Genomic DNA, 70,189 nt, shown 5'->3' on the forward strand with positions numbered 1-70,189 from the left:
CCCAGCAGCATCTGCTCAGCATCTCCTCTGAGGTGCTGCGAGTGGCCGCGGGGCATGTGTGTGAACAGCTGCCCTGGGCGCATGGCCCTGCCTCTTGGCAGAGATCAGGTGAGGTGATGGGGGTGGTCCTTAAGGCGCACACTGCCGTATTCCTGCAGGACTTGTCCTGGGGCTAAATGATTCAATCATTGGATTGCTGAGATGTCTCAGATTGGTCTGCAAATTGGTCATGGCTTGGTTTGCCATGTCTAATCCTTTTTGAAATATGACAGGATATAAATTACTAGCAAAATAAGTCAAAACATTAGGGCTTGATAAGGTTCCAAATGTCTTGCTTCTCAATATTAGATTCCTCATTTCCCCTTCTCTCCCTCGGTTTTTTTTTTTTTCTCATCTAACTGCTCCCTTTCCATTTCTTGGTAAAGATGGGGTGTCCTGTAATAGTTCTATCTTACTCTTCCTGACAGTTTCAGTTTCTGGGAGATCTTCTGAGTCACCACTGAGGCCTACAACGTCTCTGAGCCTTCATTTCTGGATGAAAGGGATGGAAGGAGCAGGCTGGGGGGATCACCCCTGTGTCCAGCCATGGACAGGGGCTTCGGGCTTGTGCCAGGATAGATGGTACCCAGTGGTGATGACTTTGGGGTGTGGTAGAAGGAACCAGTGTAATCAGTGACCCATCCCCCATGTTTACAGAGCACCCTACAATTTAGACATGGCCTTTCCGTGAGCCTCAGAGCAACGTTGCAACTTACTATCCAGTTAGTGCCTCAGAAAAACAGGCTCAGGACATTTAGTAATATGACCACCAACATCTTACCAAGACTAAAGGTAACGTCAGCTTTGACACCCAAGGCTGCCTAGTTCAAGTCTCAGGTGGCTGGTCCTGCCTCCCAGCTTCCTGGCCAGTGACCCCTACTACTAGCCTATTAGGGCTGTCCCAGTGCCACTGAATGGCCTTCCAGTAAAGCAAGATTTTAAAAGAAATGTGGGTATGAAACAACTTTCTTTCCTCTTAAAACCAAAATATCAATGTCACATTATCACAAGAGCCAGAGGTTCCAGCACACAGATATGCATGGGTCCCTGGATCCCTGAGGTCATCAACTGCCTCTGGGTCAGCCTGGAGGGAGCAGGGTGGTGGCCTGCCCCTGAGCCCGTTTCCTGAAGTCACACATCCTCTGATAGGGTAAGGCTTTATTTAGTTCATGTGACAAATATAAACAGTACAACTATGAGCTAGAAACGTTAAGGCTGGGAAAAACTTCCGGAAAACTTCTGATGCAACCCTTTAACTCCACAAGTGGGGAAACTTGAGTCTGGATGCCCACCAGGTGTCTTGCCTGAGGCGTCTCAGCAGGTGCCTCTGTATGTCTAAGTCACTTGTAAAATATCACAGCGGGAGCCTTTAACTAATGCTCCTTCTGTGACCAGGGTGGACACGGGGCCATGATAGAGGGGCCTCCAGAAATCTGAGGAGGGGATGGGAGAGTTTGCAGAGGAAAAGAGATGGCTCCCTCAGGATGCACGAGCTGGACTTAGCTGGCAGCATAAAGCCACTGCAGGCATCAGCTTGTGCAAGATGCGTTTGCTAGCCGCACGTGCCAAGGAGGGCTGGAGAGGCTTTTGAGGGGGGAAGAACCAGAGAAGCAGCTTGGCAGCACTGGCTCTAAGTTGTGCACCAAAACACTGAAGTTAGAGCTGAAGGCTATTTCCTTTTGCCAAAAGCTGGAAACGTAAAATCCTTCACTGATAAACGGATGCTTCTGTGACTTCCATTCACCTCCTCTCTTCTGCTCCCTGAGACGATCATGCTCTTTTAAGCTCTGGTCCACTTTTCCTTCTCACTCACTCTAGAGCCCTCCAATCGCCCCCAGCAGTCCTGGTGGTATGTGTAGAGGGTGGGTGAACAGAGGAATGACCTGTTTATTCATTATTTAGCCTCTCCTGTGTGCCAGATACCGTATCAGGCAGCGTACACATACTTAATCTCTTGGACGGTCTATCTGAATTTCTTCTTTTATCAAAAGCAACGTGCAGACTTGAATATGCATCAGACTCACCTGGAAGGCTGGACCAGGTTGCTGGACCCTGACTCTGACTCTGATTCAGGACAAGACTTAGCATTTCCAACTAATTCCCCAGTGCTGCTACTGCCGCGGTCCAGGGACCACACTGTAAGAACCACTGTTCTAATAAATGTGCTGACAGCCTGGGCACAGTGCAGGAACAGGGAGCACACACTGGCTGAGGACTCACATTTGGCTGTGTGCCAAACAGAAGTAGGCTCTCAGGAAGGCAAGGCCCAGAAATGGAAAGGATATACCCCCCTGCTCTGCTTGGCTCATGCTCGCTCCTCAAGGTGGGTCCAGTCTTCATTCCTCTGGGCAATGTGTGGGTGATTGCGGCCCCCGAGAGGCTCACAGAAGTACAGATGTCTCATCGTCACGCCTCCTGAGACAGAAGGGGCCCCTGACCCGCTGGAGGCAGCTGTGTCACAGACATTCAGGCAGATCCTGTCCCATCTCCATATGAAAGCTGAGGTCAGTGTCCTCTGGAAGGATGAGCTTCAGTCATCCTTGAAATAAATGGGTGAGTCAGCCCTGCCTCTCTTGTTCACTAAATTGTACTTCTCCCGTAGCAATGGCGTGTGATGACTCTATTTCTGTAATTCCAAAGTCCTGGGAGAGATGATGTTACAGATGCTTCGGTTAGAAGTTGCCACAGCACAGTCATGCCAAACTGACCAGGCATCAATTGTAGACAAGTGCACCAGGCTGAGCTGGCAGCCACAGAGGCAGGGCCAGCCTGGTCCACACACCCGCTGGAGTGCCCTGAGGGGTCCAAGGACGTACGTAGGGATGAGCACAGAGGTCTGCCCAGGAGGGGCTTTAGACCCGCTGTGAACACAGGGCTGGCCTGCTCAGCACATCAAATTGTAGGAAGGATGCCATTTGGCCAACCCAAGGCAACAGCGGCCAGCAGTCCTAGGGCCCTTTGCAGTGGTTGTAAGGCAGATCCAACAGGATGTCATCACTCAGAACACAGAGGCTGCGAGGAGGAGGGGATCTGAGCAGGCACTGAAAGGCAGGACAGGGTGGCCCCAGGTGGAGGACAGTGAGGAGGAGCATGAGGCATCCCTAACGGAGAACACAGCCAAAGCAAGGGCTCTGAAGAAATGAAGGGCAGGTTCCCCACAGGAGTAATAGAAACAGTGATAGAAAAATCAGCACTCATATTGACAAGAGTGCTGTTGAATGTTTACCACGTGCCAGACTCTGGGCTAAAGGCTTTCAGGGTTCCTGTGGAGCAAGCACCCAGGCATCTGAGGAAGCCTCTGGCCTTCTCCCTGGACTTAGAGCATGGTACCAAATATGACTCTCTAGCATGGCCCTGGACCAGCGTGGATGAAAGGTGGCATCTTCCATACCTTCTGGAAGGCTGAAGGCCTTTGGCTCACTAAAACAGGAAAATAGAGTCCAAATCAGCTAGCAATGCAAATCAACATTACTTTGTTCATCAAATTGCTAATGATTAAAAGGAACTACAAGTGAAGGGTGCAACAGGTGCTCTTAGACTCTGCCAGTGGGAATGAATCTTAAAAGAGTATTTCTGGAAAGCGGCTTTGCAAATTTTACCAAGAGTTTTGAAAATATATATTTTCAAATATTTAGATATCCCCCTTCTGATGAACTCTCTTAACAATATATATTTATATAATTGTATGTATATAAAATATGCCTTGCAATATTATCTTAATAAATAATCTCTCCTGTAGCTGGAAGATGTTGACTACATCAAGATATGTCAATATGATTGGGTATTGTTCAGTCATAAAAATGGAAGTACATGAAAATTTTTCATGGCGGGAGAAGACAGTTATATAATCTTTTAGCTGCATCTTCTTCCAGTGACCAAATCTAGGCCCCTCTGGGAAATCATCCCATCCTGACTCTCATTCCTTGCTACCAGTGACGTCACCTCCACCTAAGCCAATCAAGGCACTGAATTTCCATGGCCACAGTGATTGGCTGGGGCCTGGGCAGATGATCCAATCTGGACCAAAGAGATACCATAAGAATAACCAGGACCACCTGGAAAGGGGGCTTTTGCTCCTCCCTCAATGGATATGAATTGGATGCAGGCCAGCGATAGCCATCTTGCCAAGATGCAGAGATGGAGCCCCCATAAGAACCTAGAGATTTCTGGAAGAGGGGAGAATGGGATCAGAGTGTGATCGTGGATGACCTCTTCTCTCAACCCAGCCCCCTGGCACAGGGGTGTGCCTGCTGGAGAAATGGGTAAGCCTGGGAGTGTGTCTTAAGAAAGCTGTTACCTTGGTGCCCAAAAGGAGACATCACGGGGACCTGGGCAGAAGCCTAGACCAGCCGGCACCAACAGCTGTAAGATGTGTGGGAGCCACCCCGACAGCAAAACCGGGTGTCATTGAGAAGCAACAGCAGTTGGGACCTGCCAAGACCCTTACCCCATCCCCCTTCCCTCTTCCAGCACGAAGAAGCTGGACTGATACCAACTCACCTCCATCTCCTTTGGACTAAATCAACCTACAGGCTCTTAAACAATTCAGGAAAGAGATGCCCTGAGAGAGGAAACCAGACTTTCTGATTATACAGATCAGGAGGCCTCATACAATTACTTAGAAACAATAAAGGAGATGTGAACATAATGATACTCTGAATTTGTGGGCAGATAATTCCAGAAATGCCCAGGCATGTTGTACTGCACAGTTCTGGGGGCGCCTTCCCTGTCACAGTCTATGTAACCAGGACCTCCAGGAGGTGTTCACATGCGACCTTCATGGTAGGATGTGGTGACCCCATATGTAAGCAGGTCCCTAGTCCTCAAATCCAAAGCTATTAGAAAACCTGACTTTCTTTCAATCCCTTGCAAGACAAAACTTGATCTGAATGGGTATTTGTGTTTTGGTTTGTTTCATTACAGAAATATTAATGTGTATGAGTATAGGGTGTTGGCCCCAACCCCGCTGGGGATACCACAGTATACTCACCATATCAAATTCCCCAAATCTGAAGCTTTCTGAATCGCAAAACACTCCTGGCCACAAGGATTTTAAACAGGGGATTGTGGAGTTGCAGCTGTCTCAAAACGTTGCCTGCGCCCATCACTGGAGGGTGAGATTGCAAGTTATTTTTATTTCCTCCTTTCTAATGTTTTGCATTTCCCAAATTATCTGCACTATATATTACTGATATAAGCAAGGGGGAAAAATCTGTCCTGTTTTTAAGAAAACATCAGATCAGCAGCATCTCCAGCTTCAAGAGACAGCACGTTCAGGCCACCCTCTGGCAACCCTTGGCTCCACCTCTTGAATGTGACAGGTTTCTGGGTGGCCTCCAGGGACCGGAGCACTGAGAGGGATGCCTGCTCTGCCCCCCAGCTCCTCCCAGCCCGCTCCCTGCTGCTGTGAAGTTGAAGCTTCACTGCCTGCCCTGTGCACCCATTCTCCTCCCTGCCTCAGGGAGTTCATGCTCAGAGATGGCTCAAAGCCCGGCAAACTTCCTGCCCCCTCTGCAGGCAGCGCTTCTGAAGCTGCACCCTTCCCGTCCATCCTCCCTGGCAGTTGTCCCCAAAGGATGGGGACAGCAAGTTCTGTCCAAGCCTGGCCCCTGGAGATTCCTGGTTTCACACCCCCTACCACCACCACCACAAGGAGTAGAATAGAGCTGGGTGCACACCAGGATCTCTGCATCTACCTGCCCCGGCCCCTCGTCCATCCTCCTGAACCTGCTCAGCTTATTGCAACCCCTCCTAAGGGCCCCACCAGCTTGGAAAAACTCCGTGTTCAAACCCTCTTTAGAGTAGATCCCTAGAATATTCTTATGCTCATTCTTTGCTGTGGTCGAACCCACACGCAATGGAAATGGACAGGGTCTAAGTGCGGGCATGCTGCCTTTAAAATAACAGATCCTGGGTCCTCCCAGGCCCTGCCTGGGCCCTCAGGCAGGGGGAACATCTTCTGGGCATGTAATGGCCTCAGAGCTGCACCCCCCCACCCCAACTTTGTCTCCCAGATGACAAGCGTGGCCCAGGCTGACATGACCAAAGACTGCCCCCCACCCCACCCCCCCCGACCAGTGACAGAGCTCTCCTGGGGTCCCCGAGCCAGCAGGCCTCAGTGTGTAAGTGGTGTTTTCACACAGCAGGTCAGGGAGGGGCAGGGCTTCCTCCCCAGCTCCCAGCTCAGTCACACCCCGGGTGGAGAAGTGGCAGCCATAATGCAGCCACCCAACTGACTGAGTCTCACGGTGACCTCTGTGACGTTCAGCACATAATCCCCTTAAATCCTTCAAACTCTCTTCTGAACCAGAGGCTCAGAGAGGCGAAGTGACTTGCTCCAGGTTGAATCACTGAGGGAGCTGGGACTTGAACCCATATTTGGCCTGCCTGCAGAGTCTTCATCATCTCACTAAATTCCATGCACCACGTTCACACATGATCTCTAAGGCTCCGGAACTTGCTTGACAAATGAGAAACCAAGGCACAGAACGCTTAGCCACAAATGCACATTCTGGTTCCCCGGGAAGCAGGTCTCTTATTAACACTGACAAGTAAGGTCCCCACCCCGCCACCCACCCCAGGTTCCAGTTAGCTGAAGTCTTCTGGGAGTTTCCTGCTGTTGTTTCTATATTTGGAGGACTTTTTGGTCTTGTTGGCTTCCTGGATTCTTTGTTTCCGTGGCCCAGGAGAGGAAGCATATGTCACCCTGTCTGGAGATGCTTCTGAACAGAGCTGGCAAGGAAATGAGAAAGGATCCTAATGAGAGGGCGATAACCCCATGGAGAAATTCAGATTCTTTGCAGCAGGCCGTGTCCTTCCCACAAGCCCTGTGTGCTCGTGAGATGTTTATAGAGCCTTCATTAAGGGAGAGTTCCCTTAGATAAGAGGCCGAGCGCAGCATCGAGGGCCAGATAAGAACAAGTGGGGGGCAATTCGGGGACGGCGGGTGAGAGCCTGTGAACTGGCGGGGGTGCTCGGTGCAGAGCGTGGGCAGGACAATGCGGGCTGGCTCCTTCCGGGCTCCTCCCCGAACCCGCTAACCCACCGCGGCTGCCGCACGCAGTCTCCCGTGCAGGGCAAGAGCATCCCAAGATGTGCCGCGGGGCGCTCTGGGCGGCCCTGCCCGTGCTCTCCCTGCTGGCCTGCTCCGCGCAGGGGAAGCCGCTGGAGAGCCAGGGGCGGGCGTCGGTCGGGGGAGATGCGCACCGCCTGCTAGAGGGGCCCGGAGATGAGCAGGATGGGGGCACCTTCGACCTGAGGATGTTCCTGGAGAACATGAAGGTGGATTTCCTGCGCAGCCTCAACTTGAGCGGGGTCCCTTCCCAGGACAGAACCCGAGCCGAGCCGCCGCAGTACATGATCGACCTGTACAACAGATACACCACGGACAAGTCGTCCACCCCCGCCTCCAACATCGTGCGCAGCTTCAGCGTGGAAGGTAGAGTTGGCTCCGTCGGGGCGCCCTGGGTGGGGATGCGGGACTCAGTGGGCCACCGCTGCGTCTTGCCCGGTATGGCGGCCGCTGGACCCGTGGGGCTCCTTAAGTTTCTATTTAAATTAATTTCAATGAAATGAAATCAATAGCTTAGTTTTTTAGTTTCACTAGCTTGGATGCAAGTGCTCAGCAGTCATGTATGGCTAACGGGGACCCTATAGGACAGCGGAGATTGTAGAACACTTCGATCTTTGCAGACAGTTCTTCTGGACAGCTCTGCCCTAGAAGATTCTCCCTCCCTAGGCCCAATGCCAAGTTTAATGCCTTAGGTACTGGCTGTGGGAGTGCCAGCTCCCCTTCGTCCATCCCTGCCCCACTTCCCCATTCCTGTGCTGACCCCTTCCTACTTAGACACAGACAGTTTATTTAGCCTCCAACCAACTGGCATTTTTTTAAACACTGAAAGAATGTCTATTTCACCCTCAGCAAAAGGTGTTTCAAATTCTGAGAAATTCCTCCAAGATAGAAACGTGGATGGGCAACTTAATTATTTCCTAAATATAAAATAATTTCCCTGATTTAGGAGGACTGGATGATAACAGGCGTCAACATAGGACGTACATCCACTAATTCACACAATGGAGGTGAAACAGCCTTGTGAGCAGGGAAGCCAAGGCTCATTCACGCTGAGGGGACTTGTCCAGTTCACATATTAGCTAAGCTGCTGGATTCTGACCCAGACCCACCTGCCTACCACGCTCAGACTTTTCCTGCAGCTGCAGCCTTTCTCTAACCAGCCAGGCACACAGGGCCTCTTCCCTCTTGGGCTCAAGACCAGCAGACTCCTAACAGGTGGACGCCCCATCTAAAGGAGGCTGCGGTCATGCTGCGTGCCCAGCGAGGCTGTATTTTCTGATGGCCCAAAATAAGAAAAATATGGATTTTACATGGACTTGCCTGAATTTTAAAACATCGACCATTTTTTTAAAAATGCAGTTTGCAGGTCCCACAGATACTGCCAGCCTCTCAACTGTGCCCACGGGGCATGTCTGTAGCCTCTGCTTTGGGGGAAAGCCTGGTTTTTTTGGCTGGACCTAATCACCAAATCCCATAGTCTGGGAGTCCAGCGTGTGGAGACATCTAAGTGACCCCTTCCCCCAGGACTGTCCATGTCCCAGACACAATGTACCGATCATAGACCCCGCTGGCTACTCACATAGGCCATGGTGGCTCTGCAAGAGCTAGAATGGCACACCCACACTGGGTGAGGGGACACAGAGGGCTGTGTGAAAGCCACGGGCTTGGGGTGGTGGGGCGTGCACAGGTACGGAAGATGGTCTGGGGAGGACCCGGAAATATTGACTGAGCATCTGCAATGAGTCATGGACAGTGTTGGGTTAAGTTCCATGTGCCATCTTGTCGAAGCCTTACACCAACCCTGGGAGGTGGGGAGGATGAGCCCCCATTCTACAGATGAGGAAACTGAGGCCCAGAGAGACTCAGGACTTCTCCAAGGTCACACGCCTGGAGGGGAAGAGTCAGGACTGGTACCTCAGTCTGTCAGACACAGCCCGGTTTCATGGCAGCACACAGTCTGCCCTCAGGTTGGCACGTAGTAGGTGCTCACAAAATACAACTCCTCTTCCCTTTTTGTGACTGAGCCACGGATAATAGAGATGTGCTAATGGCTGTGTATCAGCCAGAGAGCGGAAAATTGAGAGCCGTGGGGCGAAAAGGCAAGCTCCATTTATGCCTAATGGGACCTGCCGTTGATGTTAAGATACTTCTTTCCTAAAACAAAAAAAAATGACCCACTTTGGTTTTGCTCCAAAGTTACTATTCTGAATGGTCTTTACATCTTTTCGATGCTAAGACTTTTAACATTGTCGTAATGTTGGAATTTCCCCTGCTGGGATCTCTCTTTTAAAATCATACACTCAGGATCCACAACCTGAGGCTAACACTGTGCTTTGCTGTTTTGTTTATTTGGTTCTTTTCTTTCTTTTTTTTTTTTTAAAGTGAGGATCTTTACAGGATATGTGCAGTTTGGCAGTTAAACACCCTAAATCCCAGTTTCCACATCTGTAAAAGTAGAATAATAACGAGATTCTCCCAGGATCAGTGTGAAGAGAACACTGAAATAAAGGACGCAGAGCTCCTAGTGTAATGCTGGCAGCAGAGTGATGCCCTGTCAACAGCTGGACCTGTCCACTCCAGTGCAGGGCATCGCCTGCTTCTATTTTTCTTTGGAAAATGCCAAATGTACCATTTACAATCCTGTTCTACATTAAGGGCTTAAGTGGCACCAGATAACGTCATCCTGGATGCCCTTCCATCCAAGCCATGAGTCTCAGCTTTGGTGTCATGAAAACAGACCCTCCCAGCAGAGGTGATTGTCACCATGTATTTGCATTTCAGATGCCGTCTCTGTAGCCGCCACAGGAGACTTCCCTTTCCAGAAACACATCTTGCTCTTTAACATCTCCATTCCCAGGCACGAGCAGATCACCAGGGCCGAGCTCCGACTCTACCTCTCCTGTCAAAGTCATGTGGGCTCCTCTCACGAGCTGAAAGGGAACATGGTCATTTACGATGTTCTGGATGGAGCCAACGCCTGGGATGCTTTGGAGGGAACCAAGACCTTCCTGGTGTCTCAGGACATCCAGGACGAGGGCTGGGAGACCTTGGAGGTGTCCAGTGCCGTGAAGCGGTGGGTCAGGGCAGACTCCACCAAGAGCAAAAATAAACTGGAGGTGACCGTGGAGAGTCACAGAAAGGGTTGTGACAAGCTGGATATCAGTGTCCCCCCAGGCTCCAAAAACTTGCCTTTCTTCGTCGTCTTCTCCAATGACCGCAGCAATGGGACCAGGGAGACCAGGCTGGAGCTCAGAGAGATGATCAGCCACGAACAGGAGAGTGTGCTCAAGAAGCTGTCCAGGAACGGCCCGGTGGAGGCAGGTGGGAACAGGGACGAGGAGAAGGAAGGTGTGGAAGGCCACGTGGCCACGGGATTGTCTTTAGCCAGACGGAAGAGGAGTGCCGGGGCCAACAACCACTGTCAGAAGACCTCGCTGCGGGTGAACTTCGAGGACATCGGCTGGGACAGCTGGATCATCGCGCCCAAGGAGTACGATGCCTACGAATGTAAAGGCGGCTGTTTCTTCCCCTTGGCTGATGATGTGACCCCAACGAAACACGCCATCGTGCAGACCCTGGTGCATCTCAAGTTCCCCATGAAGGTGGGCAAGGCCTGCTGTGTGCCCACCAAACTGAGCCCCATCTCCATCCTCTACAAGGATGACATGGGCGTCCCCACCCTCAAGTACCACTACGAAGGGATGAGCGTGGCAGAGTGTGGGTGCAGGTAGTGCTGGACCAGGCGGGGGATGCAGGATGCGGGGGGGTTCCTAATGAGAGGTCCTGTGTCCCCCTGGGTGTGACAGGGACTAAGTCCACCTGCAGTCAGCCCGGAGAAGGAAATGGAGCCACCAGGTCCTAGAGGTAAAGGCCCACTCTCCCTCTTACCGCCCGCCTCCAAGCACACACCACTGGGTTGAACTGCAGGGGAAGGGGATGGTAACAGGAAGCAGGGGTTGGGGGAGAAGAGGAAAGCCTGAAAGCATCATTGGGGTGGAAGGGGAGCTGAAGAAAAGGGAATAAGGGGGAAAATAATCCAGAGTCGGCAGAAAACCGAGCAAAAATGCAGGAGATGTGCAGAATTGAACGGAAATTAAAGGACGCGAGAGAGATGGGGTTTATTCCAGTAACCTCAGGGAGCGAGGGGGAGAGCAAGAGGACATGTCCTCCACACCCACTTCACCTTATGCCCACAGCCCGGGAGATGGGCATTATGACTCCCAATTCACACACGCAGGAACCAAAGCTCAGGCAGTTCAAGTTTCAGTCAATGGCATGATGCCAACCTCCATGGGTCTGTCGATCCGCAAAGCCCAGGAGCTCGCCGTTACCCCACTGTGGTTTAGCAGGTCCCCTTGTCACTAAAGACAATTAGACTGTGGGAGGCGGGGGGCAGGGAGCAAACTGGACAGAACCCAGCCAGTACCCAGCAGTAAGACTGGGCTGCTTGGCACACTCAGCGTAAACTTCGGACTGCTCCGCACCTGTGCTGAGTCAGCATCCCAGTGCTTTTTGAAGATGACCCCTGAGGACTGAAAACTACCCCCAAAACCAACTGCAGGATGGAGAGTGTGCAGAACAGAAGCCCTCGGGCTGCAGTGACCACTGTGCCCGGGGGTACTTCGACCCGCTGGCAAAGAGCTTGTGCGACCTGTGGTTCGTACAGGGTCCCTTGCTGCCGTGGACTCACACGTGGACGAGATGGTTTGGGAGGGGCGGGCACAGTTGACTCTGAGGGATGGGGCAGCCCGTGGCCTGTGTCTGTGCAGCTACTTACTCTGCACCAGCTCACCAGCATCACACACCCGTGAGCTCCCCTCCCACAAGGACTCCACAGGAGACAGGACCCGCGTTTGAATTTGTTGGAATAAATGCACTCTTGCTTTGGTATTTGCAATGTCCCTACTTTTAGTCCTTGGTGACATGTAGTGATGTCATGGTGACTCAAGTGATGACATCCAGTCTTTCGGGGTGAGGGCCCCCGGCCACAGAAGAATTCCGGTCCTTATTGGCCGAAGTCGGTTCTGCCTGGACCAGCCGGCTTTCTTAAGTAACGTGCGTCCAGCCCCTGTCCTGGGCTTGGGCTTTGGGACCAGACTCAGCCCCCACTGACCCCAAGGGAGGACCTCTGACTCTCGAGGTCACACACGGAATGGGGTGGAGTGAGGAGGAGTCTGGAAGCGGTGACGATTCCACTCCATGGCCCTTCTGACCACTGGCCAGAGCAGACGCTATAGAAGGCCTGGAGTGACCCGGGCCATTCCTGTTGGTTGAAGCTCCCAGAATTTTTTTTTTAAAACAATGGTTTGTGTTAAATGTTTACATGGAACCAATGAACAGCTTTAACACAAAACTACAATAAAGCATTATTGTTCAATTACTGGAGTTACAAAAAATACTAAATACAAAAAATTCCTGGTACGACAATGTTGCTCAATCACCAAGATGGATGACAGACAACTTTTAGTCCTGGTGGTGTATTTCTGTGCCTGCATCAAAGTTTCACTTGGAAATAAAGTCAAATGTCTAATGGGTGGCTTTTCTTAAGTGTGAGACCTGGGCTCGTGGTCCCCTAGCCCCACACCTTGCCCACCCCTCCCTACAGGCTCATCCTTCCCTGGGGGAGAGGAGGGGCATGGGGTAGGGGGGTGACAGGTGTGGGCAGTGTCTCTGCAGGTGAGTGCATGCATCCATGTAAGCGCACACGTGTGGGTGTAATTGTGAGCGTGGATGTTTGCAGGTGGGAAATGACAGTCAGCCCTGTGCTTTGACCTCCCCACGTCAGGGGAGGGAGGCCGAGCTCTGGCTATGAGACACATCTGCCCCTAAGTCATGTCTGCCGATGTCCTGAGGCCCGTATGTCTCTTCCAGCACCTGCTCCCTCTGTGTTCCTGCTCAGACACCCAGCTCCAGTCAAATACCATCAAGGCCACTCCCTGTTCTCAGCCCTCGGGTGACAGTGTGGCTGCCTCACTCCCAGCTCCACAGCCCAGGTCCTCCTTCCATGAAGGCCCGGCTTTAGTGTTGTCCCCTCGGACCTCAATCCTGATGCCCCACCTCTGATCTTCTTGGCTCTAAGGGGCACTGTGGTGCTTCTGTCCCACAGTCGTCACTGGCCTGGTGTAAGGACCTGCGGACTGACCTCTTGTCTTGAGCCGTATGTGGCACCAGGTCCTGTGGGGGCAAGGCCCAAGAGCCTCCAGCCTCCATCACTCCCTGGAAGCCCGACATGGCCTGCGGCTTTGGACAGATAGATGTGCAGGGAGAGAACCCGCCAGGAGAGCCAGAGAAACACTCCCTGGTTCCCATTTCACTGGGTGCTCCTTCCCACCAGGCCCTCCAAAGCTAGTTCACTGCCCCCTCCAATCAAGTCAGAGAATGAAATCCAACAGCGCCACCCGCTGGACACTCTGTGAGGCAACCAATTCGCCCTCTGCCTGATGTCCGCCACCGTCCCTTCTGCAGTGTTTCCTGAAGCCTTTTCACGTTTGTCATGTCAGGGTGGGGATGTTAGTGCTGTCGCTGGGATCAAAGAGCTGAAGCCCAGAGAAAAGACGAATTGGTGGGGTCGACCACTGGCCTCTGCTCCTCACGTGACCTACCCTCCAGGCCAGGAGCAAGGGAACAGAGAGAGGCTCAGGGATGCCGAGCAGAAAGTCACGGGCAGACGCAGAGACAGTGAGATGGGGTGGGACACAGAGACTTTGAGCGGACCCAGAGAGGAAGCTGGCAGAGCCCCAAGCACCAGGCGGGCTCGGAACTTGGTGGCCACAGAATAATCAACGTGTTTTCCCCTACATTTACCAATAAGGAGATGGAGGCCTCACACTTTGCTCAGAGCCACCAGCCAAGAACTGCTGGAGCCAGGATTTGAACCCCTTTTGTGATGCCCAGCTTACCTTCTCTCTGCTCTCCTGGCCTCTGTCCTGAATGCTTCCTCAAGGTCAAGGTCATAGTCACACTAACAGGAAGAATCAAAGCTACAGCATGAGACAGATGCACCAGACAGGGTTTGTGCTCTCCTGGGGAGACGCTGCCCTCCTGTGGTCACTGCCCCTCTCGTCCTGCGATGTAGGGTCCTCTGGTCTGCTGGGCACAGACGGGGTGTTATTCTCTGGTGAAGGAAGGAGGGGACGGAAATCCTTCTATTCTTTGGTTCAGGTTCTGTTAATATAGACACTAAACATTGTGGCTTATACTTCCTCCAGAATTCCACTAAAACTGGGAGAAAGGGGTCCCTGGATCAGTCCTTGCCTGCAGCCTTCTCTTTTCCAAGTCCAACTTAATTCTGACATGAGCTGGACCAGTACAGGTAGGAGTGGGAGGTCACATCCCTCTGAACTTGGAAACTCTTTTTTTTCCATGTACTATGGCATTGGTTATTTATCCAGCTCATCTGACCAGCGCCCTCTGTCCTGGAATCTTCCCTAGACTTCTGCAATGCCCATTTATGGGAACTGTGAAGCTGGGCCCCTGAGTTGGACCCACATGGCCCCAGGTGGCTCCTACCCAATCATCTCAGGTGGTCCTTACAGCAGCCTGCAGGTGGATGAGGAAGTGGAGGCCCACCATGGTGGACGTGCTGGTCCAACATGCAATGGGGACCCTGGAGCAAGCCCATCTCTGGGGGGCTCCCTCCGCCCAGACAGCTCCTGCAACAGACCCTGGTCTTCAGCACTGATGGTGCTGAGTGAAATGAGGAGAGGCCAGCAGGGCTGTGTTGGCTTCCTACCCACAGGACACCTGCACTCCAGGGTTCTAGAATCCACCAGGACTGTCTGATGCACGAGGTAACTTCTGACACTACAAAAAGGCTCAGATGAGACACCCTCTTCTTGGGTGAACTGAGAGAGACAGGAAGAGAAGAAAGCTGGCATGGGGATAGTCTGGTGGACATTCAGGCCCAAAGTAGGACGTAAATGAGAGAATTTAACCACTGGCAGTTTTTTTGCGCCCAGGCTCGTTTATAATCGTGGCAAAGCAAATGGAAATGATAATGAGATTCCATCCTATACTCATTAGATCTGCATAAATGAAACCACATGACACTCTTACACAGGGGAGCTGGTGAGGGGGGAAATGAGCTGTTCTAAGTGGCTGGTGGGACTGCCAGTGGGTTTGGTTGCCCTGGAGGACGATTCAGCCGCATCTGTTAGAGCTGAGAGATCCAGAAACTTCATTTCTTTGTACCTACCCTAGAGACATCCTTGCACATGAGCAGAGAGGCACACTCAGAGATAGCATTGCCACGTTGCTTATAATCGCGAAAACCTGGCAAGAGCCAGTGCCCACCCAGATCCCCTTACAGGACCGACAGCTGGCAGCTCACAGCTTGCTCCTCCCCAGAATCTGTCCTTAGCTGCCTGCAGGGTGTACCTAGCCCAGGTGATGTCCTTCCTCCCCCAGGGACAATATCTGTCCAATAACTAGTTGTGGGGGCTATGAAAGCTTGGTCCCGGGCTTCAATTTGGGGTAACCCAGAAGTGATGTCCCCACTCCAGAGCTTCCCTTGGAATTGGCTGAGATCTCCACTGCAGCTGTATCTCACCCAGCGTCTCCCTCCACCCAGTCCAGTGTCCTCCCCTCCCTGACAGGTGCAGCTCCTGGAGCACTCCCGGTGTGCTTCCGCAGCCAGCCCTGCCTCAGTCTAGTCCCTGGGAACCCGCCCTGGGACAGACCAAAGAGCCATCAGTCAGCAAATGAGCTGACTACAGGGTGGCTCGTGCACATGCTGGCATGATGCAGAGCAAATCAAAAGCCCACTAGTCCAGGTGCGCCTGTGGTCTTGAAATCAAAAATACAACGCTGAGTGGAGAAAGCAAGCTGCAAAGTGAAGGGTACAGAGTTATATAAATGAAGCCCCACCAAAAGGCTGCATGTATTCTAATGATATGCTTACATACAGGAAGCAGTTTAGAAAAGCACTACAAGAAAAAAAAACGGAGATTATAGCTCAGTGGTGGAGCACATGCTTGGCATGCACAAGGTCCTGGGTTCAATCCCCAGTGCCTCCATTAAAGGGGGGTGGGGGGAAGCCCTAGACAGACACACAGCAAATAGCAGGAAGGTGAGGAATGTCCAAAAGACATCTTGCCTTATCTATAAAGGTCTTTTTTCTTGCTTCTGTGATTTTTTTTTTCAAAAAAAGAACACATATGCAGAAACAAGAACGGGAGTGAATAAACTGGTGCTGAGAGTGTTGGTTCGGGGTGGTTAAAATTAAGTGAGAGTTTTGTTTGGGTTTGGGGGGTAATTTTTAGTCTTTTAAATTTTCTTTTTCAATTTTAAAAGACAGAAAGAACAGCATATGGCTAGATCAATGTCCGTTCCCTCCTCCCTTCTCCCATGGGCTCTGTGCTGGCGTGTACCTGTTATCTCGTACTCACCTGTCAGCGCTTACAGAGTGATGAGATGGACAGATGGGGCAGAAAGGTTTTCAAAGTCAGCTTGAACTTCCCATCTTTTGGTGTCTGAACCCCACTGCAAACACCCACGACTCTCCTTGGTCGGGGAGGGGGTGGGGGTCACCCAGGGCACTTGGAAGCATCTGCACAATGGAAACAGGAGGCCACTGGCTGTCCAAGCCAAACGAGACTGCACCAGTGACCCACAACAGCAGACACAGAAGAGGAGACCCAGCTCACAAAAGCATGAAGCTGCAGGCATTTTTAAAATCCCTGACAATGTCCAAGGTGCAGCCTCCCTGTGGGAGCCGGAGAGCATGGCTGGGTCTGCGCAGCTGGACAGGGAGTGTGTGAGCTCCGTGGTCCTCTCAGGACCCCAGGATCACACTCACATTCAGGAGGCCATACTGGGTCCCACCCCACAGTGGGCAGGGCTTGGACAGGCTGTTCCTCTGGCTCAGTGACCATCAACCTGGTTTGCCTGTGATGGTCCCGGTTTATGTCTGTTGTCCATATACAACTGAAATTAGGACCTGTCTGGATATCAAATTATGTGTTGTCACAGTCAGGGACAGCTCAGGGGCCAACAGCAGAGAGCAGCTGGGGCTGGAAAATCACGAGGTGTGGGGTTGCCTGGCCTGGGCTCAGGTCCTGACAAGGTCACTCACTGGCTCATGGTCACATCAAGGGACACCTGCTCACCAAGTCTTGATGTCTTTGCTTATCACCCCCAAAATGACATACAAATGCTGCCTAGGGACTTAGAAAAAGTCCGTTTCGGTCCTTGCTTCTCTTTCTGAGCAATGCTAAGGAAAAGCTTACACACACTATTACACACTTTTACTTGGAAACCTTCATTTTTTTTCCTGATTATCTTTTTGATCTCCCCTCTTCATTTTTCCCCACGCTCTGCCAGTATCTTCAGCCTTCCCACCTGTGCCTGGGTTGGAAGCAAGAGCCACTTCCACCTGCAGGTGCCCTCCCATGCACAAACAGGAAGTCCTCCCCGTGCCGAGCACCCAAACCTGAAATGTAACCAGACACCCGAGAACTGCAGACAACTCTCCACCTCCCTGATTAGCCTGGACCCTGTGGCCTCATAGAGAAGATCCTGATGCCTGTTAATTATTGGAGTTCAGACATATACAGACATGTCTGATGGACCTGGCAGAAATGAGAGAAAGAAATGCAAGAAGAATGGCGAAGTCATGGAGGAAAATGGTTTCCAGGCGAACCTGCCCTTAGATTTCCAAGGCTGTGTTCCTTTAACCACCCCACCACTCTCACACCTCTGCGTTATCCCATCTTATCCCGTGGATTCCCATGGGGTGGGGGATGGTGTTCCCCCTGCTGGGTTTGGTTGTCACCTCAGCATCCAGCAGACCATGTGTCCTGGAGTTGCAGGGACATGGCATTGCTGGGGTTACTCAAGCCGTAAGGGGCTCAAATCCCTGCTCCTTTCCCTCCGCCCACCTCTCAACACAAGTCCACACCTGGGGTGATGACTCAGGGACAGGAACCAAAGCCCACATAAGTGTGTGGGGAATCTTCAGAAGATGGCAATGTCCTCTCTTCCTTCAGCCAACCCATTGATACTCGGCTCTGTGATCTTGGGAGATTTCTGTAACCTCCCTAAGTCCCTGCTTTCTCATCCATAAAACAAGAAGAAGGGTGGTTTAGGAGAAATCACCTTAGAAGCAGGCTGTGAACAAGACCCACGAATGAAGGCATCACCCATGAACAAGTACTTACTGCACAAGACTTTGTAGGCTTGGAGCAGCGGGAAATTCACTTGACCCTTGTTTACTAGCCTCATAAGGCTACTAAAGCCTTATGATTTTACCTGTCTGGTAAAAATGACTTCTTCGGCATACATTTTCTCCAGATTTAATTTAAAATAAATCTCATTTATTTGTTTAAAAAAAAAAAAGTGTTCCCAGAACCTCCTTAAGCCCAGCACTCCTGTGTTCTGTGTTAGACTGGCTCTGGCCACAAGGAGGTACTTTGATCATCTGTGAACTTGAATTTCTGCGTTCACTGCACAGAAAATGTTTGGTGCGGGGAAGAGGCAGGACAGTCACGGGCTGCAGAGAGGTTTCCACCCAGCAGAGAAAGCACGTGGGTGATGTTCCCACTGCTGTTAGGACTTTGGTCACTTCTCTGAACCTGCAACACACCTCAGAACTGAAACCGGTTCGAGCCCCCGCCCCGCCTGACTCATCGCCTGGCACACAGCGCCCCCTGGAGGTGCCTCTGGGAGCTGCACCTTCAGTTACGCTGGTCCTCTTCTGCCTTCACATCAGGCAAATGATGTCATTTGGGGGCTGTGAACACTTCCCAACGTGAGTGATTAACAGCTGGAATAATCTATACTCTGGGGCCTCAGTTATTGTTTTCCTTTCATGACAGAAAACTGTGAACATGCCTTATTGGGAAGTGGGAATAAGGAATAAACAGAACCAGCCCTCCTTTCTGGCCTAGAGCAGTACTTCTTAGCTCCTCAAATAACTAAAACCATATCAATTTTACATGAACTGTTCCCAAAAAATAGAATTAATTCCATAAAATTAAGCAATAGGAAGAGGAAAAAAATACTTTCCAACTCATCTTATGAGTCAGCATTACCGTGACACCAAAGCCAAAGGAAAAGACTATATATGGCTATCCCTCATGAGCATGCAAAAAAGAACAACAAAACACGAGTAAATTGAATCCAGCAACATACAATAGGAAGACACATCGTGACCAAGGGAGATTTAGCCCACAAATGCAAAGCTAAAGCTTTTCCTAAAGAGGAAAAACATGGTATCTTAATAGAAGCATTTGACAGTATTCAACATCCGTTCATGATTTTTTTTAATTCTTAAAGTAGTAGGAATGTAAGAGAAGTTTCTTAAAAACTGATAAAGATCATCTACCAAAAAACAAAACAAAACAAAACCAAGCAAAAACAGATCTACAGCTAACATTACACTTATGATGAAAGACTGAATTATTTCCCCCTAAAATCAGGATTGAAGGTCCTAAGGAGTGCTATAAGGCAAGGATAAGAAACAAAGTCTGTAGATGGGAAAGAAAGAAGTACGACATGAATATTCCTTTAGAAAATTCCAAGGAATTTGCAAAAAAACGAAAAAAATAGTAGTATAAATCAATGAGTTTAACAAGGTTGCGGGATATAAGATCAAAACACAATGAATAACTAGAAATTACATTTTTTAAAAATATCATTTACAACAGCACCCAGAAATAATGAGAAATATTTAGGTACATCTAACAAGATACTTATATGATTTATATTCTGAAACCATACAACACTGATAAAATAAGTCAAAAAAGACCTAAATAAATGGCAATATATATCATTTTCATAGATTGAAAGTCTGAGTATTAAGATGTCAATTGTCTCCCAACCGATCTAGAGATTCAACTTAATCTCAGTCAACTGTCTGATTCTAAAAGCGATTATCGGTATCTAAAATGTATGTGAATAATCAAAAGAACTAGAATAACCAAAATAATTTTGATGAAGAACAACAGAGTTGCAGGGATTACATGACATGATTTCAAGACAGGCTATAAACTATTGTAACCAAGACAAGTGTGGTATTGCTGAAAAAACCAGCAAATGAATGCAGCAGAACAAACAGTACAGAAATAGACCCACACATATGTGGTTAATCACTTTCTGATCTAATGCCAAGGCAATTCAATAGAACAGGGAAGTGTTTTCAAGAACTAGCGTTGAATCAACTGGATGTCAACTTGGAAAGAAATAAATCTTGACCCCCTAGCTCATATCATAAAAGTAATATGCTCATATACAAAAATTAACTCGAAATGGAATATAAATGTAAAAATTAAAACTATAGATCTTCTAGAACAAAATATTAAAGAAAAGCTTTGTGACCTTGGAATAGGCAAAGATGTCTTAGATATGGTGCCAAGAGTATGAATCTTAAAAGAAAAAAATGGTAAATTGAAATTCAGCAAAAATAAGAACTTTAAAACTTCAAAAGACACTGTTAAGGACATGAAAAGACAAGCCACGGATTGGGAAAAAATATCTGCAACACATACATCAGGCAAAAGACTTAACATGAAGAATGTAAAAATAATTTTTATTTTATTAATAATAAGACAAACAACAGCCTCCCCCTCCTCCCAACAGATGGGCAAAAGATTTAAACAGTCATTTTACCATAGAATATATACAGGTGGCCAATAAATATAAAAATATATGCTGCTCAATACAATTAGTCAATGAGGAAGTCCCAGTTAAAAATCACAATGAGAAGTTACTATGTACCCATTAGCATGGCCAAAATCAAAAGGTCTGACTATGCATACCAATTGTTAGCATGGATGTGGAGGAATTGGAAGTCTTATGTGTTGCTGGTAGAAATTTAAATTTTGGACAACAGATTGTTTCTTTAAAAGTTAAACATGCATTCTTGGCGTAGCAGAAATAAAAATATGCATCCACACAGAGACTTGTACTCAAATATTCACAGCAGACTTACTTGTCTTAGTTACACACTGGAAGCAGACCGTAGGTCTATCAACACATGAGTGAATAATAAATTATGGTATATCTATACAGTGGAATTCTACTCAACAATAAAATAAGTGAACTTATGGTACATCCAATAGCATAAGTGAATTTCAAAGTCGTTACGTCGAGTTAAAGAAGACAGAAAACAGTACGTGTGGTATCTAATTCCATTTATATAAAATTCTAAAAAATGAAAGTTAATGTATAGTGATGACCGAAAGTGAATCAGTGTTTGTCTGGAGATGGAGATGCAAGGAGGGGTGGATAACAAAGGGGCAGGAGGAAAATTTGAGGATGAGGACAAGATACATCACCTTGCTGGTGGTGATAGTTTCATGGATGCATACACATGTCAAAACTCACCAAACAGTACACGTCAAAGATGGACAGTTTGTTATCTGTCAATTGTACATCAATTAAGTTGTAAAAAAAAACAGAAAAAAACACACATTTATTACATCATTTTAAAGTTATTGAAAAATACAATAAAGAGAAAACCAAACAAACAAGGGTACAACCCTTTGATTCAGCAAGCCAAGGTTTGGGAATTGATTCAACAGAAGCAAGAAGCACTAGTCCTAGGGACATGTGTTTGAGAACTCTTATCACAATATTATTTAGAGAAGCAAAACCAGACACAACTTTAAATATCTTTCGTTTAGGGAAATGGATCAGCAAATTGTCAAGGACTCTTATGCAGAAATTGAAAGAATGAGCTTGATGGATATGCTTCAGCTTGGAAGGCTGTTTCTGCTGTATGTTTAAGTGAGTCTAATAAAATGTAAATTTCCCTGTGTACTTTTATGAGATGACACTAGGTAAATGGATGGATGGATGAGCATCGTATATGGACAAGATGCATAGACAGAAGGACAGACAGATTTCCTATAGATGTGCTTCCACATATGAACACAGAGAAAAGTGAGGGCAGCCACATGTTAAACTGTTATTATTCACTGAATTGGAAAGGCTTTGGGAAAAGATTGTTAGGGTGTTTATGAATTATTTAACTTATGTATAGGAGTCTATTTTACTCTTTAAAAAAAGTAAAAAATAAAAAGGATTAAAATAAAATAAATACAAGATTCATCTTGCTTTGAAATGCATCCAAATAATAGGTTGGCTTGAGTCAAGACCCGGCAAGAGTTCCCAGCATCCCACCCCGAGACTGCGTGTTAATAAGGGTCCAGGGGAAATACGTTCCCCAAAGAGAGACTTATTCCTGCTCATCTCCATCCCTGCCGTTCCTGGTCTCGAGGCTCTGCCTGGGCTCAGGTGATGATGGAGAAGTGTCCTCAGAGGACCAGGAGGGTGTGTTCCAAGTTGTGATTCCCCCGGCGGAGGCGGAGCAGAGGGCTCAGCCTTCCCAGTGAGGACTAAGGAGGCCTTATTATTATAATAAATCAGTCTCTGTTGATTGGCTGCCAACTGCGGAGTGATGTGACCATATGTCACTTGGGCATTAAACAAATCCTAATGAGCTAAGAATATGTTTGTTTTAGCTAATTGACCTCTTTGGCCTTCATTAACCACTTGGTAAACATCCTCAGATAATGACTTCCAGAGAGCGGATTGTGGCTCTCGAGTGTGCTGAGAGGGCTCCCCTCGGGCCCCCAGACCACCTCCCCTGGCCGCCCGCTGAGGCACACGTGTGCGCCTGCCTACTGCTGCCCGCCCGGCCCAAGAAGGATGCACTGGTGGTAACAGGGCGAGGAGAGAAGCATAGAGCCAAGCAGTTAGATCTAGGAGCTCACGTCATCTGCCCTGGCATTCCCAATCCATTCATCACGCCCCACGATGAAGTTCAGACATTTCATTCCTATCATCTCACAGGGGTCGGGCGGTAGGGATGGGGAAAACTTCGGTCCCCTGGGTACATTAGGAAGACATGGGAATAAACTTCAAGCCCTGAAACGGGGTGCGCCTCCGACTCAGCCTCAGCTCGATCTGAGTGACTGTGAACCCGCAGGCTTTTCTCACTGCCCTGACATTCCCCACCTAGGACGGTGGGCTTCAGTTAGCAACTGAACTCTGTGTCTTCAGCTATAAAACAGAGAGAATATCTAACATGGAGAATTTAGTAATTGAGGGCTTCCTTCTTGCCTGACAGTGTGCAGCTCCTTACTCAGATTTTCTCACATCATCTACACAATAAGTAAGTTGCTTCCCTAAGGCCACAGAGTAGAGGGTGGCAGAACGGAGCCGCCAACAGGTTCTCCCCAATTCCAGAGGGGCGGGTCACCCAGTGTCGTGGGGAAATGCTACTTTACTTGCAGATTAATAATTCTGCTTTGTAAAGTGATGACTGTCGACATGGGAAGCGTGGAGCACAGTGCCTGGCATGTGGCAGGCACTCAAAATGAAAGGTAGCTGTTGATGTTCCTCGCCCCGAGGGGGCGCAGCGAGATGAAATCCCATGTACCTTCTGGGTCAAACCACATCGGCCCCTTCTCCCCGGTCCCCAGGGCTGACGCGTTTGAATTAGACAGGATTAAAGGCTTATCGGAGCTGGAAGCCGTACCCCAACTCCCGTGTTTAGCCCCAGACCTTCTGTCCGCCGGCTGAGAAGGACGTGGGAGAAAGGCAGCTGCCCGGGGCAGCGCTGCGGCCTCGCACACAGTCAAGAGAGCTTTTGTGCAGGAGCCAGGCCTCCCTCTGGGTCCTCATGTCGAGAAGGTGGGCCCTGGTCCTGCCCGTGCTGCTCTGTGGCCTGGCAGGCCCCTCACACCTGTTCCAGCCGAGCCTGGTGCTGGACATGGCCAAAGTCCTCTTGGATAACTACTGCTTCCCAGAGAACCTGATGGGGATGGAGGAAGCCATCGAGCAGGCCATCCAGAGTCGTGAGATGTTGTCCATCTCAGACCCTCACACTCTGGCCCACGTGCTGACAACTGGGGTGCAGAGCTCCCTGAATGACCCACGCCTGGTCATCTCCTATGAGCCCAGCACCCTCGAGGCTCCCCGGCAAGCCCCGGCCCTCGACAGTCTCACACAAGAGGAACTCATTGCGGGGCTACAGAATGGCATCCGCCATGAGGTTCTGGAAGGCAACGTGGGCTACCTGCGGGTGGACGACATCCCAGGTCAGGAGGTACTGAGCAAGCTGAGAAGCTTCCTGGTGGCCAACGTCTGGAAGAAGCTCATGGACACCTCTGCCTTGGTGCTGGATCTCAGGCACTGTACTGGAGGTCAAGTTTCTGGCATCTCCTATGTCATCTCCTACCTGCACCCAGGGAACACGGTCCTGCATGTGGACACCATCTACGACCGCCCCTCCAATACGACCACTGAGATCTGGACCCTGCCTGACGTCCTGGGAGAGAGGTACAGTGCTGATAAGGATGTGGTGGTCCTCACCAGTGGCCGCACTGGGGGCGTGGCTGAGGACATCGCTTACATCCTCAAACAGATTCGCAGGGCCATCGTGGTGGGGGAGCGGACTGTGGGGGGTGCCCTGGACCTCCAGAAGCTGAGGATCGGCCAGTCCGACTTCTTCTTCACCGTGCCTGTGTCCAGGTCCCTGGGGCCCCTGGGCGAGGGCAGCCAGACGTGGGAGGGCAGCGGGGTGCTGCCTTGTGTGGGGACACCAGCTGAGCAGGCCCTGGAGAAAGCCCTGGCCATCCTCAAGCTGCGCCAGGCCCTGCCAGGAGTCATCCGGCGCCTGCAGGACGCCCTGCAGGACTACTACACGCTGGTGGACCGCGTCCCCGCCCTGCTGCAGCACCTGGCCGGCATGGACCTGTCCTCAGTGGTCTCCGAGGAGGATCTGGTCACTAAGCTCAACGCCGGCCTACAGTCTGTGTCTGAGGACCCCAGGCTCTTGGTGCAGGTGGTCAGGTCTAAAGAAATCTCTTCCGGGCCCGGGGATGATGTTGAAGAACCGCCAGAGGTGGTCCCAGCATTGCCTGAGGATGAGGATGCCCGGAGGGCCCTGGTGGACTCTGTGTTCCAGGTGTCGGTGTTGCCCGGCAACGTGGGCTACCTGCGCTTTGACAGTTTTGCCGATGCCTCCGTGCTGGGGGCACTGGGCCCGTACATCCTGCACCAGGTATGGGAGCCCTTGCAGGACACGGAGCATCTCATCATGGACCTGCGGCAGAACCCCGGGGGGCCGTCCACTGCCATGCCCATGCTCCTCTCCTACTTCCAGGGCCCCGATGCCAGCCCCATGCGCCTCTTCACCACCTACGACCGCCGCACCAACGTCACCCAGGAGCACTTCAGCCAAACGGAGCTGCCGGGCCAGCGTTACGGCAACCAGCGCGGGGTATACCTGCTCACCAGCCACCGCACTGCCACCGCGGCCGAGGAGCTGGCCTTCCTTATGCAGTCACTGGGCTGGGCCACGCTGGTGGGTGAGATCACCGCGGGCAGCCTGCTGCACACGCAAACGGTGTCCCTGCTGGAGACGCCCGAGGGGGGCCTGGCACTCACAGTGCCCGTGCTCACCTTCATCGACAACCATGGTGAGTGCTGGCTGGGGGGCGGCGTGGTCCCCGACGCCATCGTGCTGGCCGAGGAAGCTCTGGACAAAGCCCAGGAGGTGCTGGAGTTCCACCGAAGCCTGGGGGAGCTGGTGGAAGGCACGGGGCGCCTGCTGGAGGCCCACTACGCCCGGCCAGAGGTCGTGGGGCAGACGGGCGCCCTGCTGCGAGCCAAGCTGGCCCAAGGGGCCTACCGCACAGCAGTGGACCTGGAGTCGCTGGCCTCCCAGCTCACGGCCGACCTGCAGGAGATGTCTGGGGACCACCGTCTGCTGGTGTTCCACAGCCCCGGCGAGATGCTGGTTGAGGAGGTGCCCCCGCCACCTCCCGCCGTCCCCTCCCCAGAGGAGCTCTCCTATCTCATCGAGGCCCTGTTCAAGACGGAGGTGCTGCCCGGCCGGCTGGGCTACCTGCGTTTCGATGCCATGGCCGAGATGGAGACGGTGAAGGCCGTCGGGCCGCAGTTGGTGCAGCTCGTGTGGCAGAAGCTGGTAGACACGGCGGCGCTGGTCATCGACCTGCGCTACAACCCCGGCAGCTACTCCACGGCCGTGCCGCTGCTCTGCTCTTACTTCTTTGAGGCGGAACCTCGCCGGCACCTCTACTCCATCTTCGACAGGGCCACGTCGAGAGTCACGGAGGTGTGGACCCTGCCCCAGGTGGCGGGCCAGCGCTACGGCTCCCACAAGGACCTCTACATCCTGATGAGCCACACCAGCGGGTCGGCGGCTGAAGCTTTCGCTCACACCATGCAGGACCTGCAGCGGGCCACCGTCATCGGGGAGCCCACAGCCGGAGGGGCGCTCTCTGTGGGCATCTATCAGGTGGGCAGCAGCCCCTTATACGCCTCCATGCCCACACAGATGGCCCTGAGTGCCAGCACAGGCGAGGCCTGGGACCTGGCTGGGGTGGAGCCGGACATCACCGTGCCCATGAGCGCGGCCCTCTCCACAGCCCGGGATATAGTGGCCCTGCGTGCCAAGGTACCCACTGTGCTGCAGACAGCTGGGAAGCTCGTAGCAGATAACTACGCCTCCCCGGAGCTGGGGGCGAGGATGGCTGCCAAACTGAGTGGTCTACAGGCCCGCTACGCCAGGGTGACCTCAGAAGCCTCCCTGGCCGAGATGCTTCAGGCTGACCTGCAGATGCTGTCTGGGGACCCACACCTGAAGATTGCCCACATCCCCGAGGATGCCAAGGACCGCATTCCTGGGATTGTGCCCATGCAGGTGAGTTAAAGGGAGACTTGGTCCAGCACGGTCCCGGAAGGGAGTCAACCAATTGTCCGCACATCCGGAGCTCTGCACAGGGTGCAAGGAAACAGCTCCTAGACTTGTTTTCGGGTTTAAGTTTTTACCACTCCCATCTTTTCCTCTCTCTCACCCTGTCATCCATTCTCTGTACCCATGCGGTCCCTGAGCACCTCTGTAGAACTTTGGTACCCACGGGAAAACTGCTGGTAAAGAAGGAGCTTCACTCTTGTCTGGGAGGAAGGCAAAGGGTCTGCAGGACTTCATTGTTGGTGTTAGGGAAAGATGTCACTAAGCCACACGAGGTCCCTGTGATGTCCCCCTCTGGAAATGTGAGGTTTGTGTCCATCTGCATCCCCTGCCTGCCTCGGGGGTTTGTAGTTTGGGTGGATGAGTTGAGGGGATGGAGAGAGGGAGGCAGGCAGATTTCTTTGCCTCAGGGTCACCTCAGAGCTAGAGCATGGAGCCCTGGCACGGGCCCTGAAGTGCCAGTGCAAAGCCGGGAGAACCCCGGTGGTGAGTCTGCCTTGGTCATCACCAGCTGCCTCTCCTCCCGTCCCCCTAATGCCAAGTCCTGTCTCCTGCTGGAATCGTACTGGTGGGTGTGCACCCGGATACAAGGGCCAGTCGGATGGGAAATTCTGAACAAGGCTGTTTTCAAAATATCTGAAGCCAGCGATGCAGGTTGGGGGAACACTGAAAAGGTAATTAAGGTTGAGGAGTTTTGATGCAGATGAGGTAAAAGGTCTCCAGACCAGGGGCCAGACTACAGCACAGGGTTCACCGAGCACTCCCACCAGCGAAGGGCTCCTCTAAAAGCAGCTTTATAACACGGTGTGCATCATCTGCGATTTCTCGGCAGTCACAAGTAGGCAGGGCAGCATCGTCCTGGTTCACTTGAAGGCAAGACCCGAGACAGCGGTTGGGTGCAGGCAGTCTGGAGCGGGAGTGAGGGAGTGGGGGGAGCAAGATAAGGAGGGAGGGAAAGCCCGCAGGTGGGGGCATTATTGAGGCTGTTGCTGCTGAAGATTCCAGCAGGACCCTGACAAGTGTGAGGAATGCTTCCCAGAGCCGTCCCTCTGCAGATGGGACCCTGCAGCCCCCGTCCTCCATTCGCTGAAGGTCCCCCTAGGGACACGAACTCTCTCGGACTCTGGGGCAGCTTGGTCTTGAAGTAGAGTACAAAGACAGGGGTGTGCTGGAGGCAGGGCCCTGTCAACCCTGTGACTGAAGTCAGAGGAGGGCTGAGGGCATCAAAAGCATCTCTGCAGAACCGTCATCCCATTTTACCAAAAGGGGAACTGAGGCCTGGAGGGGGCTGAAGAGAATGGTCTGGAGCCAAAGTGTCTGTGACTGAGGTCAGTGCCAGGCCTGGAGGCCAGCTGTCCTAGTCAGCAGGGCTGTTCCTGCTGGAGTTTGCAGTCACATGTGAATTCATACTCTGGCTCTACCACTTACTGGGCTGTGTGACCTTGGGCAAGTTACTTAATCACTCTGTGCTTCGGTTTTTTCAAGATGGGGATCAGAGTGTCTCCTCTACAGGAACTGGACCTGGTCCCTGATAAAGATTCAGGCCCCCAGTAGTTAATGTCTTCCCTCCCTGCCCCGGGGAGGGAGAGGATGATGCACTCAGAGACATCAAGAAGTGTCTGGTGAGCTCAGGGGAGTCAGAGCTGAGACCATGCCTGAGCCTTTCAGCTCTGACACCAGGGCGAGGCGTAGGTACCCCTTCTCCGTAAGGAGGCTGCTGACTGCACGTGGGTTCACATCCCAGGCCCACCACCCGTGTAGCCTCCCAGATACCATCAGGGAAGGTCCTGGCTCCTACAACCTCCTTCGGAAATGTTAGCTACCTTCCCACGCCCTCAATATTTCTCGGGGTGTGCAGGAACTTCCTCTGTGGGACCCACTTTCAAACCCGAGCTTTCAAATCTCTCCTCTCCTGACGCTGAGCCAGCCTCCCAATCTTTCAGATCCCTTCCCCTGAAGTCTTCGAAGACCTGATCAAGTTTTCCTTCCACACTAACGTGCTGGAGGGCAACATCGGCTACTTGAGGTTTGACATGTTTGCGGACAGTGAGCTGCTCACCCAGGTCTCCGAGCTGCTGGTGGAGCACGTCTGGAAGAAGATTGTGCACACGGACTCCCTGATTATCGACATGAGGTCAGTGGGCCAGGGCTCAGCAGGTCCTGGCCAGGCCGGGGCAGTGGCTGGAAGACAGGCAAAGCTGTGGGTCTTAGTTCCCATAGGTAGGGAAGATAGGACCCTGGGATGCAAGGCAGGACCCGAGTGGAGCAGCTGCCTGGCTCTCAGGGCTCTGGCCAGCTAGCTTGGGGTTCTAGGCTTAATTGGCCAGGTACGCCACCAGTATTGGTAGTTTTCTGTAAGCTCAGATGACCTCAAGGAGTACTCCAGGCTGAGACTCACTGGGCTAATCAGGTAGTCCCCAAACTTGCTTGGTCATAGGAGTCAGTGAGGAGACAGGGGAAGGGTGACTTTAAATACATTGATTCCAGGGTCCTTCCCAGCCCTCCTGAATCCAAAGCGCCCGGGGCAAGGTCCAGTGACCTATGTATTTGACAAGCATCATCCAGGTAACGCTGGTAATTAGTCATGTCTGGGACAGCTGGCGCCCTCTTGTGGCTGTGACTCATATCACACAAAGCCCGCCCAGGACAACGCTGGTCACGGGAATCATACAGCCAGGGTCCCAGAGGGAATTTGCAATTTAGCCACCATTGCTGCAGAAAGAATTCTTTGCACCACGAAATGATTATGGTGGGGGGTGCTTTCAGCTAGTGACCTCCCTTCTGCTTCTGTGAAGGTGTGCCTCATATAGGGTGAGTGCCCTTCACGGAGCTGGAAGACTGGGGGTAGGGGGCAAAACGTAGAAGAATGCTCTCAGGCAGTGGTCAGGCCCCTCGTCACTCCCAGGGCCATCAGAGGACTTGTCCTGGGCACCCTCCATGGGCACTGGGAGGGGGTCAGCCTGCTCCCCTGGGGTGTGGACTCTGGCCCCATCCACAGCTGCTGGATTGACTGAGAGGGAGCTCTCGTCCCTGGCTTGCAACACTCCTGTGATTCTGAGTCGTCACTAGGTGGCGCTGGATCCCAGAGGTGGGCTCTCCTCCCTGGAAGATAAACCATCTCCCAGGGCTTGGGTTTCTGCGAGCCCAGAACCTGAGCTTGGGGACTCCTGTGGTACCTACGATAACTTTATTCTTCAAATGCTCTGTTGAACATCTGAATCACCCTTGTGCTAAGTCCCTTTCTGCTTAACTGTGTTGTCCACATTTTTCAAAGAGGAGACCCAGCCCACAGGTGTGCTTTGCTCAAAGACCCTTCCAAGCCGAGGTTTGGAGGTTTGAACGCTGAAGTCATGAGCCCTGAACCCAGTCAGGCCACCCTAGACCATCAACTGGCAGCCCAGGATTCCTGGTTTCACAAAAAGGAGACAGGGTCCCAGCAAGGTCACACAGTGGGACAAATCCAAATGGCCTGGGATGATCACAGGCTCCCTCACCAGCAGTGTGGTTCCACAACTCTGAGCATCCCACCCCACTAAATGCCACGTTAGGATACCTCAACCAAGACACGTAGTGGGTTTTGTGAAATTATGGAGACTGCAACTGGAGAAGACAGCCTTCCCAAAATGTGCTCCACTCACAAGCAGCATGGATGCAGGGGAGCAGTCCGTCCATGGTCAGTAAGCAGGAGAAATTTATCAACAAGTTCCTGGCTGCAGGACTTGTCAGAGCCCTTAATGTGATATACACAATATGTATCACATAATGTCTTAATGTGTGATCAGACGGGGTGGGTATGTTATGCAGTATTTTCTAAATGAATTTGACCTCAAAGTCTCTTGTTCTCAAGAGACTTGGACTCCGAAAAATGCCGACCAAAGGATTCTGGAGGAGGAGGAAGGGGCCCTCGACTGAGGCTGCCTGGAATTAGAACCCTCCACAGGGCAAGGATTCGGGCTCCCAGGGGCCCACCGAGGGCCTCCTCAATGGACATTTCCCTTCCGTCAGGTTCAACATTGGTGGCCCCACCTCCTCCATCTCCGTCCTGTGCTCCTACTTCTTTGACGAAGGCCCTCCTATCCTGCTGGACAAAATCTACAACCGGCCCAATGACTCTGTCAGCGAGCTCTGGACCCACGCAGGGCTTGAAGGTATGTGCAGAAGCCTCCCCTTCCTATTATCACTCTAGAATTGCTGGGAAATCAAGGAAAGACAGTCTGGATTCGGGTAAAAGTAATAGTAGCCAGACTATAAAGCCCTGTCCTATGTCATGTACTTTGCACCCATGGTCATTAATCCCTGCAAAACGTGTACCATGGCTGCCCATTTTCTAGAGGAGAAAACTGAGTCTCAACTAGGTTGAGTATCCTGTCTAAGGTCACACAGCTAAGTGACAGCACCAAAACTTGAATCTTGTTTGTCCAAAACCAAAGCACTCCCCATTCTCGCCACTACAACTGTCAGCCTGCAAGACGAATGCAGAACCAGAAGGACCCCCTGCCCATCACCAAGCCCTATGGGGTTCCCAGTGGTTTGCCATCATACCTGAGCTCTCAGCATCTCCTCAGCACACCTGCCTAAAGAAAGTCCATAACTCTGATGGGGCTTCTGTTACCCGCCCTGGGTCCAAGGCAATGGCCGCAGGGGGCAGTGCAGGTCCTGTGCTTTACAGAGTCACGGCTCTCCCAACCACGTCTTGAGTGGAGAGCCTCACTCCGTCTCCCTTGCCTGGCTTGCAAAACCAAGGAACCTCTGCTTCCATCTGACAAGCAGACCTGGGAAACCAACAGGGGTGGGCACCTGATCCAAAAAGCACCCTGCAATTTTCATTTGCACACTTCCTCATCACACAAACATTCAGGGGTTCATTCCAGAACACCCATTCAATAATATTGTACAATGAAAATAAAAATCAGGACCAGCTGAATTCTCAATTCAAATAGATTTTTGAGATAGGAGGTGAAACACAGATCTGCAGACCATGAGGTCCTGGAATTGCAGTGTCCAATATGGGAGCCGCATGCCACAGATGGCCACTGAGCATTGAAATGTGGCTCGTGTGAATGCAGAGGCATAAAGTGTCACATGCACACCAGATTTTGAAGACTTTTTATGAAAGAAAAGGATGTACAATATCTCAATATTTAATTGCATTTTTAAGAGGATCATATATCCGATACATTGAGTCAATAAAACATTATTTTAAATGAATCTCATCGAAGTCTTTTTAGTTGTTTGATGTGGTTCCCAGAAAACCTAAAATGACGTCTATGGCTTGCATTCTGACTCATGTTACATTTCTATTGGACCTCACTATCCTAAAGGGTTGTTGTCATGAAGTCACAAATTTTGGTTCTTCTGAGGGTTTAAAGTGAAAAGAGTTTAGTCAGGTTAGCCATTCTCATTACTCATGAAGAAGAAACATGCCCTTTTCTTTGTTAAGTCAAGTCTTTTCCCATCACTTGGTAATAAAAGCTCTCAGGCACCTATATGCTTGGAATTAGGCACACATGCTTATCCCCATTTTGCAGATGCAGAAACTGAGGCTCAGAAAGGTAGAGTGACTTGCATGTAGACACAAGGACTCAGAACTGAGTCCCTGGCCCTGCTCTCTGCGGGTCTAGGCAGCATGAAGAAGGCAGGTGCCCAGGGTGGGGACTTGACTCCCTATTTTTTTAAAGAGACTTCCATCTTGCAGGTGAACGCTACGGCTCTAAGAAAAGTATAATCATTCTGACCAGCAGTCTGACAACAGGCGCTGCAGAGGAATTTACCTACATCATGAAGATGCTGGGCCGGGCACTGGTCGTCGGGGAGGTGACCAGCGGGGGCTGCCAGCCGCCGCAAACCTACCACGTGGACGACACCGACCTCTATATCACCATCCCCACGGCCCGCTCAGTGGGGTCTGCAGACGGCAGCTCCTGGGAAGGGGTGGGCGTGGTACCCGACGTGGCTGAGCCTGCAGATGCAGCCCTCAGCAGAGCCAAGGAGATGCTCCAGCACACTCTGCTAAGGGTGAGGCGGAGCGCAGGCCTGCGGGGTCGCCACAAGGGCCTCCTGGGGCAGCACCCGGGAAGGGCGGGGCCTCTGGGCCACTTCCAAGGGGCACCCCGGCATGAGGTCCTGACTGAGGTCCCCAAAGGGCGGAAAAGGGGTGTGATGAGCTCTGGCTAGGCCTAGAATTAGGGGTACCCTTGGAGCTCACCCATCTGGTCCCTTTCCCATTGTCAGTGTCCTCTCTGTTGGAACACCTAGGGACAGGGTGCTCACCCCCTTCTAGGCTCAGCCCCTCCATAACAGTTATTTTAGGGGAGTGAAGTCCAGATCTATTTCCCCCGGGGCTTCTTAATCCCCAACCCCGGGTCCTCATGCAGTCCGCGGGAGCATCTCTGTCCGACAGCATCACAGTGTGAGGCACAGATGCCAGGCACGTGTGTCACTTTATATGTTCTCAGCACCACAGTTAAGAAAAGTATAAAGGAGCAGGTGAAATTGATTTTAACAGTATACTGCGTTTAACCCACTGTATTCACAGTAGTATCCTTTCAATGTGTGCTCACTATCAAAATTATTGTGAATGAGATGCGTTTGCACAAAGTCTTTGAGATCTGGTTTATGTGGCCCGCACTTACCGGACATCTCCATCAGCACACGTCGTATGTCAAGCGCACAGCGATCCCCTGCAGTTGGCGGCTCCCATGTGGGACAGTGCAGACCCAGAGGTCACTGGTCACTGCCCCGCCACACTGGCTCCCTTCTGCCCTCCCTGCCCTTGCATCTTCCCAATTTGAGCACCTCTCCCACCCTGCCCTGGGGTCCTTTCTGTCCCCACCCTGCTGAGAGCCCTGAGGGACAGGAACCATCCTCCTCATCCTCGTCTCCTCCTGCATGCCACCTGGCGCAGCAGCTGGCACGGCGGTGGGCGCACAAAGAACACACATGACTATCGGGCTGCAAATCCACATCTTCCTCCGGGTGGCAGCCCTCAGACCCCTGAAGACAAGTCAGGATTCACTTAGAAGCCTCTCCTCCCTGCCCCCCAGGCCTCCCCAGCCAATCTGACACAGCAAGTCTGACTTTCCTTCACATGTTCCTCCCTCGTCCTGGTTATCCCGCTTCTGCCAGGGACACTAAAGTGAGCCCCGGTGCCACGCAGCACCCCGACAGGCTTTGCTGCTGCTGGAGGGGCGAGTGGCTCTGGGTGGCAATCTGGGCACCTGCCCTGCTCGTCCAGGTGCGGCCCATCACTGTGCTGGCTCTGACGACCAAGCTGACTCCTAACAGGGTGAGAAGCTTGCAACAGGCAGAGCCCCAAACCCCGCCGCCAGAGCTGGGCTGGTCCTGGGAGGGAGCCCGGAGCCCCGTGGTGACCTGGGGGGAAGGAGAGGCCCCAGCTGGTGCCCTGGGACCAGGGGGCTCTGCCCAAAGTCATGTAGGGAGCAGGGCTGGGGAGTGGGTGACCCGAGCACCCAGTCCCTACTCCCGGACCCCCAGGCCCCAGGACTGCCCGGGTGAGGATGGAGTACTGTCTGGCCCTGCGCTCTGGTGAGTCCAGGCTGCAGCTGCCACAGGCGCTGCCCCGCCGCACCAGGCACGGCCCTGACTTCATCAGCCCCTCCCCAGACCCCATAGATCTGGGGAATCCAGGCCACCACCAATCTCTAGGGGTTTCTCCACTAGAAGCCCTCACACCAACCCTATGAAAGCAGGAGAGCCCTGATGGAAGTCAAGATTTCACTACAGCACCTTTTCCTCCTGCTAAATTCGAGCAAGAGTCAGGGCATGATTGAATTTTAATAGTTTCACATTTACTGTGATATCACCTTTTTCTTCATTAGACCTTTTAATATCCAGGCAGATGTGGGACCACCCTCCATGCTTACACTCCAGGAATCTCTCTCCTCCCTCTCTTCTCTCTCTCTCTCTCTTTCTCCCTCTTTCTCTATCACACACACACACACTCACACACACAACTAGCTGATGATAACCTAAATCAAACAATGGTTTCTTCTAGGTGGTAACATTTGGGGTGGCATTTTAACTTTCTTCTTTATGCTTTCTCTTTTTCTTAAATCCTTATGATTAGCATATATCAGTATTTTCAAATGCAGCAGTCATTATTCCAAGAATACAATAAATGAGATAAAATAAATTATATAACTGAATCACTATCCAAAACTTTGTGATCATTGGCGGTTGTTAATTTTTTTTTTCATGGTTTTCCTTTCACATCATTTGGATTTCCTTGATTTGCACCCCTGGCATCTATTACAGCTTATCTTGTGTAAGGTGCCCCAGAGGAACGGTGGGGTCAGCAGATGGCAAAGATCCCAGCGGGTCTTAAAGAGGGGAAGGGGCGGAGCGGTTCTTGGGGTGGGTGATGTATATAGTTCTCGCTTCTGAGCATCACACCAGAGGGACATCCACAATTATCATCTCCACCGCAGTCAATTCCGCCTCAGAGCCTCAGACAGGATCAGTAATTCACTGCGGTCACACATCTAGCCCAGTGGACATCTGTCCTCCTTCAAGGCCATCAGCATTTGCCCCACCTGCCTTTGGATGATCAGAGAATTGCTCCCCATATGAACCTGTGGGAAACAGACTCACTCAGAAGCAGAGAGAGAGGTGATTAGGTTCCGGCTTGAGTCTGCCGGAGTAAGAAGGCCAGCCCTGCCACTTCCCAGCCGCGTGACTCTGGGCAACTTACTTCTCATCTCTATGCCTCAGTTTCCTCATCTGTGCAATGGGAGAGATAATATCACCTTTGAGGCTGTGTGGATTAAGTGAGTTCATCTAGCAGGCGGCCCGTGTCAGCTAGAACCATTCCCCCTCCACAAAACTGGACCCCCTGGAAGCTCACTTTTCCAGCTCCCTGGCAGTGGGGTATGGACACGAGGGCCTGCCTGGGCCAATCAGAGCCTCCTGTGCAGGATGTTGTTGGTTTTTTTTTTCTGGACAAAGTGACTCAGGGAAGGTGGGCAGTAGCAGAGGCCAGATGTCCAGTGTGCAGGGCAGCACAGCCGTGCCCCGACTTAGCAGGGGCAGCAGCAGTGCCCGTTAGAGGCAGTTCCCTGCCTGACCTCAGCTGAGGTCCTGCTGAGTAGCTCCTTGCTTCTGTCCACTGTCCAGCCTAGGCCCCCAGCTTGCCCATCCCACACTGGGTGCATCCAGGCTCCTCTCCAGACATCCTTTCCTGTTTCAATCAGGCACAGATTATTTTCTTACAACAAACTGCACTGTCCATCCTTCTCCCTTGTCTTGGGGTCCTGGCTTAGTGTCTAAATCCCCACCACAGCCTCCTCCCTGTTTCTGTGTCCCAGCCTGTAGCCAGGGCCACTGCTCTGCTCTGCAACTTTCTCAGATCTCTCCCTGCTGGAGGACCCCTCAAGGCACCCACTGACCTGCCACGAGAGGGGCTGGACCAGGCTGTCCACCCTCCCTGCCAAGGTATCCCCAGCCACAGACAGGCTAGACTGTTCACTAGCAGGATCCTTGCTGGAGACTGGACCCAACTTCCTGGACCCATGCTGGAGCCCCAGACGGGAGGACCCCAGCTCTTCTCCCATCTCGCTCCCCCTCCTGCTTCCTGTGTCCTTGCATCTGCCCACGCAGCCCAACACAAAGCAGAAGGCCACGTTTGTGTGTCAGTGAGGGCCATGGCCATCCACATTAGCTTGGATGTGAAGAGAGGATACAGCGCAGAAGGAAAAAGGATGCAGCCCAAATCACAGCTGCAGGCAAGGAAACCAACATCCAAGGTCCCCGCTGGAGGGCACCCATCCCGCACCTCTTGGTTCCTATAGGATTAGCTGCCATCTGGCCTAAGGACCTCCTTGCTGCCTTGCAGATGGGGCAGCCGGCAGTGAAAATAGCCCCCTAATCCAAGCAGCTTAGAATAGTAAGGGTAACAGAGGCCACGGGCTTCCTGTCTCCTGGGCCAGGAAAATACAAGATGGCCAGGGAAAGAAAAAGTTAAATTGAAAGAACCCCAGCCCTCCTTCCTGGATGCACTGCGTCCCCACCCCAACTCAAACTTGCTTTCCAAAAATTCTCCTCTTCTAGGACATGGCTCAAATCAAAACACATTGGAGAATCATTTGCTTTTAAAACAATAGGTTTATTCTATGGGAGGCATATCTTACTATATGATCTGTAGACCTCCCAGCTGACTTCTACTATGAAAAACAAAAACAAAATTTCACGGAACAGTCAGGGTGTGTGAAACACTTTCTCTGAAGAGAAGCAGCCTGCAGAAGAGACCTGCTGCCACAAGGGGGCGCCAGCACCTTCCAACGAAAGAAAGGATGTGGGGTTCACCTTGGGACAATTTCTGCTGACTTTCTCCCCTTTGCAGGGTTCTCTTCCTGTACCCAGAGGAATAGGGTGGTATGTATGAGGTTAGCAGAATGCAGCCAGCTCAAAGGCTGGGTGCATAATAGAGTTAGGGGTCTCTGGCTGGTGGTTCCAATCCCCTCCGCATCACCACCACCATTAATGTGCTGCTTTAAATTTATGCATTTGGGCCACCAGTTTTTAAAAGACAATTGAATAAGTGATCACTAATTCCACATGCAGTCGTGACTTCTGGCCTCTCTTGAGGCCTGCATTCAGCCTGGCACTGAGGGGCCTTCACCCCAGGACACAGGAGCTCCAGGTGCCAGGACCACCCCCACCTCCTCTTCCCTCCCCTCCCCACAAGCCCAGTGGGCTTCACTCATTTTCATTAACCCAATTACATAGTCATTGGAGTAGAATCCCTTGTCTAAGATTCAGGAATTGGCCAGAAGTTGAAATCTAGGATCGTGGTCTTATTAAGATTTTACTTCTCTTCCAGGCAGAAGCAGAAAGAAAAGCAAATCTTGGTTAAAATTGAGAACATAAATAGATCTGAATTCAGAATGTCTTATTTGAGCCTCATTAGCGTATTCCGGGGACTTTTATAAATCTTAATTGAATGGCTGTTGCTTGGGCGATAATGTATTAAGATGTAATTTGCTGTTTTTCCAGCCGCTGTCGGCATTTTCCCTCCCACTGTCCAAGAAACAAGCCAAGAAGACTGTGTGTTTATTGGTTCGGGGGCTCCTGTGTTACTTGCCTAATGACATCATTGCCAGCAAACCAACCAGGCCTGAGATCCTGGGAGAAGAGTCCAAGCCCGCTGGAAGACAGCGGCAAAGAAACCAGTGCAGCGCGGGACACCGCATGGCGCTGAGAGGGACCCTTGGGTGGGAGGTGCTGGGGACCCTACTGTAAACTGGAGAGACAGGAGAGGAACTTTAAAAAGACAGACTGCCTGTCTTACCAGAGCCACAAGATTGGGGTACAGAGCAGATTAAATGAATTTAAGGAAGGTGGCCATTCTTACCCTGGAAATCTCAAGTGAAATTCATATCTGCTGATGTGATGCTTTGTGGCAACGTCACCCGCCAACGCTTAACTGGTCTGGATGGTGGCAGAGAGAGGGTGGGCGAAGTCCTGATTAAAAGTGACTGCTCTCCCGCAGATACAGGAGGGCAGGAGAGAAAAGGGACAAGACAGGCTTCGACTGCCATGGGGACTTTCGGGACCCAGCCTGGTGACAAGTAGGAACTGCCACATGAATAAACTGTAAGTCGTCACCTCCATAAGTCATCTCTGCGTCTGTCAATTTGAACGGCTGCAAAGCAACTTGCATCCACATCGAAATGAACTCCATCTTAAAAAGCTGAGTTGGGAGAAGATACTTTCTTGTGCTTCTTCATAACATTAATTTAATTAACTAATGTTTTTTCCAAAATGTCTCCCTTGCTTGTAAATGACAAGGTCACTATTAGTAATAATTCCATTTGCAGTCATATTGGAGATTCCCAGGGGAGTGTGGGCAGGCCAGGGAAGACACACCGGTCTCGACATCTCAGGGGTCCTAGCCTGGACCGCACCACCTCTTGCCTTGCATCACTTTGTACATCAGTGGACCTCAGTGCTCACTGCCTTGAGTGAGAGGATGGACTAGGAATGCAGAGTCCCTCCCAATTCCAAATATCTGCTGTGTCTTGGGACGACACACTTATGCCTGTCAAACTGATTTCAAAGAGAATGATGGAGCGATCCAACCAGCCGGAGGACAGCTGTGCCCACAGTCTGACAGACGCCAAAACGTTTATGAGAAGCTGATTCAAGGTTTGTCAAGGGTGAGGCCGGAACCAGGCAACTCATTCATTCCTTCAACAAAGGTCTGACGAACGCCTGCTACTTGCCTGCATTGTTCTAGCTGCCGGGGACACAGGAGCGAACAAAACAGCAGAAATACCTTAGGGAACGAATATTCTAATGATGGGAGACACAGTAAATAAGGTAATTCAGAAAAATGACTGTATGCAAGACAGTGAAAAGTGCTCAAGAGAAGAGCAATAGAAAACGCTGGAGGCAGGCGTAGGGTGCATGCTGAAATTTTAGAGGGGGAGTCAATGCCGGGCCCTAAGTCCTAGTCTTTCAAGCTTCCATGGTGCCACGTGACCAGGCCGGGCTGAGCAGATGTATAGCAGGCTGGGAAAGATGTGAGCACCCAGTAGGGCGCTCCTGGGGTCTTATTCTTGCCCTGCTTCTCCTGAACCCATGGTCTTAGGAAAGCCAGCTGACCTCTTGGGACTCAGGGTCTCCCGCAGTAAAACGGGATTGAATAGCTACCTCCTGGGCATGGCATGCGGATTAAATGACATAACGAACATCAGTGCAAGTGCGTCATCTCAAGTTCAAACCCCGTGAGGTGCCCTTTCCTGCCCTACATGGGACCTCAGGGGAGGGAGACTCCCTGAAGCTTCGGCCTCCTTCTGGGCACAGCCTCTCTGTAAGCAAATTCTAGCCTCATGCAGCTCCCAAAGGGGCCCGGCCTGCTGCATTCCTCACCTCCCTTGGGGAAGGCAGGGCCTCCAAGCCTCCCCAGAGAAATGGAGGTGCTTCACGGGTGCTTCCAGGGAGCATGGCTGCTTCCTTGTAGAAACAGAGGGAACAGCTCGGGGGTCCATCTCCTCCCCTCCAGCCCGCATTTCCTGCTGCAGCCAGAGGGCCCCTAGGAGTGTCTCTCAGAGCCATTTCTAGGTCCAAATTCCTCCTAGAAATGTCGTGCATCTCCAAGGGCCACCTCCCCACTCAGCCCTCCCCACACCAGCCTTGCTGTACCTGGGGCCTCTACGGCTCAGGACCACACTCTCCCCAGCTCTGCACTATCTGAATCCCGGGCTGAGGCTCATCCTGTGCCCCAACTCCTCAGGAGGCCCCCAGGGGTACCCCACTCCCCGACCCACAGGGCTGACCTGGGTCTGTCCCCCGAGGTGCCCAGCGCCCTAGCACAGGCCTCTGCCCTGCATCTGTCACACTGCACCCTAGTCATCTCCCACCCTGACCAAGGACCAAGGGCCAACCTCACTGTGCCCCCCACCACGGCCTTGGCAGAGTCTGGCACAGCACGGTGCCCAGGGAGGCCAGTACGTGAATGATGATACCACTGGCTGTGGAGAATGGACGGGAGTTTGGGTGGGAGATAGGGGGGTGGGAGGGAGAGGGATGGGGCGGGGTGGGCCAGGTGGGAGCCATGGAGGTGGAGAGAAGAGGCGGAGTCTGGGGTGTCTGGAGGGTGAGCTGCCCACTGGCCAAGACCCCCACCTCCTTCCATCCACCAGCCTGATCCCTCTGGATGGTTGGAAACCGCAGGTGAAATGAACAAATCCTGAAAGTGAGGTGGAAACCGGTCAAAAGGACCGCATTGACTCAAAAGAAATCCGAGCACGTGGCTTCCACACACACTGGCTTGTGTTACCACAGAGTTTATGACCCGAGGTTTGCATTATGAGAAATGAGGACAAATGTGGATAAACAGCATAGGTACGGAGAGAAACTGAACGTGCATTAGACAGTAAATGGTACCCAGAACACCCCCAGTCCTCATCGTGTTTTAAGCCTGAAGGTTTTGTGCAGGCTCACTTCCTGAGAGCTAAGAGGGGTGTGTGTGTGTGTGTGTGTGTGTGTGTGTGTTCCATCTTCCCACTTTCGTGTATTCAGAAGGGAAGAACCACGGACCAGGTGTTGGTTGAATTCCTCAGTTCCTGTGGTAGGATTACCCACTCACTCATGACTTCCCTCTGGGCAGTGGGCACATCTCACCCCTCAACTTTGGGCTCAGCCATCAACTTGCATTGGCCCAGGGGACATTAGCAAAAGTGACCCAAGAAGAGGCTTGAGAGGTGCTTGTGTATTGGGACTTGCCCTCCTGGGGTCTTGTCACAAGCCTGAGAGGAGCTTGACCTAGTAGCCCATCAGCCCCAGGAGCCAAGCTCAGCTCGCCGCACAGACCCACGCCTGGGAAACAGGGGCTTTGCAGTGTCTGCCACTGAGATTTTCTCACTAATCTGGACCATGATCATGAGTATCGCCTGCTCGGCGATGAAGCTGCTAGGCATGTGCTGGCCGTTGCCCCCACATCTTCCTGTCCAACCTTGACAACTTCCCTTGGACACAGGGGTCATCACCTCCATTTTACAGATAAGAAAACTGAGACTCAAGACAGTGAGAGCAATGTGTCCAAGGTCAGGGCTAGCAGGTGGAAGGGCCAAGATTCCAATCTGGGTTTGACTACCTGCAGAGCCCACGCTCTGTGCCAAACTTGCCTCCACATGGAGCCAAAGGAATGGTGACAGGAGCAGAGGCTCCACTTCTGAAAATGTCACAAACACTTTGGGTCTATCGTCACCATACCTGGCATTAACAAAGTGCACAATTTCATGACTTTATTTCCTTCAAAACACATCACGGTTGCTGGTTGTCTTTTTCAAATTCTGACTTAACTGTTCCTCCTCCAACGGCCCAAGAGAGATGGCCCTGTGGACAACAGTGACCAGCCTTTTGAAAGGCAGGCCCAGGAAGCCAGCTCTGCATCACTGTCAAGTGCTGGACACTGCACCTAGAGGTTCCAAACCACCTGTTAACTGTGGGAAGTCATGTGCCGGGAGAGGTGGTGGCGCTCCCGGAAATACTCGTGACAGATGGGGCATGTGAGGGCCTCTTCTCTCAGCTTCTTGGAATGGAGGTCAGGCCCTGGCTGCTCCTTTTTGTGATGGGACCGCATGTGGAAGACCAGGTCTGAGGTCAGGCGAAAGGAGAGGTTGCACTTGGCGCACCAGTTCTGGGTGGACAGGCCCAGGGAGGTGAACGTGGGTGGCAGGAGGGCCCAAGAGGTGGTGGTGGAGGAGGAGGAGGAGGAGGAGGAGGAGGAGGGCGTGGGTATCTGGGCCGCCGCGTGCTTGAGCCACAGTGTGGGGGCACCCAGGAAAGTGCTACAGAGAGGAGCATTTTGGGACACCATTTGCAGATTCCAGAAATCACCCACCAGAAGCTTGGAACTCGAAAGTCGACCCCAGCAAGTGACATCCACTGTGTGGATGAGTCCCAGCAGCTCCCCCAGGGCATCTGCAGGTCTGCCTGCCTGCAAGACGGAGGCTGGCCCGGGTCTCCCTGCTGGACACCTGGCTGGCTTGCTGAAGGCACTTCTCTGTTCCCCTCGGGCTCCGCTCGGCCACCCTGAGAAGACCGCACTGCCAGCTGGGTCCCTGGGGATGTTCAGGGTCAGCTGCTGGGGGCCAGGCTGGCCGGCAGGGCCACTACGCTCCCTCTCCTGGGCCTGCCCGCCCCTCAGCCTCTTCTTGAGTTGAGGCACCTCCGTGAAGGCACTCTGCCCCTGTTCCCAGCAAGCCTTCTGGGGCATCAGCTTTGCCAGCCTGAGCTTGCCCGGGGCTGTTGACAGCACCATCTCGGCATAGGCCTCATCCCGGCCACCACTGCCCGTAGCAACCTCAGAGCCCAGGTGGTTCGTTTTCTCCAGTAGCACGGGCTTGTGTCCTCGGCCCTGCTCGGGTTCACTAAGCCTCCATCTGTTTTCAGCTGAAGGGCTCCGCAGAGCTCCCTTCCCGGCAGCCATGGGGACCGCAGGGCCTGGGCCAGCTGAGCAAGGTGGATGCTCTGGAAGCTGTCACTCTCTGAGGCTTCAGTGTTCTGGAGGGTTTGGCCAGGGAGGGGCCGTGAGACTGGAGCACTCCCCTGGTGCCGAGGCCAGCACACTTGGACCACAGGGCTCTGCAGAGAGAGGAAGCAACAGGTGGTGAGACCTGAGCCCTCCTTTCAGGGACACATCACAGCATGCGGGCTGCAGGGCCTTATAGAAAACCTCCTCTAACCCAGAACTGTGGTGTCTCGGGCCAAGTGCTGATAGAAGCATGAACTGGGGGGTAGACAAGTGTCAATGTGCATCCAGGCTCTGCCAGTCCTTAGCTGTGTGGTGTTAGACAAGCCACCCTTCTAATTAATTTTCTTGCCTAAGTTGGCCAGAGTCTGTCTTTGTTGTTTGCATACAAAGAACCCTCACTACTATGGATGCAGCAACTCAGCCTGACTCAGAGCACAGTGCCACCTGCTTTCTCCTCCAGGACGCCTTCAGGTAGGAGGGACCATACCGCACAGCACTGCCCCCAGAGGCCAGGCTCAGTACTGCCCCGCACCTGTCCGCATCCAGGCAGCAGAGGCCTATGAGAGCGCACGAGGCTTCCACCAGCCAGTTCCGACGTGGTTGACAACTCTAACATGCTTGCACCTTGATTTACAGCAGCTTTTGGCCCTTGCTTCTCAGCATGCTAATTTTTCTCCCAAATCATCAGAAGTGCCAGGACACTTTAAGTACTCGGAGACAGGAGTTCCCGTAGCACAGGTGGCCAGAGAATAAAAGCTGGACAAAAAAACGCTCAGACATGGCAGGTTGCATCCAGGGCTGTGCCTGGCCCCTGATCCCACACCTGGGTGGCGGCCACATCTCTACTTGGCCTGCCCCTGGAACAAGTGTGGGTCTCCACCTCTCCACTTGCCTGAAGTGACCATCCGTGCTTCTCCTCTGCTCACCTGTCAACTGTCAAATGTCCTTTTGTGCCAACCTGCTGGGCATTAACAGATGAACCAGTCTTTGCTTTGCCCTTGAGGTGCTCATAGCTGCAGGGAGACACACAGAGGTCACCTGTGACAGTGGCACCGAGGAGGAGAGGGAGCCATCAGCCCTGCTAGGAAGGCATTCATCCCTGATCAGCTCCACTAGGGAGTTGTTGAAACTGGGAAACCTATCCTCAAGCACCCTCCTCAACTGGTGAGCAGTATTTCTGGACCACACTCCAAGGAGTGTTCTGAGTTTTCATCATTAAGAAGTATTTACGCCCAAGTCCAGGAGGACCATGAATAGTAGGTGGGCTGAGTGCCTTCCTCACAGGGACATTGATGGGCTCAACAATGGAAGGCCAATGGACAGTCAATTGGAAGGCCAAGAGCCTTCCTCTTGGCCAGCCCCCTGCCCCAGATGTAAAAGGAAGCCCAGGTACTTGCCCTCCTTCTTTCTATCTCAATGACACAAGTCTGTGACAGGTGTTTTGCATGTCACTGAAAGAGGAGGACCCAGATCCTTCAATAGTAAACACCCTGCCCAATGTCCCCTGCAAGGATGAGGCAGAGCTGGGATTGAAACCCAAATGTGTGTCTCCAAAACCTGCTTTGGTTGCTCTGCCCATGTCACCCTCACAGAGCACCCAGTGGCCAGCACCAAGTCCAAACCATGTGCCAGCAGGGGGATCTGAGTCTCTCCCAACATTCTTTCCAAACTGACCTCAAAGGGGCTGCCATTGACATCAGAGATGAGCTATGACCAGTGTTTCGTGAAGAGGCAAAGGCAGCCACATTAGCCCACTGAGTGACCCTGAGCTACCATCCCACCTCACTCAGCCTCAATTTACCATCTATAAGCCGGGGTTGGGCTGAATTAGATCCTTTCCAGGTCTACCAGTGTATGACTGCCACTGGGATGAAGCCATCTCTCCCCCTTTCTCACAGAGTAACTAGTCTGCTTGAAGCCCTGTAGCTGAGCTTCCATGAGTTCACAGAGACACACACACACACAGATACACTCACACACACACACAGATACACTCACACACATACAGCCACACCCACACCCACACCCACACCCACTCACAACACATACAAACTCACGCAAACTCCACCTTTCTCTTTCTCTCGTTCTCTTTCTCTCTGTTCCCCAGATAACAGTTTAGAACTACCTGATGAGTTTCCCAAATCCGGGCAGGAGGCTGTCCCGCTGACCTCGTGGTCCAGCTGCCCCTGTGCGTCCCTCAGGGCGGCCTTCACAGCTCGGGCAACCTTGTCCAACCACAGCCATGTATGTCCATTCTCTAGAACTACCACGACTGCCCTGAGCCATAGATGGGACAACCTTCCTCTCAGCACTAAAATTTGGGACATGTGGTCTTCCTGCAGGATGGAATATTTCCTCCAAGTTTGCTTCATGATCCAAATATACAAGTCACCATTTATTGACTAGTCTTTACATGCCAGAGATGCTAAGAGCTTAGCACATTTTATTTCATGGAATTTTCACAACAGCCACGTGAGGGAATATGCAGCTCTCAACCCAAGTGTGTTCATCTCCAACCTGCAAATGCCATGTTGGCAAGCTCCGTACTGCCCTACAGCTTTCTGAGACCACTGCAAATCTGGATTCTACTGACTGCTGAGTCCACCCAAAATCGCTTCCATCAATGCTACCATCCAAATCTTACTAATGATATTGAGAACGAGAAGGAAGAAGAAGACAGGGAGGAGACCATGGTACTGAGCTGATGGGGACCCTCGGCACGCTGCCTGCCCTCCCTGAGGGTCACCACTCTCACAGGCACCACCACTGCTGAGTGAGGTCACTTAGGCAAGTGTGAAGTGTGTCCTACCAAACTTCATCTGGGGTCCCATCTAACCTTGGTCCTCTCAGTCTGCGACAATAGTCACAGCAACATCTCTCAAATGGAAAATGATGTGTCTGATGTGGCTTGTTTCTGGGGAGTCCCTGCCAGCTCCTAACGCTCTTGTTGAAGGCTGGCAGGCTCTTTCCCAGGGTCAAAGTCAGACTTGGAGTCTCATCCAGCTCCAGGCTACATGCACCTGTATCATGACCCCCCACTCCTCTCACTGGACCACTGCAGAAGTGTGAGGTCATCTCTGGAGAGTGAGCTCTGGGTCAGGAGACCACGTGCACAGCCTCCACCACCCTGTCCTACATGGACCTACCAATGCCCTTTGCAAATGGGGGATGGTTCTCTGTCCAGACAATCGCGGGGCAAAGCAGAGCTGCTCCCTCGTCTTTCTCCTTCTGCAGACACCAGCGGTTCTAGGAGCAAGTGGATCTGTGCAGCCCTTGTTCTTTTTTTCCAGTCCAGGGTTCAAGGACCTTCGCTGTCCTCCGCTCGCCTCAATACCCTCAGTTCCTTCTGGGCTCTCGTGTCCTGACACTATTTACTCCTTGTCACTCTTGTGTGTGTCCTGAGAAGGGGCTCTTCTTGTCTTCCTTGAGTCTTTCAGACTGAGCTCAGCAAGACAACCCTCTGAGCCACACAGACATCCCTCATTTCCACCCATGGTCCTACTGAAAGAAACTGATTTCCATCCCAGACTCTCCAACTTTTTCCCAGCCCTTAGATCATGGGATCATGAAGTGATCATCCTGGCGACCTTCTGAAACTGAGCTCCCCGGGTTGACAGGGTGTCTGGCCATGTCCAGCCTTTTCTCCCAATGGGGATACTTCTCCCTCAGGGTCCCAGTCATCCTGAACCACCAACTAGGGTTCTACTGACCAAAACAGGAAGTTTTCTGAGAGATGAAGCCTCACCCACGCCATGGTGTAAGAGCACATGTTTCTCTGTTTCTTCCCTTTCCTGGGGCACCGGCTGCAGACTCCGATCCTTCCTTCATGTGAGAAGCACTGGTCACACTCTGCCTTTCTGTTCATGCTCTAACCACGCTGTCCCAGGAAACATCCAGCTTTCCACCCACATAGAGGTTAAGAGTGTGGGTTCTAGGGTCAAAATACAGCTCTGCTCTTACCAATCATGCAAGCCTGGGGGTGGTGCTGATTCTCTCCCTGCCTCTGCTTTCCCGTCATAGGTCACCCAGGGGCCCACTTCATCAGGTGGTTGCAAAGATTAAATGGACTCATCTATCTAGAGTGCTACAGAGCACAGATCACTAAATGTTGGGTTGCATCAATTTATTATTGCACTAGTGCTTCAGGTCAGAGTCAGCCTCTGGGCTGCCCTCCTTCTGCCCGTGGACTCCCAGGGGCCAGCACATGGCAATGTTTCATAAGTGACCAAATGGCCTGGGCAGTTTCCTCCTTTGCCCTCCACTTACAGAGCGACGAATTCTTTGCAGACAACTGGATGACCTCGTGTTCCGGACAGGCCTGCAGACCCTCAGCACCCAGGTCAGCTGGCCAGCCTCCAGCTGTTTCAAGCTGCAGCTCAGAAACTAGGTCTTACCCAGAGATGCCATCTACACCAATGGCCAGTGCCTCCCTGCGCTGCCTTTCCTCTTCAATGAAAACAAATGAGAACAGAAAAACAAAATCTCTGGTGCCCCAATACTTTGGTTTCCCCAGACTGTGGAGATGCTTCTCAGACCTTTTAGGACGATTTCTAAAGACAAGCATCTTGTTCATGCAAACAGTGAGGTTTTCCTGAAAAGGGAAACACACAGGTTTTCTGGACATCCTCCTAGCCCTGGAGCCCTGAGAAAATTTAAAAGTGCAGAGATGTCCAGGCCTTTCTGGAGGCTGGCTGGTGGCACCATGAAGCAGGGAAAGAGAAGGACTTCCTAGCCAGCCCTCAAAGGCTCCATGACCAGCTCTCCTACACCCCTCTGGCAGGGATGCCTGCTATGTCCAAGCAAAATCAATGCAGGGCTCCCAGGATGCAGCCAGCTCCCAAGCCCACAGCGGGGTCAGCTGCAGCCCTAACACAGCTTGGCCACATGGACCAATTCCCGCGGCAGCCTTCAGGGGGCAAGTCCACGGTTGGAACAACAGACTGACTGCTCAGCCAGACTCCACAATAATATCAACGACTAGAAAGGAGGAGAGAGGCAGCCTATTGAAGAAGGAAAAGAAATTTAAAAGCACTGCAGCTTGAGACTTGGCCTTGACTCAAAAAAAAAAAATGTGACTATCTGTTTTAAAGAAAAATTGTCACCTCCTAGATTTTTGAAAAAGATATCTGCTAAGCAAAGCAGACACGATGGTTCTAAATTATTTGAAAAGCATCCCTTCTCCCCTGCGCCACCGTGAGAGTCCTAATACATGGGAAGTCATTGGTTATATGACTTAAAAGACAATTTAACTCTTCAATTGGGAAAACAGTCTCTCAAATCAAAGTGCCATGCTTATACCTATGAATTTGTCCAATGTTCTTTGATATAAAATGGAACAAAATTCTTTCAATAAACACTGCAATCCTCTTCCATCGTATTTAATTTTTGTTCAATTCTGTGTGATTTATCTATTGGTAGATTTTTTGGGGGGGTATCAACCTAAAGGTTAATTAAATAAGCTGCATTATCATTAAAATCATAACAAACTCAAGGGACAGATTAATTACAAGAACAAAAAGCTTCAAGTGTTAGGTAGTAATTAGCAGCTTTAAAAACAAATAGGTTTTCTTTTTACAACATAGTATATATACATTTTGTGTGTATATGTATGTGTTTGAACATACAACTATACATGTCATAAAATATCAAAAAATGACATCATGTCTATCTGACAAGTTACATTTTTAAGAAGCAAAAAACTGCTTTGATATACAATACCCTCTACATTCCTCAAAAATGAATCAGATTTGTTTTTCTGTATTTCTTCACTTAGTATGCCTTTGAGACAATCTTTTAAATTAACATGAAACATTTTCACTGTGGTCTTACATAATGTACACAAAAATATTAATTTCAAATGCTACAATAATTGCTATAAAAAGTCTGAATCACGCAACAGTAATTATGAAACCCAATTTCTACACACCAGCAGCATGGACAAGTATATACTTTACAAATTTACAGCTAATTTCTTGTATCAGCTCTCACCCAAATGTCTCACATGCAAAGCGCTGGCCTCCGTATTGTCTTCCCACAACTGAGCTCTGAATCCCACCCTCCCTCTCCCCACCAACCTGGCCTTACATGGCCTCCATGAACGATGGCATGGGCCCCAGTGTCCCCTCTAAATGTTCCTGCAAGATTTAGCTTCCTGGTGCTGTCTGTATCTATTACTAAAGGCAGAATGCCAGGAAAAGGATTCAATCAATGCCTTGTCTCTAAAGCCAAGTTTTGGGTTTTTTTTTTTTCTTTCAGCTCACCCTGAAAACTCAGAGCTTTATAATTTGATCTTCTATGTATTTTTCCCACAACAAGTGCTGAACAGGTTACATGCCCAGATCTTTGGTTACAGTCTGTTGGAGAAAAGCTCTGGGGCAGATGCACGGTCACTACTCCGGTGCCCAGCACAAGCCTTGGCTTAGAATAGTGGAGCAGCACAGGGTGAGTGAGTGGGTGGATGGATGAATTAAAAGAATTGCAGCCCCAAAAGTCAACCTAGGAGAACAAGGACAACAAAATTCCAGGGTGGAGTTCTCGTTGAGGGGAAGGGAAGGGAGAGGAAGGCAGGAGAAGAAAGAGAGAAAGGGAAAGAGAAAAGGAAAGACAGGGAAATAGATAATTAAAAGATAGAAAAGAAAAAGTGAGGCAGATGAGAGAAAAATACAGGAAGACACAAGGAGACAAAGGACAGGCAGAGGCAGAGAACAGGGACCAAGTAGCACGAGAAGAAAAAAAAGGAGAGATGGAGAAAGCTGGTGACAGAGAGCAGGGAAGACCCGGGCAATCAAAGGCAGGACTGAGAATCTGCCCTGGGGAAAGGCCAGTAGAAATGAGATGACTCTCGACCCCCACGCCCACCCGCGGCCCCGACCCGGGGGGCAGGACAGCGCGTCTCACCTCGGCTCTCCCGCGGCGCTGGGCGCTGGGGACGCGCTGGCAGCCCCCGCCGCCTCCAGGTCCGGGGCGCCGACTCGCGGATCGGAACTAGGCGTGCGAGCCCTGCGGGCCGGCCGGGCCCCGCCTTCCCGGGCTGTCCCCGCCTCCGGGGGGCGGGGCCTCGGGGACCGCCCCGCCTCCGGGGCGGGACTCGGGGACCGCCCCGCTCCTCCGAGACCCGCGGCCTTCCGGGAGGGGCCTGGGAGCGCGCCGAACCGGCGGAGTGGAGCGCCTGGGAGACCCGCTTCCGAGGCGCCGCTGGCGGGGGATCTGGACTCCTTCTGGGAGGCTGCGCTCGCCGCTGCTCACCCGCCTTCCTGTGCCCCGCGACTTCTCTCCTTTTGGGTCTCTGAGACCCAGGTGACAGCCAGGATGTCAGTGCAGGTGGTCCGCGCCCCGCGGCGGCAGATTCTTCGTGCGCTGCCCAGAGACCCCGTCAGCGCCCTGGACTCCCCTTCCCCCTCAAGCCTGAGCGGCCGCACAAGCTCCATCTTTGCAGCGTCCTGAGACTCTCCCAGACTTCACTGGAGCTGACCCTCGGCCTCTCTGCCTTTCCTGAGCCTCCTCAGTTCTGAAACGGTAGCTTTGTGCCAGATGAAGGGGAGTTCTGTGACTTCACAGAATGCAAAGGTGTCAGGGAACTTAACTACCTCTGGAGGGTGGAACAAACCGGGGCCTGAAGGGTGGGGACTGGCAGGAATGGCTACATTCACATCAGGGCTTGGACTGTCTAGGACTGCCACCTGTAGGGAGGATGAGAGGAGATGGGATGGAGTCTCAGGTAACCAGAACTGTTGCAAGCGCAGCCAGCTGTGTGGGTCACCTTGTTTGAGCCCAGGGGATGGGCGGAGCGGATTAGATTGGGGAAGAGAGACTCCATGAGAGGGAGCCCTAAGTCCCTGCTCCTTCCTTCCTCCATTTACTCAGTAAACGTCCTGAATGCCCCTGAGAAGGAGAAGGGACATAAGGTGACAAAGCTCTGTGCTTCTCCCCAAGGTTTTGGAGCATCTGTTACACAGATACGATTGTATAGGAACAAAATTATAATGAGTCTGAGGTGGGGAAAGGTGGGGAATGTGACATTCAGAACAGACATTAAAGCTCTGGGTAATAGTCCCCAGAGCAAAACTTTTCTTCTTTGAAGAGAGCTTATTAATGAATATGGACATGAGAAATCAAATCCCTAATGTGCAGTCACACAGCCTTAGTGAAATTATGGAACTTCTAGGGTAACCTTGAAAATAATTTGTCCACGTAGATTTCTGTAACTAACTGAACTGTTATTCAAGAGTGAGCACAAAACAGGTATTTTCAGAGGTATAAAGCCTAAGTTTAACGCCCTCACATCCTTGGCGCACAAACTCCTAAAGAACGTATTTCGGAAGGAGGGAAACTGAACCCGGATAAAAGGAGAGAGTTTCAAGAGACAGTGACTGGAAGTCTAAGGTCAAGGCGTCAGCAGGGTTGGTTTCTGATGAGGCCTCGCTTCCTGGGTTGCAGATGGCCACCTTCACTGTGTCCCCGCCTCAGGGTGCTGGGGGGTAGGGGTGGAACACGATACCAGCAAGACGGCACATCTTACAAGCCTCCCAACCCTTTACAAAAGGAATGGGAAATTCCAAGATTTGGGAAATGGGGCCCAAACAGAAGAGTTGGGGTGGGGAACAGGGAAATTGGAATGTACCCCTTTCTCATGGCTCAGGGGTATACTTTTGAGCTTCTTACATACACGTGCTTCCTCCCCAGCCATGAACTGCAGGTGTCCTTCATCACCTACTCGCAATATGGCAACATCCTCATGCCCCTCACCTCAGACAGGTAAGTTTTGCTTTGATCCCCCCAAGGGATCAAAGGGCCTCAGGGAGAGGCAGGAGCTGAGAGGTTCCTGGAAACCCCATGGGGATTCACTGGGTACAGGCTGGGCTGGGTGGGCTCCCCCCAGTGCCCACCTGAACCCCCAGCCCCAGCTCCCTGGCTCCCACTGACCCATGGCTGCAGTGGCACTGGCAGACGCCTGTGCTGCTAGACCATCTCTGCCCCCTCTAAGCCCTGCCCTCCACCTGTCCTGATGGTGCCCTTCCCTTTTCTCAGCTCAGTCTGGCTGAGGGGATCTCCTTGATCTGGTGGAGCAGATATGTGGGTCCTTTATGAATACTGGCCAGCTGCTGTGTGTGCCACTCCCTGCTCTGTGCCGGGTGAGGAGGAGACAGAGTCAGAACCAGGGAGGGAGGGATGGGCGATGTTAAAGTGCTGGAGACTTCAGGGGAGGGGATCTGGGTCCCTTGGTGGGATTGAGACAGGAGACTTCCTGAGTGTGGTTCGGAACACCAGGCTAGGCTAGGGTGCAGGGGGGAGGCATGATACACCAGCAGCAGAGGTGGGCCATAGATGGGCCCAGCAGTGGGCACAAAGTCCTCGAGGTGGGACAGTATGGAGCTTCTGAGTAGCTGGGAGGTTAAGATTCCCATGATGCAAGTGACTGGAACCCCATTCAGTGGGTGAAGCACCAAAGATAGGATGAGGACATTTGGGACTGGATGCATCCAGGAATTGTGGCACAGAGCCACTCTTCAGGACCTTGGAGAGAAGCCAGGAGCAGCAGGTGAGCCGGAACAGCAAGGCTGCAAGGGAGGGAGTGTGGGGGGTCCTAGTGCCTGAGGACAGCACTCCCCGAGACTGGCTCCCAGGAGAAGAAGGGACTGGACTTCCTACTCAGTGAGCTAGAGGAAGGCAAAGTTGTGTGCATGTGTGTGGTTCAATTTTAGGAGAGAGACTGGAGTAGGTTTGAAGTAAAAGAAAGCAAGTCTGCGAGGAGAGACTCTGGCAAGAGGCAGAAAGAGAGGCAGTGGGGACTGGATGTGGGTTTCTGGTGGAGGAGCTGCTCGTGGGGGAGAGGAAGACCACTGACTTCTCCAAGGCAGGGGCTCAAGGCCGGGACCAAGAGAGCTTTGGTGAAGCTCATGGAAGTCCTCCCTGTTCTTCTCTGGAGAGAAGGAGGGGAAGTCTTCCATGACACAGGGTTCAGGAGAGAGAGAGGGGAGCTCAGAGGAGCTGAAAATATGTGAAATCCTGAGGGTGTGGAGGCGGGGGGCATGCACCTAAGAAGACATCTCAAAATCAACCATGGTCCTAATGCTTCTGCTCAGGAGGAGCCCACAGAATCTTACCAGAAGCTGAGCCTGGGGTTGGGCATTCCCAAAAGTGTCCCACAGCCTAGGAGTTTAGGAGTGTGTGGCAGAGGGCTGTAGTCAGCTCTGGTGTGCAGGGTGAGTCCAGAAGTGGCCAATGGAGCCTGATAAGAGGTGTGACTGGTGGGTCTGCAGAGAAGGTGGGGCCAGGACTGTGGCCAGGGATGGTGCTTTCTGAGCCTTGTCCACTAGGGAGAGCAGGATGAAGATGGCACAGGCCACACAGGGGCTTGCTCTGGGTGCTGGAGAATCCAGACAGCACAGGGACTAGGAAGCCCCAGGGGTGATGGCTTGGTCAGCGAGAACTGGGAAGAGGTGAAGGGGCTTTCAGAGGTTGAGGGGGTATTTTAAGAGCAGAAGGGATTGCTGAGGGTGCCAGGGGCCTGGGGTCCCACTATGAGCCGAGCTGGGAGCAGCACTGGAGGGGCAGCACCAGGGAGAGCCCACACAGGCGAGAACTTCACCTGGCAACGTGGGTCCTGGGCAGGAGGCTGGGGAGGGCTGAGAGTTCCAGCATATTTCGGGGTGTGATCGAGAAAATGGAAATCTTCCCAAAAGTGCCAAGACAGGTGTCTGGCTAGACTAGGCAAGTCCTGGTTTGGCCTCTGCTGGCCATTGTTACCTGCCCTCTCCTCCTGGGCTGGGCTGGGAAGGCCAGGGCTCTCATATCGCACCGCACATCAGAATCTCTTATGCCCACAGTGAGAAGCCAGCCTGTCACTCTCCCTGACCCTGCCACCATCCCTGTGTTCCAGCTGGTGGGAAATTCCTGTCAGGAAGGTATGGGTGGTGACACATTCTATGCCCGTGTAGGAGGTACGTGCTGGGGTCACTGTCCTAGGCAGGATGGTGTTTGTGTATGTATGGTGTGAATGTGCCTGAGTGTGCCTGCTTGTGTGAGTGTGGTGTGAGTGTGTGTGGGGTTGGTATTGTGTTGTGAATAGAGTGTGTATGAATATGTGTGTGTGTGCACGCACGCACGCCCATGAACATGGTGTCTGAGTGTGTGTGTGTGTGTGCCTGAGGAGTTTTACAGAAATGTGTCAGGTATGTGATCGTGCCCTGAGTATGAAATTAAAAGTATGTTTATGTGAGGTGTGTCTGCTGGGGGTTGTGGTGTGAATATGTGTGTAATTCCCATTTCTTCCATTTTAATTAAGATATATTTGACATACAGCTCTGTATAAATTTAAGGTAAACCACGCAATAACTTGACATACATTTACTGGGAAATAATTACCCCTGTAAGTTTTGTGTAATTACTTTTTAAAAACTCAAAACCAAAAGTTTAATTAAGAAATAAGAAAAGACAGGTTTTTTTATTGGGTTGTTTTTTTCTTTCTTATTAAGTCGCATGAGCTGCTTACATATTCTGAAGATGAAGCCTTTGTCGTTTCATCATTTGCAAAAATTTTCTCCCATTCCGTAGCTGGTCATTTTGTTTTACTTATGGTTTTCTTTGCTGTGCAGAAGCTTGTAAGTTTAATTAAGTCCCATTTGTTTATTCTTGCTTTTATTTCTATTGCTTGGGTAGACTGCCCCAGGAGAACATTTTTGAGATGTATGTCAGATGATGTTTTGCCTATATTTTCTTCTATGAAGTTTATTGTATCTTGTCTTATGTTTAAGTCTTTGATTCATTTTTGAGTTTATTTTTGTAAAAATGGGCAGAAGACCTAAACAACCAATTCTCCAAGGAATAAATACAAATTATCAATAGGCACATGAAAAAATGCTCAATATCACTAATTACCAGAGAAATGCAAATCAAAACTACAATGAGGTATCACCTCACACCAGTCAGAATGGCCATCATTCAGAAGTCCACAAATGACAAATGCTGGAGAGGCTGTGGAGAAAAGGGAACCCTCCTACACTGCTGGTGGGAATGCAGTTTGGTGCAGCCACTGTGGAAAACAGTATGGAGATTCCTCAAAAGACTAGGAATAGACTTACTATATGACCCAGGAATCCCGCTCCTGGGCATATATCCAGAAGGAACCCTACTTCAAAAAGACACCTGCACCCCAATGTTCATAGCAGCACTATTTACAATAGCCAAGACATGGAAACAGCCTAAATGTCCATCCACAGATGACTGGATAAAGAAGAGGTGGTATATTTATACAATGGAATACTATTCAGCCATAAAAATGACAACATAACACCATTTGCAACAACATGGATATCCCTGGAGAACGTCATTCTAAGTGAAGCAAGCCAGAAAGAGAAAGAAAAATACCATATGAGATTGCTCATATGTGGAATCTAAAAAAAAAAAACATAAATGCAAAAGAGAAACAGACTCATAGACATAGAATACAAACTTTTGGTTGCCAAAGGGGAGGGGGGCGGGAAGGGACAGACTGGGAGTTCAAAATTTGTAGATACTTACAGGCATATGCAGAATAGATAAACAAGATTATACTGTATAGCACAGGGGAACATATACAAGATCTTGTGGTAGCTCACAGCAAAAAAGAATGTGATGAATATACGTACGTTCATGTATAACTGGAAAACTGTGCTCTACACTGGCATTTGACACAGCATTGTAAAATGACTATAACTCAATAAAAAATTTTAAAGAAAAAAAGAAAAGAAAAGATAGTTTTTAAACCCTGAACATAACACTAGCAAATGAAACCAACAATATATAAGAAGGACAAAATATTAAGACTAATTATGGATCACTCTAGAAATGCGAGTCTGATTCTATATTTAATTTATCAGCGTAAATTACCACAGCAGCAAATGGAGAAGGGAAACATGATTGTCTCAACAGATGAAGAAAAGAACTGGACACAGTTCGATTCCAGCATCATACTGGGAACACAGCCTGACAAAGGCATCACGTGAATACTCACAGCCAGCATTACACCCAGCGGTTAGATGGGGAAGGCCTCTCCCTGAGGTCTGGAACTGGACAAGGCTGCCCTCTCTCCCCTGGGAGGGTCCCCGCATCAGTGCGGTGAGGACCCTGTGCAGGTTCTTTTCTGACAGGAGCCCTGTCTCTGGAGTGAGCTGTGTGTGCCAGCTCGTGCGTCCACATCACTGGGGTTTGTGCAGCTGAGGTGAGGGGGCGAGCACACGCTTCAACAGGGACCAGCACTCAGCCAGATGCAGCTGGACGCGGACCCAGGAGCTGGGCCTGGCCCCATGCTCCGAACTGCAGGGCTGCAGTGCACGAGGCCGGGGGTCAGACAGAGTAGTGTCTGTTCCTAAGCTCTGCTGCCCATGGGCACGAACCTGGGCAAACTGCTGACTATCTGTGAGCTCCATTTCCGCCCCCTAGTGGTAGAAATAGCAAGACCCACTGTCAGATGTGCAGTGAGACATAGACCAGTGGATTCCACAGTGACCCGCACAGGATCTAGAAGCTGGGACCCCTCACCCATGGGAGCTGGTGCTCAGATTCCATCACTGACCACGGCTCCACCCCCACCCCCATGTCAGCCCAGCTTGTGGGGGAAGCCATTTAAGAACATCCAGGGGGAAGGGGCCCCAGCTGAGCCCTCAATTGCTGGCAGCTGTCAGACTCCTCCTGTCTTCTGACCCTGGGACCCGCAGGGCGGGGTGTGGACGTGGGCCCAAGACCCCACACACGGAGGGTCCTTCCCTGCTTCTCTGGTGCCACATGCAGCTGCAGGTCTCTGCTTGTGTCCCTGGGACACACACAGGCCTGTCAAACCCCAGGAGAGGATGCCAGTTGTCACCTATGCCCTGGGGTGGCCCAGCCGAGATGACAGGTGCCCGCTGCACCCCCTCTGCCTGCATGGCCCAGCAGCACTGCTCTGACCTTTAAAACTGCTGTCATCTTGTCGAAAGCTGCCACACAGCATGACAGTCCCTTAGAGGGAAAGCTCAGGGCAGGAACCTGGACCCCAGTAAAGTCAGAGCTGTTCATCAGTGTGTTGCTCTGAAGAAGTCAGTGGGCCGGTGTGAGGAGGCCAGGAGGGGGTGAGCAGGAGACACTCGGCCTCCCCTGCCTCTCGGGCTCCCTCCTGGGCTGGGCAGAGGGCTCTGCTGGCCTCCCTGCCTCCAGGCCTGTGCTCCAGCCCATCCTGTGCCCAGGGCCCGAGGGACTGAGAGAGCCACTTCCCTAACCCAGCCTGACCGGGGAGCCTGAGGCCCCCTAGCCAGACAGCCGGGCCCCCCAAGGTCCAGCCTCTGCTCTGAGCCCACCTGCTACAGAGATGGGGGAGTGCGGGGCATGGGGGACTAGGCTTCCTGCAAAACCTTCCTCAGCGTTACAGGGTGCAGCCCACCCAGCCTTTTAGACCTTACCCCCAGGACACCTTAATCCTGAAGCCTTTTCTGGTCCGCTGGCCCCCTGGCTTCTCTCAGCCCTTGGTCCATTCCTGTTATTATTCATTTGTCGGCCAGTATGTACCGTGATTTCTGTTTCACTGTCTCATGCTCACTGTTTCATGGCTTTGTTTTTTAACTTTTGTCATTCAGTTCATTGATTTTTTCCGTCATCTCAGTATGAAAAATTTTAAACCTCCAGCAAAGGGGAAACCATGGTACATTGGACACCCTTACCCCCATTACCAGGATTTGTGATTTCTGACAGCATTTCTTTTATCATTTATCACGGGGCTTCCTCACCCCCAAGCCCTTCATTCTGCATCTCTTTTAACTGAGGAACAATTTTGGTTGAGTTCTCTTTTTGAAATGCAGCAAACGTAAGTGTATCATTTGATTAGTTCTGACATGACACCTGTTAATCCCAAACCCCATGAAGACTGAGAACACTACAGTTGTCCCCAGAAAGTCCCCTCGGATCCCTTCCCTGGTCGTTCTGACCTCAGCCTCAGAGGAAGCTGATCTGTGATTGTTTCCTCCTGTTGATGAAAATTCAATTAAAAATCAAGTTAAGAAGAAAAATGTGAAATTTTATTGGAGCCAAGCTGAAGATTAATACCCAGGAGACGGCCTCTCAGGAAGCTCTGAGAACCTTTCCACCTCTTAGAAGTCAGAAGTATAGTGAGATGCATTTGCAAGACAAAGAAAGGGCCATCAAAATAACATATTGGTATTTCCCATAAAGTTTGCCAAGGATACGTGCATAATCCAGGTGAACATGTCCAAAGTGAGCAGTAAGTCACTCTGAGCCCCTATCGAGTTGGGAAAAGAACAAAGCGAGGAAAAAAATGCATCTTTTATGGTCAAGGGGGGTGCTCCCATCTTTGAGCAGCTCTGGTTCGTGTGAAATGCAGACACTCACCGCACAGGAGGGAGGGAAGGGAGGAGACCCCAGTGGCGAACGCGGGAGAGGATTTTACTCTTCAACTTCTTTGTCCTGCCTTAAAATACACATTTGATTGTTATCACTCAACAGGCTAGTTTGCTGCTTCAGAACATCTCCTCCCCTCTTTCACGTGGGATGAACGCGGTGTCTGGCCTGAGGCACTTGGCAACGTGGTTTGGGGATTCCTCCCTCCTATGTGTTTGCTGGGTTTGGATTTACTTGGGGCCTTGACCCTGGGAGTAGGCTGGAGGTGGCGGCACCTGGTCCCTCTTTTTCCTGTATGTGACTGGGCCCAGTGAGTGTCTGCAAAGAAGCCCAGCAGGTGGGGCACAGTGGTGGTGGCCATAGTTGGACACAGTGCAAAGCAGGGCGTCCTTCTGAGGTCTGGCCTCCAGGTTTGCGTCGTGGCCGGGAGACCCTCTGTGGGGGTGGGTGGGGCAGGAGGACCTGCAGGATGAAGACAGGACACACTGGGCAGACAGGCACCTTCCTGCAACCAGCCTGCGTAGCTGCTGTCCCTCCACCATGATAAGGTTCCCTGGTGTCCCATCCACTGTCTCCAGAGGTAACAAGCACAAATAGTTTGTCTTTTACATGTAAATACTTACCTAAATTTACAAGGAAATTTTTCAAAATGGGATCATGCAGTAGATAATAATCTCCCAATCTCTGCACAGTGTCCCATTGCATAGATGGGCCAATTGACTTCATTAGTCTCCCTTGGTCAATATTTAGATTGCTTCTAATAAGTCGATATTACAAGTCACATTGTAGGGACCACCCTGCGCCAAGAATTCCCTGGAATTAAGACCAAAGTAGAATTGCTGCCTAAAGGTCAGTGTCCAGTTTCTCTGAAAGCAGCTGTGCCAAGCATCGCATGGTGCTCCCAGACCCGCCCTCCCCAGAGCAGGTCCCGTCCACCTGTGCGCCCTTGTCAGCCTCCCACAGTCAGATGCCCTCTCCATGCTCAGCCCCACCGGCCTTCTCCGGCAGACGCCTGTCTTACTAGCTTCTCTCTCTCTTTGGAGCCACAGGACCACCTGGTGTATAACTTTTCATCCAGAGAGAACGTTCTCTGTTCCGGAAAGGCTTGGTATCCCACAGGCTGTTGGACTTCTGGTGGGCAGCAGCACTGTCCATGGGAAATATGGCCCTGCAAGCCAATTTTAGTCCTTTCTGTAGCTTCATTTTCATCCTGTGGTTGTAACTGTTGGAAGAATTAGGGTACGAGGTGTTGGGAAACAGAAGAGGCTGCTACCTGGACAGAAAAAATTCCTTTATTTTGAAGTGTCCTTCTGCTCGAAAATCTAAAACCATCACCACGCCTTTCCCTTTGGAGACCTGCTAGAGTTCTGAAGCCCCGCTTTGAGATGGGCAGCGCCTGGGACAGAGGGGGGTCTGCTGCACAGCAGCCCCTGAATGGGGCTGAAGGGCAGCTGGACACAAGGGAAGAAGGAGAGAATCTGGTGGAAGGGAGCGCGCACTGCTCTCAAGATGCCGGCACAGGCTGTGCACAGGGCTGTCCAAGGGCCCCAAACCCGGCTGCTGCCCTCCCTCCCATCACGTACCTGGAGGAGGAGGCTGGGCTCACCCTTCACCCTGAGGCTAATACAGGCCAGGTGCCCAACGGAGCTTTCTGGGTCCAGGCCCACAGCCCCGTGAGCTGAAGACCACATCTCAGGGTATCACAGAGGGCTTGTCCCAGGAGAGCAGGATGACGGATGTTCAGAATTGAGACAAGAGCAGAGGTGGTGAAAATGAGTGATTTATGTCAAAGAGTGTTCTGCCTCTTTGTCCTTCCAGGATCTTTATGGTTTCCAGTCTTATATTTAGCTTTTTAATCCATAAAGAGTGTATTTTTGTAGGTGGTGTGAGAAAATGTTCTGATTTTATCTTTTACATGTAGCTGTCCAGTTTTGCCTGCACCATTTATTGAAGAGATTGTCACATCCCCATTGTACATTATTGCCTTTTTTGTCATAGTTCAATTGACCATGTGTTCATGGGTTTATTTGGGGGTCTTTCTATATGTGTGTGTTGGTTTCTGCATCAGTACCATGCTGTTTTGGTTACTGTAGCTTTGCCGTATAATCTGAATATATGGAGCATCATACCTCCAGCTCTGTTCTCTCTCAAGAAGTTTTTGGTTATTCAGTGTCGAGAAAGTGTGCAGACTTTTAAACATGGGGTCCAATTTTTTTGAAGTCCTAACAAAATATGTCATCAGGCCAGCTTCAGCCCACTGACCAGGAATTTATTTTCTATAAACAGAGAATTTGCAAACTCTGCCTTGATGTGATAGGAACTTCAGGAAGACCTGAAGCAGGAGGAATCAGGACTGCCAGGGCCAAGGCTGTGCTGGCATTTCTGAAGAATGTTCCTGGAGTTAAATGACTTTGGGTAAATCGAGCATTTGGGATTGGAATTAACCAGCCTGGGCCAGGAGGCAGGGGTGGAGGCTAAAGACCCTGAGCTTGCAGCAGAAAGACTTGCATGTTATCCTGGCCAGCTCCTCGGGGGCCAGGCCCACTAGCTGCCCTCTCTGGATCCCCTGGTATTTGCTCCAGTTGCCAGGAAGCGCCAGTGGGGCCCCAGCAGCCTGGGAAGGGCACATGGCCCAGAACTGCATCTTAGCATATCTGGTGGGAGAAAGTGCTTGGTGGATCTCTGGGGGATTCTGTGAGGCACATGAAGCATCAGGAAGAGGGAGGGGAAGGGCAGTCACTGGAGACTTCAGAACCACATCTAAGACAGGATTTCACCTTTTGTAGGGGACACTCCTGTGCAAGCTCCTTGCCTCCTTGCTTGCCTCTCCCAGGTCCTGGCCCTGCTCCTGGGGTCTCCATCCTTCCATGGGCACAGAGAAACACAGGGAGGAGGAATATACAGACCCCCCCCCCAATGTCAGAAAGTCCCACTGGCACCCAGAACTGTATGATCAGCTCAGACAAAGGTCAAGGCTGTCTTCAGCCCACCTTGTCTTGGTTCCTTTGTCATTTATATAAGGGAGGGGCTGGTGGAGAGCACCGCCTGCACACCTTAGGAAAGCCTTGGGACTTCTGGGTCAGAAACCCAAGGCCAGGTTTGCCCCTGTGAAGGGGACAAGATCGATTGCCTTTAATGAGCTTGATGGGTAATGGCGATGGTAAGCGGCCCCCCAAGTGCTCAAAGCCCAGCTCCACCGCCTCTGAGTGAACCGTCAGTGACAGCAGGTGAGCCCAAGGGGCAGAAAGATGTTGGTTCACACACAACTGCTTCCTCACAGGAGTCCGCGTGGAATTCAGTTATGGGATGTCCTGTCATAATTATGAGATCAGAAGGAAGACAGCGCTCAGCTCCTCCTAACACAAACCTCTGGTTGTTGCCCTTGCAGAACCCTACCAACTTGAATTTTTTGCATATGGCCTTATTCAAAGCAAAATTCCAGAATATGCTTGCAGATATAATTTGGACAAAACCAAAGTCTACACTAAGTACCCACCTTTGTGCCTGCAAGTGACAAACTTCCCACACCACACCTCGTTCCCTCAGCCAGCTAAGACTTCAAACCCCTTGCTGACTATTCACTGTGGACAATGTGAGGATAGAGGCAGCGTGGACAAGCGGAAGGAAGGACCTGGTTGGGGAGCCTGGCCACCTTTTCCTTCACATGCAAAGCCAGGAAGTAATCAATCTCCCAGCATATTAAGAGTATCTTGGAGCATGGCTTACACCTTTCAAGGCTGGGTTTGGGGTCCTGGGCCTCCCTCATTGCTGTACTCCCCTAAACCTTTCTCAGCTCTGCCTTCCCTTGACAGACAAGGACATGAATCGCACGAGTCTGCTGGTGGGGTGTGGAGGCAGCCCCAGGGCCCTGAGTCCGTGTCAGGTGCACTGGTAGCTCTCCCAGGAGGGTGTGGTCACCTTGGATTGAGAGAGGATGCCAACTGCCGGGCCTGGACCCTGGAATCCTGGCTCAGGCCCACGTTACATGTGTGACCTTGACCTAATGAGTGTTCTGGGTCAGCCTCTACTATCTGTACTATAAAACGGGGCCAATATAGAAGGTGCGCTAAGCACTTTCATACATGTAAAGCTACTGTTTGGAAATACTCAGGCGTCAGGTGTCCCTCCGCGATGGGTGCATGGCTTGAGGAAGCACGCGGCTGGGGCAGCAGATGTGCCCTCGGCGCTGAGGTGGGGCTGACCCCTCCCCGACACAGGATGCCTGGGGACAGTGGGAACTTCTTCTTCCCCCTCAGCTCTCCCAGTAAGCTTCAGCTTGTGCATCAAGAGCTGGGAAGTAGACACAGGTGATCGATTGCCTAGTCTGGGCCTCCAGCCTTGGTTCTTGAAAAGGTTGGAAACAACCTATCATTCAAGAAATGTGTTCAGACACTTCCTCCGTGGTCTGAGTTTCCCACCCTGGAGATCACCTTATTTTTTTTTTTCTCTCTGAAGTGGACCAGTACTAAGGTCTCACACGGGAGATCCCATCCCACAGTCCTAGGCTCTCTGCCTCTCTCACCAGTCCCTCAAATGTCAGGGCCAGGAGAGCAGGACCTTCGCCTGCCTTGTTCCATTAAATATCAGAGACTTTATAATCACTATAAATGGAGTATTACCTCCACAATTTGTGAATCACAATATTGTACACCTGTAACTTACATAATGTTATATATCACTATATTTAAATTTAAAAAAAAAAGAGCCCTGCACAGTGCCTGGTGCACGGAAGGTGTCAGAACAAGGCAGAGAAGAGAAGCTGCTTCTGCCAAAGTGTGAGCTCTGCTCGCCAAGGGCAGGCAGAAGGGGAGGGACGGATGGACGGACAAATCCATTGACGTTCTTCTTGTGTGTCTGTCTTTTAGATTAAAAAAACCTATCTCTGTGGAAGCTGCCACCATAATATGCCCAGGAGTAAAGACAGAGAAGCCAGATAAGTAAGTGTCCAGCCCAGAGGCCACGTGGGCAGGTTTTGCCGTCATGAAATGTAAAGAATGTGGGACGCCACCTCTCCTGAAGCAGCACATGTCTGTCTCCAGGAGCGCTCAGGGCATCCTCCTCACCTGCCCTGGCTGGTGGTCCTCTGAGGTTCTTGGGGATGCAGTGTGGCCCAGGCTCTGCAGAGGAGGGCAGGATGCTGGAGATGATGTGCCCCGGGGATGGTACCTTTGCTCCAGGCAGCCTTTTGGAGCTAAACTCACTTACTCTGTAAATACAGAGGAGTCAGGATGGTGACACCATACTGCCATCCCTGGTCACTTGGCTCATGGTCAGGAGGACATCTGATCTATGTGGGGCTCCTCACTGCCTGGTCAGCCTTCGTTGCAGAGGTCAACCTCGTAGTGCTTTGGGATGAGCTCTCCTTACCCTCGCTGTCTGCTCTGCGGTAGCCCCGAATGCCTGATGTTCAAAGTCATTACCATGAGGAGAGCTGTGTGCTGTGGACTGAGCCAAGTGCAAGAACTGTGTCTATTTGATCTGGTGGTCACACTCTGCCCTTTCTGTGCTTTAGGAAAGTCGTCATTGATTACAGCCTGAACAAAGATGCCAGCTTCATAGGTTAAGACATGAAAATTGTGGCCGAGGACTGTGTGAGTGACAGCATGGGGCTGCACCTTCCTCCTGTGCTGGCGGGAGAGACACCCTGGGGAGGCAAGGGGAGAGGAGCAGGTTCCTTGGGAAAGACCAAGAAAGTAGCCCATGAGCCAGGCATCTCAGGCAGCATCTCACAGCCAGCATGGGGCCATAAGCCCCATATCAAGTTTGTGAAATTCACTGAAAGTTCTTCCACAAGAGCACCTAGATTGTAGGTAGTTGTCCAAGCCTTGCAGAAACTCTGCTGTCTCTGTGAACCAAGTGTCATTGAAGGCATGTGGAATGGACCAGTTAGAGCTCTTGGCGGACCCTAGAAACGGTGCTGAGGCTCTGCCCACTCTGGACCCACCTTGCCACCCCATGACCCAGGCCCTGTGCTGGGAAGCTCCGAGGTCCATTTTGGATTCCAGCAGGGTGAGTGGGAAAGGCTGAGCACTGTGTCCTATGAGACAGAGTCCAGGACCTCTGGGACACTAGGGCCCTCCAAACAGCAGTCCAAGGCACAGGGGTCGGGAGGACTGGACCAGCTGTGGCCGAGCACAGTCAGGGACTGTTTCCGCCGTGTGGCTGAAGCAGCCAGCAGGGCTCTGAACCCCCTCCTGACCATCACAGCCCCCACCTCCTGAGCCTATCTGGGGACACCGGCTGTCACTTTGCAGATGTCATCAGCCTCCCTGTGCCTCTCCTCCTTTCTCGTGCTCCTCAGCTGTTCCTCTCCCCTGACTCGTTCTGATCTCTGCAGGGAGACTCTCTCCTCTGTCCGTGGGGAAGCTGTCAGGGCCGTGGGGAGGGCGAGGGCTCAGTCTAGGGAAAGGGAGTTGGGAACACAGGGCTGCTGCCCTGGGACCCACTTTTCCAAGCTCTGCATCATCCAAGCACCTTAGCCTGGAGCTGCCCCACATGGACCACAGAGAGCGTTAGGAGGGAGTGAGGATTCCCCCGGAGGAGGGACGCCTGTGCCGAGTGGCCACCGCCCTGGTGTCCAGTACCAGCTGATGAGGGTTCCAACCGTGTGACAGTCTCCCTGTGACTGTCTCTCTTGTCCCTGCACATCTCCCAGCAGATCAGAGACTGAATGTACACATTTACCACCAGGGTCCCACCCCCTGCAGCCGCCTGTCCACAGGCACATTTAGGAGAGACCTCAGGAGCAGCCTGGGGCTCCGAGCCCAGCACAGGGTCCCCTCAGCCTGACTGGGCCTCTCCTTTCGGCCGCCCTGCTTCCTGGGCACAGGCTCTCTCTGCCCCCTTCCCTACCCTGCTTCTCTCAAGCAGAGCACGTGACTTAGGGAAGGGCTGGGCAGCGCACAGGCCCTTGGACGCAGCACACGTGCCATGGTTATGAACAACAGCACGAGAACAGATTCCATTCCTTAAGCCCCCACGTGGCCCTGGCCTGTGCTGGGACTGCCTGTGATCTCTCTCTGCAGCTCTCAGGTGCTCGCCATTTCCCCACTGCAGCTGAGGAGACAGAGGCTCATAGAGATGGAGTCATTTTGCCCAAGGTGGCAGAGAAGTAGGGGAGAGAGGCTCCGGAGATGTGATCAGGGTGTCTTGGCTGTGTTCTTGCACCCCCACCTCTCAGGGGGCCTCAACTTCCCCTCCCACACCCATCCGTGTATCGTAGCTCTTTGTGGCCCTCACAGAACTCCTGTGTGTCATACTAGGCAGGCAGCGAGGGCTGGGTTGCCTCTGCCTGGAGGACTGGACCTCCTTGACAGGGCCATGGGGGAGCCGCTGAGCGGGGGCAGCCATGGGGTCTGTGGCCCAGGGCTCCAGAAGGGCTCTCTGGGTACCAGCCCTGACCTCCCAGCCCCACTGTGGTCCCTCTACATGAAGGGGAAGGGAGAGGGAGCTGATAGGGGAATCGGCCGTGGGAAACAGTAGGTGGGCACCTGGGAAGAAATCACCAAGAGCAGCCCCTGGACTCTGACCCCTGTGCCTTCCGCAGCGTGAGCCTCAGAGACCAGTCCTAGACCAACGATGCCCACAGTGCCCACAGGTGTCATGATGATGGTCACAGTGCCTACAGTTGTCACAGTGAGGACTACAGTGCTGAGGGCTGTCACCATGATGACTAATGTCACAACCACAACTGCAGTGACTATGGTTGTCACAGAGGAGGAGACCACAGTGGCCATGGTTGGCACTGACAGCCATGTTGTCAGCAGTCCTCTCTTTTACCCTATAATCATCAGGTCCAGGCTCATGCTCCCGTTGCTCCTTTCATGCATCTGCTGCTGCAAGAAGGTGAGTGACCCTTGCCTGCACAGCCTGTGTCCAGCCCTCATCAACCCCTCAAGGGACCAGACATGTGTCTGCCTCATGACACTGCCTGTGGGCAGGTTCCCTTTAGCTTTGGGTCCTCACCCAGCAAACAAGGCACAGACTCTGCCTTCCATCCAGGGATAGACACAGCCTGGGCTTCCAGGTGGTCACCTGCCTCCTGCTTTCACAGGGAGGTGGCCTATGGGCTGTCCCAGGCCCTGGGGAGAGGGGACCCCAGGTCCCTGAGAGCAGAGCTGACTCACAGCAATCAGGACTCAGGTGGACCAAGGCTGGAGGGCTTTCTGTTGTTGGGGGAAGAAGAGGGGTCTGCAGGGGCACTGATGGCCCAAAAGGAGAAGGATGCTAATGACAGGGGAACCGTGCCTTTGAAAACAGCACAGTCCCTCCATGTCTCTAGTGCCTTCCGTCACTCCTTCCTCAGTCATGACCATGTCACCAGGATGTGCAGAGCTCCATCCTGGGCCCAGAGGGACAGAAATGAAGCAGCCCCACTCCCGCCCACAGGAGCTCACGCCCTGGTGGCTGGCCTGGTGTGGAAGCCTGGGGGGCATTGAGGGTAAATGTCCCCTTCAGGGGGTGTGGCAGTTGTCCTGATAAAGCAGGACAACAGCCAAGGACAGAGACTGGCCCGGGGAGGGGGCCAGAGAGCTGGGTGCGGAAGACGACAAAGCAGAGCTGAGAAAGGACACGCCAACCAGCAGAGAAGCAGCAGGTCGGGTTTCTGCAAAGAGGGGACGTGGGGGGAGAGACGCCGGGGGAGGGGGGCGGACTGGCACCCCTGAGGGCTGGGAGGCCGGGGCTGCAGGGACTGGAGGGGAGGGGGGAGGAGGAAGGGGTGGGGGTGCTCTCTTGTCTTCATATGACATCAGGGCTGCTGCTGAGACTCCCAGGGGGGCCTCTACCAGGGACCAGGCACCTTAGTCTGCCTGCCTCCCCCTCAGCCCTGCAGGGAGGGGCCGACTCCCCTTAATAACTGAGGAGCCTGAGGCTCGGGGAGGTGGAGCCTGTTGGTTACAAACCCTTAGGCAAGGGACACCCAGACTGACACCCCAAAGCCCATGTTCTGTCCCCCTGCTGCCACTGAGCAGGGTCCCCTCCTGTCTGCAAAGCTGAGCCAGAGCCCCACAGGCCCCTGCCAGCCTGTATTAATATCTCTTTAACATCCTAGATCAAGGCTCCACCAGACAACCCAGAAATTTGGAAAGGTAAGCAATGTGTTTGGTCCTGATGTTGTCAGCCTGCCTGATGCACACGCTGACCCGCACAGAGAGGCCTCCTGCCACCGATGGGGATACGTCCCCCCCACCCCCCCAGCTCCCACCTACCTGGGCAGGGAGAGCTGGCAGCAGGAGGATGGTGACAGAGAGGCACAGAGGGACCCCTGGGAGGACATGGGATTCACCAGTACCACCCAGACAGCACTTCCCATGTTCCCAATACAGCCTGAACTGGACGCTTGAAACTGTATCAGCAACGTGGTGTAGCCTGTTTTGGGAACTGTTATGGGACCTCCTGAAGTAAATGACCTTTTTGTCAATTCCCAAGTGATAGTTTGTAAGATGAGCCTTCCCCAGGACTCCAGAGCATCCTTTTTGGAAAAGGACCCTCAGGTTTCAAGGACCTGGTCCCCCTTCTCCAGGCTCTGAGTCCGTTGGGCTCCATTCCCTTGGTCTCCATCTCCGTCTGTTGTCAGCATGAGGGTCTTAGCTGGGGGTGACCTTTAAGGACATGGGGCTGAGGAGAGGGGAGGGAGAAGGGCATTGAGCTGTGAAGGGGGTGCAGCCCAGGCGAGCCCAGGGACCAAGGGGCAGGGGAGCAGCTGTGACTGACCAGGGCGGGTGCCCAAACAGGGCCCATAAGATGCAGTTGGAGCAGGGGCACTGTGTCCCAAGAAAGGGGACCTGGGCCTGCAATCTGGTGGGAAACAGGGTCACTGCCCAGGCTGGCATCTATGCTGGTTGCAGTGTGACCTGGGGATGCTGGATCTGCCAGAGTCGGGTGAGTACACCCCATTCCTGCTCATGACCCACCTCCCACAGCCTCCATCACGTGACACAGCCCCAGGCCCAGCTTCTCCAACAAGGGCGGCTCCAGGAACCAAGGGGACAGGACAGAGTTTGCTGGCCTTTGGAGAAGGCCCATCTCTGTGAAGCAGAAGCGTGTGTCTCACACGGAGGACTCTCTCTTACTGTGCTTGGTGCTGCTCATCTGTCCTTGATTCTCCAGCAAACATTCCCTGAGTGACTAGAACTTGACAGGTGCTGGGGTTACAGATGTCATGTGTCTGCAGCCAGGAGCTACCAGACAAGGAAGCAGACAATTATTTTTTTCTTTCTGGAAACCATGTGCCATACAACCACATACCGAGGCAATCGTTTCCCATAGTGGGGATCAGGAAGACAGGACAACGATGGAGGTGAGAAGGGCCCTTAGAGAGGGAGGGACCACCCCACCAGGATGGGGGCTGGGAGGAGAGGGGAGCCACTTCCTGCAGCAGAGGCCTGGACCAAAGTCCTGGCTGGGTGGAGATGAGCTTTATGGGCCTGGACCTTGGTCACTTGGGTCCCAGCACCACAGTCTTCCCCTTGGGAGGATTCTGGATGCTGGCCGCAGTAGCTTGGGTTTCACTGGCCAATCAATGACTGGATGAGTGAAAACAAACTAAATTACAATCTCACGTAGGTCAGGAACAAATATTTCTTTTTTTTTTTAATTGGAGCTTTGGTCTTTTTTTAACATTTTTTATTGATTTATGATCTTTTTACAATTTTTTTTAGTTTTATTTTATTTATTATTATTATCATTTTGGGGGGGGGCGGTAATTAGGTTCTTATTTACTTACGTACTTAATGGAGGTACTGGGGATTGAACCCAGGACCTTGAGCTTGCTAGGCATGCTCTCTACCACTGAGCTACACCCTCCCCCCTCATTTTACAATGTTGTGTCAAATTCCAGTGTAGAGCACACTTTTTCAGTTATACAAGAACATACATATATTCATTGTCACTTTTTTTTCTCCGTGAGCTACCATAAGATCTTGTATATATTTCCCTGTGCTATATGGTATAATCTTGTTTATCTGCTCTACAATTTTGAAATCCCAGTCTATCTCTTCCCACCCCCCATCCCCTTGGCAACCACAAGTTTGTATTCTATGTCTGTGAGTCTATTTCTGTTTTGTATTTATGCTTTGTTTGTTTGTTTTTTTGTTTTTTAGATTCCACATATGAGCGATCTCATATGGTATTTTTCTTTCTCTTTCTGGCTGACTTCACTCAGAATGATAGATCTTCAGGTCTGTCCACGTTGCTGCAAATGGCGTTATGTTGTCAGTTTTTATGGCTGAGTAGTATTCCATTATATAAATATACCACATCTTCTTCATCCAGTCATCTGTTGATGGAAGGAACAAATATTTCTGAACCAAGATCTCACCACCATTAAGCTACCTGGAAGTGCCCCAGGCTCCTGCTGTCCTTGCAGAAGTCTGTTCAGTGAGGGAGGGAGAGTGCTCACTACATTGTCCTTGTGGCCTCTGAGATGGGTGACCAGATCCTCAAGGAGGAGGGGGCCTGATGACACTTCCTTCCCTGGGGGGTGCTGAGCCCATCCTGGTGAACTGTGATCCCAGCCCAGCGGGTGCGAGAGATGGCAGGGATGGAGAAGGCCCCGGGTGGCCCATGTGAGGAAGAAAAACCCATCATCTCTGCCCTGCTTTGCCCCCCCAAACCTCCACACTGCCCTCCCGTGCACCCACCAAGGGCCCGTCATGCCCTCCCCTGCCCTCATCCTGCCTCTGTCCATGGTCCTACCCACTGCTGCCTCCTGGGAGCTTCAACAGCAGCTGGAGGGCCAGCCCCGCGTCTCCCCTGACAGTCAGTGTGGGGCACAGAGAAGCCACAGGAGCCCTTCCGGAGAGGGAGGAAGCCGCCTGCCTGGGGCTTGTCCCTGTTCGCAGGGCCGGGCCCCCACCTTCCTCCCCCTAGGCCCACTTTCTTGTCTGCTCTTGGTCCTCACCTTTCTCACTCGCCCCCAGTATCAGGACCCTGTCTCCTGCAAAGGGGTGGGTCCTCTTCCCTGCCTTCCCCCTCCCTGAGCCCCAAATGCAGG

The 70,189-nt window shown here is 51.9% G+C and overlaps 3 protein-coding genes across 3 annotated transcripts; 2 read left to right on the plus strand and 1 right to left on the minus strand.

The window, feature by feature from the left end:
• Window positions 1-7,071: 7,071 nt before the first annotated feature.
• On the plus strand, window positions 7,072-11,053 carry GDF2 (growth differentiation factor 2). Its single transcript, XM_006216103.4, has 2 exons — window positions 7,072-7,477; window positions 9,893-11,053. The coding sequence occupies exons 1-2, from the start codon at window positions 7,132-7,134 to the stop codon at window positions 10,840-10,842; spliced, it is 1,296 nt and encodes a 431-aa protein (XP_006216165.2). The 5' UTR covers window positions 7,072-7,131; the 3' UTR covers window positions 10,843-11,053.
• Window positions 11,054-23,735: 12,682 nt separating this feature from the next.
• On the plus strand, window positions 23,736-33,008 carry RBP3 (retinol binding protein 3). Its single transcript, XM_006216104.3, has 4 exons — window positions 23,736-26,783; window positions 28,778-28,968; window positions 30,840-30,982; window positions 32,530-33,008. The coding sequence occupies exons 1-4, from the start codon at window positions 23,736-23,738 to the stop codon at window positions 33,006-33,008; spliced, it is 3,861 nt and encodes a 1,286-aa protein (XP_006216166.1).
• Window positions 33,009-41,584: 8,576 nt separating this feature from the next.
• Window positions 41,585-49,806, minus strand: ZNF488 (zinc finger protein 488). The gene is made up of 2 exons (XM_072972308.1): window positions 49,729-49,806; window positions 41,585-42,941 (listed from the first exon to the last, which is right to left on the minus strand). Exon 2 carries the CDS (start codon window positions 42,784-42,786, stop codon window positions 41,794-41,796), a length of 993 nt encoding a protein of 330 aa, XP_072828409.1. The 5' UTR covers window positions 42,787-42,941; window positions 49,729-49,806; the 3' UTR covers window positions 41,585-41,793.
• Window positions 49,807-70,189: the final 20,383 nt, after the last annotated feature.

This window comes from Vicugna pacos, chromosome 11, assembly GCF_048564905.1.
Source record: "Vicugna pacos chromosome 11, VicPac4, whole genome shotgun sequence".
Lineage (NCBI taxonomy): Eukaryota > Metazoa > Chordata > Mammalia > Artiodactyla > Camelidae > Vicugna > Vicugna pacos.

Coding starts and splice junctions, on each gene's coding strand:
- RBP3 (XM_006216104.3), top strand. CDS start 23,736: ATGTCGAGAAGGTGGGCCCTGGTCCTGCCCGTGCTGCTCTGTGGCCTG. Junction 26,784..28,777: donor CTGGGATTGTGCCCATGCAG/GTGAGTTAAAGG, acceptor CCAATCTTTCAG/ATCCCTTCCCCTGAAGTCTT. Junction 28,969..30,839: donor TCCCTGATTATCGACATGAG/GTCAGTGGGCCA, acceptor CCCTTCCGTCAG/GTTCAACATTGGTGGCCCCA.
- GDF2 (XM_006216103.4), top strand. CDS start 7,132: ATGTGCCGCGGGGCGCTCTGGGCGGCCCTGCCCGTGCTCTCCCTGCTG. Junction 7,478..9,892: donor GCGCAGCTTCAGCGTGGAAG/GTAGAGTTGGCT, acceptor TTTGCATTTCAG/ATGCCGTCTCTGTAGCCGCC.
- ZNF488 (XM_072972308.1), bottom strand. CDS start 42,786: ATGGCTGCCGGGAAGGGAGCTCTGCGGAGCCCTTCAGCTGAAAACAGA.